Source organism: Malus sylvestris, chromosome 13 (assembly GCF_916048215.2).
Source record: "Malus sylvestris chromosome 13, drMalSylv7.2, whole genome shotgun sequence".
Classification (NCBI taxonomy): Eukaryota; Viridiplantae; Streptophyta; class Magnoliopsida; order Rosales; family Rosaceae; genus Malus; species Malus sylvestris.
The window spans coordinates 29,641,661-29,713,749 of record NC_062272.1 but is presented as its reverse complement, the minus strand read 5'-3'; the positions used below and the strand labels follow the sequence as shown (position 1 = coordinate 29,713,749).

General features: G+C 38.9%; 1 long non-coding RNA gene across 1 annotated transcript; it reads right to left on the bottom strand.

The window, feature by feature from the left end:
* Positions 1-20,000: 20,000 nt before the first annotated feature.
* Positions 20,001-45,296, bottom strand: LOC126597072 (uncharacterized). Its single transcript, XR_007614126.1, has 3 exons — positions 45,103-45,296; positions 20,904-21,084; positions 20,001-20,079 (listed from the first exon to the last, which is right to left on the bottom strand). It is a non-coding gene; the product is annotated as an uncharacterized LOC126597072 (long non-coding RNA).
* Between the last annotated feature and the right edge of the window lie 26,793 nt (positions 45,297-72,089).

Sequence of the window (72,089 nt, the reverse complement as noted above, 5' to 3'; positions counted from 1 at the left end):
AGCAAAGTATGTAAGTAGGGATCGTTCTAAACCGGGGATTAGGAGGGATTGCAAAATCACTTGAAAACTGACTCAAATACGTAAAAACAAGTTTAAAACACTAAACTAGACTCAAAGAATGCAAAACTAAACTTTAAAACACCAAAACAAACCAAAAGACTCAAAACAGCCCAAAAACACTCAAAACTGCCTTAAAACCACAATCTGGGCAGTTTTGAACACTAGACACAAACTTGGACGAAAATTGGTTTTAACTTGACCTAAGACACTTAAAAACACAAACTAAAGTGATTTCTAACTACTATGACTCAACTAAGTAAAGGGGGATTGATTTTGGGCGAATTTAACTTTGAAAACAGAAACTTTGAAAACAAACTTAGACAAAAACGTTTTGATGAAAATTAAGATGGTGAAAGGCTAGTTAGAAGGTTCCTTCTCCACACATGAAACATATGCATACGACTTGATTTCCAATTACTCTTTCAATAAACCATGAATGACAATGCCCCAAATTAACTAGATTGACCAATTAATTCTCAGATTTCCCTAGATTCATTGAATTGAATGGGATACGCATTACAACCAAATTATTCTTATCAAGGACCCTAACTATGGAATACGCATGATAGAGACACATATCAAAGATCATTAAGTTCAATGGAAATCATAAGCATTGACGAAGCATTCATAACTATGGGATACGCATGTTACTTTTGCCAAGGATTTACTTAACACAATCGTGACTAGCGACTTTTACTACTTATGAATATAAGTTAATAACGATTAGGTGAAATTCCCTTATACTCTAGCATCAAATTCATGCATGCGAACTAAGTATGCATCCTTAATTAACACACAAGAACAAGTTATCAATCAAATAGATAAGTAAACCACATTCACGATTCATGAAATCATAACTGGAGGTAATCAAGTCATATAAAACATATGATCATGGCTTTGAATTCCCCTCTAACTATAAAGAAATTAGTTCCTCATGTTCGCAAATAAACAAAGATAAATAAATTTAAACATTCTAACAAAGATAGAAAACACCTAGAATCGCTCCACAATCCAAGCTCCTTGAATGGCATGCACGGCTCCAAGAGTTCTTCCTTCTTTTCCTTGCAAACTCACGGCACAATGAGGGATGTTTGGGTGAATGGTGTAGTGAAAATATGGTAGAGGAGGGTGACTAAATGGTGCAGCAAAGGGTGGTATTTATAGGCTGAAATTCGCAGCCCCTATGTAGCAAAGGAAAAGGATTTAAAAGCCTAATTTGTATAGGATAATAACACACAATCCTTGAAGGAAAAGGCTAAGGCTTTTAGAAACCAAGGGGGAAAGGAATAATCAGGTTTCTAGGAGTCCTAGAAAGGTTTGGGGCGTCACTTTTGTAGGAGAAGGGATAAGGCCTTCTAGAAAGGTTATTTTGTGGCTGATTTCTAGAAAAACAAGGGATAAGGTGTGGCACCTTTGTAGGAAAGGATTAGGTCTTCTAGAAATCCCATTTTAAGCATCCTAATCTAGTTAGAAACCCTCCTAAGTGGCTGGAATGTGGATAATTTAGGATTAGGATAAGATAAGATAGGATAAGGTTTGTTTGGATAAGTTAAGCTAAGATAAGGTTATGATGAGGTTTTGGATAGATTCCTTATCTTGAGCTGATTCTTTGGCTTTAATTCTTCTTCTTCATGTAGGAAACCTTGCTTGAGTAGGAAACTTCATGTCTCTAGGAATCCATCTTCATTTAGGACTCCTACATTGATTAGGAATCCTTCTCCATTTAGGAATTCTTCGTGTAAGCCCTTTCCTACTTCAACTAGGAAACTTTGTATCTTCAATTCTTCAACTTCAAAACACATTCCTAGCTTCATCAATCCTTCAAATTCGTCCATCCCTTGTGCTACATATGCATGAACTCCATTCTAGCCCAATTTTGCTCCAAAATGCTCCAAATTGCTTCCTTTTGCTCACTTTGTCTCTAAAACCTGAAAACACATGAAAATAGCTTAAAAGACTAATTTAACTAAGAAAACACAACATAAATGCATAAGAACTAACTAACTAAGGCGCATAAATATGCTCCTATCAAGTCTCACAAGGTTGTAGCGTTTGTTTGAGTTCCTTCCTTCAAGCATGTTACAAAAACTAATTTTTATCCTTTGTGATTGCATGTGAATTCATAAGCTATAACCACAACCAAGCATAAGCAAAGAGTAATTCAAACTTTCATCATGTTAATAACTTTCTTTAACAGCCATGCAATTACAAACCGAATCCTCATCATTGTGTTGGAAGGTACCCTAAGACACAAACACACAAAAACGACTCAAAACACTCTTTTTAGGCTTTTTCAAAACACTTTTTTCAAATTTTTATGTGATTTTCGGAGTTTTATGTTAACACACACTAAAACACACCAAAACTGCTTAAAAACAGCAAGGAACAAGTCTCTAAGTAATGGGTGGTACAATCCCACGAATTTGCATAAAAAACACTTAGTTACCCCCCCACACTTAAATCAAACATTGTCCTCAATGTTTCAAGCATAAAGTTACACAAAACACAAAGAAACCAACAAACAGCAACTTAAATAACTAAACAGGTCAGATTAGAAAACAGCAACAAAGAGAAGGGTTTGAGGAACGCAAATCTGGAATTGGAGTGATTCCTAGGGCTTCCTTTGTTGAATGCATGGGTTGCCTCCCAAGAAGCGCTTGCTTTAACGTCTTGCAGCCGGACGATACTTTTCTTTAAGCTCCCCTAGGTCCCATAGCATGGAATTGATCCTTGAATGGAAGGTGATACTTGAAGTGATCCGGCAATGGTTTAAATTCGAGAGTGGGTGCCTGAATCATTAACAACATGTAAGTATAAAACGTAATTGAAATTGCAGAAGGTGACTTACTTGCTTTGTCCGACAAGAACTCAATGACAAACACCACTTCTTTGAAAGTTTCAGGGACTTTGAATTTGGCCAGATTTACTACGATGGTTGTGATTTGTCCCGTGTCATCAAATTCAACTTCTTTGGGGATGGTTGTCTCAAGTACATGCTCTTTGATGAATTCTAGATACTCCCCAGCCACTTTCTTCTCTTGAATCCTTCTTCTTGGTGTACAATTCTCTTCAGGGATTTCAACACAATCTGGAACTTGTTTTGGTGTACCAAGAATTGGGATATCACTTTGCACCTTGGGAAGGGCTTCCACGATGTCTTTTTCACTCTCTTCTTCCTTGGGAATCAAAAACCTACGAGGAAAAGGGACATTTGGTGGAATGGGGTAAGAAAGAATTGAATTTGGAACCAACTTACCTGAGTTGGACGGCATAGGGACTCTAGGAGGCTGCGGCAAGGGTTGTTCTACCCTTGCCGTGGGTGTGTCTTCTTCCTCCTCCTCAATTAGTAGATGTTCGTCCTCCTCTTGGCTTTGTTTGGACGCCCTTGGTTCAGCGCCGACCTCCATGGCACTTCCCAAAGTGATGGCTTTAGTAATTTCAAAATCTTCCATTGAATTTAGAATGTTTGCGTTGGAGAATTCACTTTGTTCTTGAATTTGTGCCATGAACTCCACAATCTGCCCAACGTGCTTCTCTAATTCATCCATCTTGTTGGCTTGATTTTCTGCTTCATGTGTCAAAGAGGTGAGTAATTGAACAATTTGGTCATTATCCATTGACGTACTTGAATTTGTTTGGGAAGATTGTGGTGGTGCATATGGCCACTGATAAAACTCCTCAGATGGCTGCGAGCATTCTTCTTGTTGTGAGCCCTGCGTCAAAGAGGTTAGTACATCAAGAATTTCATCATAACTCATGGGCATACTTGAATTCGATTGGATTTGTTGTGGGGGAGGCGGTGGTGGCTGCATAGGCGTGGTGTAAAACTCCTCATATGGCTGCCAATATGCATCTTGTTGAGCCTCCTTGGCTTGATTTTGTGAGCCCTGCACCAAAGAATTTAATTCGTTAAGAATTTGATTATAATCTATTGACGAACCTGAGTTTGATTGAGCATAGTGCATAGGTCTTGAATAGAACTCCTCATATGGCTGCCAATATCCTTCGTGTTGAGCTTGTTGAGATTCCCACCACATAGAAGTTGAATGATCACTCCAATCTCTTTGTGGACATTGATTGGCTTGATATCCTTGCCCATAAGACGCACCAAATGTAGGGACACTTTGCATTGTGGTCCTTTCGGCATACTGCGACAATTGAGAAGTAAGAGTTGCCAATTGAGCTTGAATGCTAGCAAAATCCATGTCCTACTTCTCTAGTACCTAAAATCAAAGAAACAAAACTATATCAAATATCAAAAGTAAATAAAACAAAGCAAAACAAAATCAGTAACTAAGATAGAAAACAAACGAATATAAAAATAAAAAGAAACAACGAGGGATTAGCAAAATTGCTAATCCCCGGCAACGGCGCCAAAATTTGATGCGTAAAATAACTAAACACACAAATTAAACCCTCTTGTTGACAATTGTAGTATGGATACGTAGGGATCGTTCTTAAACCGGGGATTAGGAGGGATTGCTAAAACACTCTAAACTGACTCAAATATGTAAAACTAGGTTTAAAACACTCAACTAGACTCAAAGAATGCAAAACTAAACTCTAAAACACTAAAACAAATCAAAAGACTCAAAACAGCACCAAAAACACTCAAAACTGCCTTAAAACACTTTCTGGGCAGTTTTGGGACTCTAATGCAAACTTGGACGAATTTTGGTTTTCTAATGACCTAAAACACTTAAAAATATAATCTAAGACAAGTTCTAACTAATATAACTCAAAGAAATAAAGTGGGGTTGATTTTGGACGAATTTAAATTAAATGGCAGATTGTAAAGAAAACAGTAGACAAAATTGTGATGAATTAATGAATGATGGAAGAGCTAAGGGGTTCTTCTCCACACATGAAATATATGCAACGTAAATCAATTTCCAGTTATCAATTCAATAAGTTGTGAACCTCGACACTCCAAGTTAATTAGGTCCGCTTAAATTAACCTTCAGATTTCCCTAGAATCATTGAATTGGATGAATATGCATCGCAAACAAATTATTCCTAACAAGTTCTCTATATGAACAGCATGATAAAGACACAAGTTAGAATCATTACGTTCTTTGGAAATCATAAGCATCGACAAGGCATTTGTAACTATGAAAAGCATGATACTCTTGCCAGGAACCTACTTAACACGATCGTGACTAGCGACCTTCACTACTTGCGTATATAAATTCATAACGATTAGGTGAAACAAACTTATATCCTAGCACCAAATTCAAGCATGCAAATTAAGCGTGCACTCTCAATCAACATACAAGAATAAGTTCTAAATCAAACGGTTAAGCAAATTGTATTCACGACTTATGCAACGATAACTGAAAGTAATCAACTTATTTCACATATATAATCATGGTTTTGAATACACCCTTAGCCAAAACGAATTTAGCCAATCATACTCAAAGCAAAACAAAGATTACATGAATTAGACATTGAAATATAAGATAGAATACACCTAAAATTGTTCAACAACTCAGAATGAAGAGCCAAACAATTGAGTGAATCTGTCCCCTTTCCTTGCTTGCGGCAGATTGGATGTTGGTGGTTTCTTGGGTAATTGAATGATGTAGAATGGATGGAAGACGTATGGAAGTGTTTAGGGTTGATGGGTGGTGCGGCTAGGGTGGTTTTGTGGCAGAAATTTGGGTGAATGGTGGTAGAATGGGGCTGTTGAAGATGGAGTTCAGTTTCTGGCGTGAATGGTGAGTTTCTGGATGAATGGGGCTGTTTGTGGCTGCACAAACATGTTTATTTAAAGGGATTAGGAAATTAAAAACCCTAGGCTAATTAGGTAAACAGAAATTTAAGTCAAAGGCTTCTAAAAATAGGAAATCAAATCAGGAATTAAAGGAAATTAGGCAAGGGAAATTCGGCTAGGGTTTAAAACACAAAAGGAAAGTGTTTTAAAGCTTAGAATTAGGAAATAATCCTCTCCCTTGCACGGCAAGGAAGAGGAAATACCAAGGGGGGTGCGGCAAGGGTTCAAAAGGTGCACGAGATGTGTATTTGATGTCCTAGAATGCTTAGGAAGTCTTCATAATTGCTGGAACTTTTAGGGATATTTAGGAAAAATCAAACCAAAGTAGGAAACTTTGGCTTCACTTTCCTATTTCAAGTAGGAATCCTTGTTGGAGTAGGAATCCTCATGTGATTAGGAATCCATCTTCCATTAGGAATCCTTCTTGGAGTAGGAATCCTTCGTCGATTAGGAATCCATCTTCCATTAGGAATCCTTCTTGGAGTAGGAATCCTTCGTCCCATACACCTATCCCAGTCATAAACCCATCGTTCTACACCATTCATAACCCCCAAAACTCACCCATTCGTGTGCAGCAGCAAGGAGAAAGAAGGAAGGACTCTTGGATGCTTAAGCTTCATCGTTGGTGCATTCTAGGTGTAATTCGTTTTATGCTTTCAATGTTTAATTTCTTTTCCTTTTGTTTTGCTACGAACATGAGTGGCTAAACCCCTATTGGTTAGGGGTAATTTCGAAGCCATGACTATGTATGCAAGTTGATTTAATAAATTCCAGTTATGAGTTCTTGAATCGTGAATGCAATTGGCTTAACTGTGCGAGTAATAACTTATTTGTGTTTGTTAATTAGGGGTCGACACTTAATTGGCTTGCATGAATATGTTGCTAGAATATAAGGTTGTTTCACATAATCGTCACACACTTATATTCATATGTAGTGAAGGTCGCTAGTCACGATCGCGTTAAGTTCAATTCCTAACATGAGTGACATGATGTCATAGTTGCAAGTGCTTTGTCAATGCTTATAGTTTTCATTGAACGTAATGATCTTTGATTGTATCTTTATTATGATGTCATGTAGGGAACTTTTGAGGAATGCTTTGGGTTGTCGAATGATGTCATCCAATCCAATAACACAAGGAAAACTTGAGAATTAACTAGTGATGTCACGGTTAATTTGGGGCATTGTCATTCATAATTCAACGAAGGAATAACTGGAAATTGAGTCGTTTGCATACTTGTCATGTGTGGAGAAAGAGCCCCTAACTAGCCTTCTACCCATCTATTTCACAAAAATCGTTTTTACAATCTGCCCTATTTCCAATCTGTTTTCTTTATTTTAATTTTCGTCAAAACAAAATCCCCCTTTATTTTAGAGTCTTAGATTAGTTAGAAAGGGTGTTAGTTTATGTTTTCTAGTGTTTTGAGTCAAGTTATAACATAAATTCGTCCAAATTTGTGTTAGTACTCAAAACTGCCCAGATTGTGCTTCTAAGGCAGTTTTGAGTGTTTATTTGTTGTTTTGGTTCCTTTGCCTTGTTTTGGTGTTTTAACTTTTAATTTTACATTCTTTGAGTCTAGTTTAGTGTTTTAACTTTGTTTTTACATCATTGAGTCAGTTTCAAGTGTTTAGCAATCCCTCCTAATCCCCGGTTTAGAACGATCCCTACTTACATCTTTGCTACAATTTGACAAAAAGAGGGTTTAATTTGTGTGCTTATCTATTTCGCATCACCTTTCTTATTGTCATGTTTTGCTTCTCTAAATCAACACGAACTCTCCCACCACGTTGTCTTCGATTTGGTACCTGCACCATACAAGGTAACAACCTATTAGTTGAAATGGGAATCGAAATTGGAATAGGTGGCTTACCTTTGTACGGCAAAGAAGTGGTAGCACTATGGACAAATGCACAAGGGTTGCATTTGGGAAGATTTGATGATTTCAAGGTTGGGGCCGTGCACTCTTTGTTGTTCACTGCAATTCCTTCCTCGATGGTGGGTTGTGGTACATTCTTCTTGACTAGTGTTGACCATTCCCGCCCTATATTTTCAATTACATTAATAGCACAACAAGAACGAACATCATTAGTATTCGCAACCGATTCAGAAACCTTAAAGTTAATCATATCACCACCAAAGGCCATAGTTACTGCTCCCTTGGCCACGTCAATCTTGGTTTGAGCTGTTTTCATGAAAGGACGTCCAAGTAAGAGTGGTGATGATGGAGAGTGTACCGAATCTTCCATGTCAAGCACATAAAAATCTGCAGGAAAAATCAAATGGTCTACCTGCACCAAAACATCCTCCAAAACTCCTTTCGGATATGCATTAGATCGATCGGCTAATTGAATAATAACACCATCATGTTTAAGCTCTCCTAGATTCATCGATGCATAAACAGAATATGGCATGACATTGATTGATGCATCTAAATCTAGCATAGCATGATCAAACCTCGTATTACCAATAACACAAGGGATAGTGAAACTACCTGGATCTTTGCATTTAGGTGGTAACTTTCTTTGCAACAACGCAGATACATTCTCACTTACGTGTACCACCTCTTTCTCCCGAATCCGATTCCTTGTTGTGCAAAGCTTCTTCAAGAACTTAGCATATTTCGGGATTTGCTTTATTGCATCGAGGAGTGGGATGTTGACATGCACCTTCCTAAACGTCTCCAGAATGTCTTTTTCCTCCTCGTCGTTCTTGGCAAGCATCAACCTGCTAGGAAAGGGCACATTTAGTGGAATAGAACTTGATTGGGTCGAATTATGACTTACCTTAGGTGTACGACACGGCAAAGGTGCAATAGGAGGCTGCGAAATTGTTTTCTCCTTCCTTGCCGTGGTTGAAGTTTGGGGTTCTTCCTCAAACAGTAGCTTTTTATCCTCTTTTTGACTTGAATTGGATGCTTGGGGTTTGGTTCCAACTTGTTTGCCACTCCTTAATGTAATTGCTTTGGCGGTTTCGAATCCCCCTTTTGGATTTGCAACGGTTGAACTAGGGAGTCTTCCTTGGTCTCGAAACTGTCCTACAAACTCCGCAATTTGCCCAATTTGTTTTTCCAAGTGATCCACCCTTTTAGCTTGGGTTTGCAATGCTGTGGTTTGATTCTCTAGCCCCTGAGACAAAGTGTTGAGTAATTTAAGAATTGTATCATTATCCAAGGACGTACCTGAATTTGGTGGGGCAGATTGTATTTGAGTTTGATTTGGTGCGAATGGCGTTTGATAGAAACCCGGGGGTTGTTGCCGAAATGTGTTTTGTTGTTGGCCTTGTTGGGGTTCCCGCCATTTGAAATTCGGATGATCACGCCAACCAGGATTGTAGGTGTTAGAAAAGGGATCATTCCTTTGCTGGTATTGCTGCCCAAAGCCCACGGCATTGAGGGTCTCCCACCCTCCGTTCTCGATCAATTGTGGGCACTTGTCCGTAGGATGTCCTTGCATGGAACATACACCACACGCACTTACATTTTGAACTTTTGGCCCTTCCGCAACCTGAGAAAGCAACGTAGTAAGGTTAGCCATTTGACTTTGAAGTTCGGTTATGGCTCTTACCTCATTGATGCGAAATATATTAAGCACACAAATTAAACCCTCTTTTGTCAAATTGTAGTAGAGATGTAAGTAGGGATCGTTCTAGACCGGGGATTAGGAGGGATTGCTAAACACTTGGAAACTGACTTAAAAACTCAAAAACAAAGTTTAAAACACTAAACTAGACACAAAGAATGCAAAAGTAAAGGTTAAAACGCTTAAACAAACCTAAAACTCAAAACAGCAACTAGAAGGCTCAAAACTGCCTAAAAACCACTTTCTGGGCAGTTTTGAGCACCTACACTAATTTGGACGAAATTTGATGAAAACTTGAATCAAAATACTTAGAAACACAAATCAAAATACTTTCTAACTAATCTAAGACTTCAAATGAGAGGGGGATTTGTTTCGGACGAAAATTTAACACAAAACAGAAACTTTAATTAGCACAGATTGTAAAAACGATTTTGGTGAAATAGATGGATAAAAGGCTAGTTAGGAGGTTCTTCTCCACACATGTCACACTTGCAAACAAAACGATTTTCAGTTGTTCTTCCAATAAATTATAAATACTCAACGCCCCAGATTAACCGTGAATTGCACTAATTAACCCTCAGTTTTTCCACAAGTTATTAAGTTGGATGATTGCATACGACAACCCAAAACATTCCCTACAAGTTCCCTACATGAATTGCATAATAGAGATACAAGCAAGAATCATTACGTTCTATGAAAAACATAAGCATTGACGAAGCATTTGTTACTATGAATTGCATGAAACTTATGCTAAGAATTCATTCAACGCGATCGTTTTCAAGCGATCTTCACTACTTGTGATTATAAGATTGTAACTATTAGGTGAAACTCCCTCATAATCTAGCATCATATTCATGCATGAAAACTAAGCGTGCACTCTCAATCAACATACATAAATAAGTATCAATCAAATAGATGAACGAATTGAATCCACAACTTATGAAATAACAACTGAATGTAATCGAATCAAATTGCAAGCATGTACATGGTTTCGAATTACCCCCCAACTAAGGGGGTTTAGTTCCTCATACTCACAACACAAAGTTTATTGAATTGAAACATTGAAACATAAGAAAGATCACACCTAAAAATTCCAGCAATCTAAATTGCACAGCAGGAACATCTAAGAACCTTCCTCCTCTTCCTTGGTTGCGGCACAGGGGTTTGTGATGGTTTTTGGGGGTTATGGATGGTGTAGAATGGTGGAAAAGTGTGTAGGATAGGTGTATGGGACGGCTAGGGTGGTTTTGGGTCAGAAAATATGGTGAATGATGAAGGATAGGTGCTGTTGAAGATGGGGAATGGTTTCTGGCGTGAAGGATTAATTTCTGGATTATGGAGAGGGTTGTGTTCGGCCAAAGGATGTAAAACACATATATATAGGCACCTAAAACCCTAAAGAAATCAGGTTAGACAATGGGCTAGGGTTTAGGTGCGGCTAGGGTTAGAAAATCCACAAGGAATTAGGGTTTACAATCAGATTTTTGCATGGGAAAAGGCCTAGGGTGCGGCTTGGGCTTAGGGTAGATAGATTAGGGTTTAACTTGGCAGAATTTAAATGATTAGGCCCTAGGGTGTGGCTGATTAAATGGGCTAGGATTAGGGTTAAGGTGCGGCATAGGTCCAAGAAGTGAGGATGGGTCATCCAAAAGCCCAAAGCCGAGAATAGAAACTCACGAAAATGGAAACCTCCAAGAATAGAAACTTCCAACTTTTAGAAACTTTGGTTGCCAATTCCGATTTAGGAAAGATCAACCCAAAATGGAAACTTTTAGGCTTAGCTTTCCTACTTCAAGTAGGAAACCTCAAATCTTCAATTCTTCAATTTCATCCCAACCTTGTGTTCCAAGCATGTTCTTTTCAATTCAAGCTCACATTTTGCTCCAAAAGCTCCAACTTCTATCATTTCATGTAATATGTCCTTTAAACCTGAAAACACATGAAAGTATCTTAAAAGACTACTTTAACGAAGAAAACATAACAAAGATGCATAAGAACTAGCTAACTAAGGCGCATAAATATGCTCCTATCACTCATTCACTTGGTGTTGCCGTGGTGTGCCTCTTTGTCCAACACCTTCGTATTGTTGAGCGTTCAACGCTCGATTGGCAATCAAAGTCTTTGCTGCCGTGGGAGTCTTGTCCACCAACGCTCCTCCCGCCGAGGCATCTAGCATTTGTCATTCGATTGGTAGAAGTCCCTCGTAGAAGTATTGTAGAAGAAGCTCCTCCTTCATTTGATGCTGTGGACAAGAAGCAACAAGAGATTTAAAACGTTCATAATATGTAGGAAAAGACTCACCTTCTTCTTGTTGAATTCCACTTATCCTTTTTCGTAGGAGGATGACTCGAGAAGTTGGGAAAAACTTCTCCAAGAAAGCTCTTTTCATGCTTTCCCAAGATGTGACCGTTCCGGGAGCTAATTCATACAACCAATCTTTCGCCTTTTCCATGAGAGAAAAGGGAAAGGCCTTCATCTTCAATATACTCCCGTCGACATTGATTGGAGTCATGCTTGAACACACCACCTCGAACTCTTTCAAGTGCTTGTTAGGATCCTCCATGGACAACCCATGGTACTTCGGAATATGGTGTAGCAAACTTGACTTTAACTCGAATTCCTCGGTCTTTCCTTGGGCAGCCGCCGGATATTGAATACATAGAGGTGCGGCATTGTCCAATCCCGAAGCTGAGAGCTCCTTGATTGTACGATTGTCTTGTGCCATGACTGTCTCAACTTCACCCACTTGTGCCGTGGGTTCCTCTTCCTCAATCTCAACTTCGGCTTCCGAATTTGAACTTGATTCACTAGGTTCTGGATTCTTCCTCTTTCGTCTCAACTCTCGTTGATAGGAGCATATTTATGCGCCTTAGTTAGCTAGTTCTTATGCATTTTCGTTATGTTTTCTTCGTTAAAGTAGTCTTTTAAGCTACTTTCATGTGTTTTCAGGTTTAAAGGACATATTACATGAAATGATGCAATTTGGAGCTTTTGGAGCAAAAAGTGAGCTTGGATTGAAAAGGACATGCTTGGAACACAAGGTTGGGATGAAATGGACGAGTTGAAGGTCAAAGGGAGCTTAAGAAATGAAGAAATGAAAGTGAAGAACAAAGAATTCAGAATTAGAACCCGAAGTTTCTAAAGTTGGAAGTTTCTATTCTTGGAGGTTTCCATTTGTGAGAGTTTCTATTCTTGGCTTTGGGCTTCTAGATGACCCATCCTTACATTCTTGGACATTGCCGCACCATAGGCCCATCTCTAAACCCTAACCCTAGCCGCACCTTAGGCCTTATTCCCACTAAAAATCTGATTGTTTTAACCTAATTTCTGGTGGATTTTGGCTTCTAGAAACCCTAATCTGATTACCCTAGGGTTTTGGATGCCTATATATACTCATTATAACCCCTAGATCAGATCACCACCTCTCATACACAATCATTCACGCCAGAAATCTGCCCTTGCATTCTGCCGCACCTTCCCATCACCAAAGTCCCAAAATTCTGCCCAAAAATCATCCCTAGCCGTATCCCCATCAACCCTAAACCTTTCCCTACCATTCCCCATCCATTCTACACCCTAAATACCACCCAAAACCTGTTCTAAACTTCTCTGCCGCAGCAAGGAGGAAAGGGAAATCATTGATGATCTTGCTGCCAAGTTGGAGCCTTCTAGGTGTTTTCTTTCTTTGGGTTTTAATTTCTAAATTTATGTATCTTTGCTTTGCGAGTATGAGGAACTACACCCCTCTTAGTTAGGGGGTGATTCGAAACCATGTACATGCTTGCAATATGATTTGATTACATTCAGTTGTTATTTCATAAGTTGTGGATTCAATTCGTTCATCTACTTGATTGATAACTTATTTGTGTATGTTGATTGAGAGTGCACGCTTAGTTTTCATGCATGAATATGATGCTAGATTATGAGGGAGTTTCACCTAATAGTTACAATCTTATAATCACAAGTAGTGAAGGTCGCTTGAAAACGATCGCGTTGAATGAATTCTTGGCATAAGTTTCATGCAATTCATAGTAACAAATGCTTCGTCAATGCTTATGTTTTTCATAGAACTTAATGATTCTTGCTTGTATCTCTATTATGCAATTCATGTAGGGAACTTGTAGGGAATGCTTTGGGTTGTCGTATGCAATCATCCAACTCAATAACTCGTGGAAAAACTGAGGGTTAATTAGTGCAATTCACGGTTAATTTGGGGCGTTGAGTATTCATAATTTATTGGAAGAACAACTGAAAATCGTTTTGTTTGCAAGTGTGACATGTGTGGAGAAGAACCTCCTAACTAGCCTTTTATCCATCCTTTTCATCCAAAAACGTTTTACAATCTGTTTTGTTTCAAAGTTTCTGTTTTGTTTTCAATTTTCGTCCAAAACAAATCCCCCTTTATTTTGAAGTCTTAGATTAGTTAGAAAGTGTTTTGATTTGTGTTTCTAAGTGTTTTGATTCAAGTTTTCACTCAAATTCGTCCAAGTTCTTGTTAGGTTCTCAAAACTGCCCAGAAAGTGGTTTTTAGGCAGTTTTGAGTCATTAGGTTGCTGTTTTGAGTTTTAGGTTTGTTTAAGTGTTTTAACCTTTAGTTTTGCATTCTTTGAGTCTAGTTTAGTGTTTTAAACTTTGTTTTTGAGTTTTTAAGTCAGTTTCCAAGTGTTTAGCAATCCCTCCTAATCCCCGGTTTAGAACGATCCCTACTTACATCTTTGCTAAAATTTGACAAAAAGAGGGTTTAATTTGTGTGCCTATCTATTTTCGCATCAAATTTTTGGCGCCGTTGCCGGGGATTAGCAATTTTTTCTAATCCCTTGGATTGTTTTTGTTTCTTTTATTTCACTTTGTTTCTGACTTTGTTTAAATTTCTGACCTAATTTTGTTTCTTGTTTCTTAGGTACTAATGTATGACTAGAAGCTCTCAACCGATTCGTGCAAACATCTTGGATTTTGACGACGATTTTGAGAGGAAGTTAAGAAGAGCTAGAAACCAGCAAGAACATCATCCACCCAATTCCGAATCTGACCTTGAAGAAAACGTCCAAGAAGAGGAGGAGGAAGCCACGGCAGGGATATTTGAAGAAGTCCAAGGCATGGCGGTGGACAACCGTACACTCAAGGAGCTTTCCGCCTCAGGTTTGGATAATGCCGCACCCTTGTGCATTCAATACCCCATGGCTGCCCAAGGTAAGACGGACGATTTTGAATTAAAGTCAAGTTTGCTTCATCATATTCCTAAATACCATGGCTTGTCCATGGAAGATCCTAACAAACATTTGAAAGAATTTGAAGTAGTTTGCTCTAGTATGACTCCCGTCAATGTTGACGGAAATATCTTGAAGATGAAGGCTTTTCCATTCTCTTTGATGGATAAAGCCAAGGATTGGTTATACAAGTTAGCTCCCAGCACTGTCACTTCTTGGGAGAGTATGAAGAGAGCGTACTTGGAGAAGTTCTTTCCAACTTCTCGCATCATCCTCCTACGCAAAAAGATAAGCGGAATTCAGCAAGAAGAAGGTGAGTCTTTTCCTACATATTATGAACGATTTAAATCACTTGTTGCTTCTTGTCCACAGCATCAGATGAAGGAGGAGTTGCTCTTGCAATATTTCTACGAGGGCCTACTACCTCTAGAACGTCAAATGCTTGATGCTTCGGCGGGGGGAGCATTGGTGGATAAAACACCCATGGCTGCCAAGGTCTTGATTGCTAATAGAGCGTTGAACGTTCAACAGTACGAGGGTGTAGGCCAAAGAGGACCCTCACGGCACCAAGTACATGAGGTAAGTGCGACTTCCGATCTTCATTCACAATTGGCTAATCTTACTTCTATTGTTTCACAGATGGCCGAGGGAATGAAGATGCAAGGACCTGTGGTATGTGGCGTATGTTCTATCCAAGGACATGTCTCCGAAAAATGTCCTCAACTCATCGAGAATGGCGGATGGGAGAGTGCGAATGCCATTGGGTTTCAAAGCCAAAATCAGTCAAGACACGATCCATACTCCAACACATATAATCCGGGGTGGCGAGACCACCCAAATTTCAAGTGGAGGGATCCCTAACAACCTCAAAACCAAGGAGGCTTTAGGCAACAACCCCCGGGGTTCTTCACCAAGCAGTACACACCCAATCAAAACCAACCATAATCTGACCCAAATGCTTCAGGTACGTCCCTAGACAATGATGCACTTCTTAAGATACTAACCAAGTTGACTCATGGGCAGGAAAAGCAAACCCAAGCAATGCAAAGCACGAACATTAGGGTAGATCAATTGGAGAAGCAAATTGGGCAGATTGCGGAGTTTGTTGGGCAGTTTAGAGAACAAGGAAAGCTTCCTAGTTCAACCATTGCGAATCCAAAAGGAGGTTTTGAAACCGCCAATGCAATCATGCTAAGGAGTGGAAAAGAAGTTGGGGCAGGTCCTACACCACCAAAATCAGGTCCCAGAGAGGATGAAACGTTGAAATCTGAAGAGGAGACACCAAGTCCACTCACGGCAAAGGTAGCACCACCTTTGCCGCAAGCACCCATGGCCCCTAAGCCATCCAATCCGTCCACCCTAGGTAAGATGAGTCAAAGTTTGGTTAATTCTAACATTATTCCACCCAATGTGCCCTTTCCTAGCAGATTTTTGCAATTCAAGAATGAAGAGGAGGAAAAAGATGTTCTAGAGACATTTAGGAAGGTTCAAGTTAACATACCTCTCTTGGATGCAATCAAGCAAATCCCGAAGTACGCCAAGTGTTTGAAGAAGCTTTGTACAACAAAGAAACGTTTTCGGGAGAAAGAAGTGGTACAGGTAAGTGAGAATGTGTCTGCCATGATACAACGTAAACTACCTCCTAAATGCAAAGATCCGGGTAGTTTCACCATTCCTTGTGTCATTGGTAATACTAGTTTCAAATCTGCCATGTTAGACTTAGGTGCATCCATAAATGTTATGCCATATTCAATTTATGCATCTATGAACCTAGGCAAGTTAAAAAATGATGGTGTAATCATACAATTGGCCGATAGATCTAATGCATATCCAAAGGGAGTTGTGGAAGATGTTTTGGTGCAGGTTAATCATTTGATCTTTCCGGCGGATTTCTATGTTCTTGAGATGGATGAATCAGATCATGCTCCTTCATTGCCCATTCTCCTTGGACGGCCTTTCCTGAAAACAGCTCAAACCAAGATTGATGTAGCCAAAGGAGAAGTAACTATGGCATTTGGTGGTGATATGATTTGTTTTAAAATTTCTGAATCCATTGAGACTCCTAACGTTGTTCGTTCTTGTTGTGTTATGGATACAATAGAAAAGATAGGGACAGACCATTCAGCCCCTAACACAAAGGTTGCATCAAGAACCATGCAAGACGAGGGAATTGGAGTAGAGCATAAGGACCCCACGGCCACTGACCTTAAGATACCCAATGTGGCCGAGAACACCATGAGAAAAAAAGTTCATGTTACTGCCACTTCATCACAACACCAAGGTAAGGCACCTAGTCCAAATTCAATTCCCATTAAAGTTGATAGGTGGTTTCCTTCTTTGGTGCAGGCACCCAAGCAAATCTCCGATGGTGGGCACATGAACATGAACCTTAGGCAACACAACGCACCCATCAACAAACATCACTATCCATTTCCGTTCAAGGATGCAATGTACAAGAACTTTGTGGGGCAGGTTGTGGAGGAGATCCCACTCCATGCCGTGGGCTCCAATGGGGCATGATTGTGTTTTTCGTCCGGCTGTACGACGTTAAGGAAAGCGCTACTTGGGAGGCAACCCATGCAATTCAACAAAGGAAGACCAAGGAATTACTTCAATTCCAGATTTGCGTTCCTAAACTCTTCACTTTGTTATTTATTTCGAATCTGCCTATTTAGTTGTTTTAGTTGCTGTTTGTGTGTTTCTTTTTGTTTAGTGTGATTTTATGCTTGAAACATTGAGGACAATGTTTGATTTAAGTGTGGGGGGGTAACTAAGTGTTTTAAATGCAAATTCGTGGGATTTTATCACCCTTAACTTGGAGACTTGTTCCTTGCTGTTTTTAAGTGTTTTTGAGCAGTTTTGGTGTGTTTTAGTGTGTTTTGAAGTAAAAATCCGAAAATCACATAAAAATTTGAAAAATTTGTTTTAAAAACCCAAAAAGAGTTGTTTTTGTGTGTTTGTTTGTGTCTTAGGGTACCTTCCAACACAATGATGAGGATTTGGTTTTTAAGTGCATGACTGTTAAAGAGAGTGATTAACATGGATGAAAGTTTGATTTACTCTTTGTTTATGCTTGGTTGTGGTTATAACTTATGAATTCACATGCAATCATAAAAGAAAAAAATCAGTTTTTGTAACATGCTTGAAGGAAGGAACTCAAACTAACGCTACAACCTTGTGAGACTTGAGCCTAAACGTTTATTTGGAGAGTTAAAATCTGTGCATTCTTTGTTTTCTAAGTCGTTGCATGATCTCATTATTCCTTGCTTGGTTACTATTTAGAAGGCGTTTCATCATTTAGTTCCAAATGCTAGAACTCATGCCCATTTCATTCAAAGCATGTTATTGATTTGCATAACACATATTCAAGATAAAGTTGTGTAGTTACCACCACCTTAGCCAAACTGCCGTGTATCCCATATCATTTTATGTTTAAGTTTAACCCCGTTGAGCCTTGTTTAGCCTATGTTGTTGTTAACCCACATTATCCTCACCTAGCCTAGATTAGGACCATCCATACCTTGTTCTTAAAGTATAGTAAAGCATGATTCAAATTGAATTCCTTTTGATTTATGTTGGCAGAAAACAAGTGTGGGGGAAGTATTTCTTTTGTGATTTTGTGTGCCATAGGCACGTGTGGAAAGAAAAGAAAAAAAAAAAAGAAAAAAAAAATTCGTGGAAAAAGAAAAAAATGAAGAAAAAGTATGAGAAGTATGAAAAAAAGAGTTGAAAAGTTGAGACAAAGACTTCCAAAGTATTGTGGGTTGAAGTAAGGGTCCAAAACAATGAATTTGACCCTAAGGAGTTGTTTAAGTATCCCCCTTGTGTGTTAAAGTTAATTTCTGCAATCTAAGTGAATTCTAAGTTTCAATTTCATTGCTTTGCTTACTATCGCTTGAAGAACGTTTGTTTTCCTTATCCTTTCCTTGTTAACCAATACCCCGAGCCCCATTACAACCCTTAACTTCTATCTTGAGTGTTATGTGTTTCAATCTGTGGAGTTTGAATTTGGTATGAGCATATGGTGTCACTGGTTCTCGCATCTAAGTAGTAGCATTCCATAAACTTTGTGTTGTGAGTATGAGGAACTAAACCCCCTTAGTTGGGGGGTGATTCGAAACCATGTACATGCTTGCAATATGATTTGATTACATTCAGTTGTTATTTCATAAGTTGTGGATTCAATTCGTTCATCTACTTGATTGATAACTTATTTGTGTATGTTGATTGAGAGTGCACGCTTAGTTTTCATGCATGAATATGATGCTAGATTATTGATAGGAACATATTTATGCGCCTTAGTTAGCTAGTTCTTATGCATCTTTGTTATGTTTTCTTCGTTAAAGTAGTCTTTTAAGCTACTTTCATGTGTTTTCAGGTTTAAAGGACATATTACATGAAATGATGCAATTTGGAGCTTTTGGAGCAAAAAGTGAGCTTGGAATGAAAAGGACATGCTTGGAACACAAGGTTGGGTTGAAATTGAAGAGTTCGAGATTTGAGGTTTCCTACTTGAAGTAGGAAAGCTAAGCCTAAAAGTTTCCATTTTGGGTTGATCTTTCCTAAATCGGAATTGGCAACCAAAGTTTCTAAAGTTGGAAGTTTCTATTCTTGGAGGTTTCCAATTTCGAGAGTTTCTATTCTCGGCTTTGGGCTTTTGGATGACCCATCTTTGCCTCTTGGACCTATGCCGCACCTACCCCTAACCCTAGCCCACTTAATCAGCCGCACCTAGGCCTTGTTCACATGAAAAAAAATCTGATTACTTACCCTAAGCCCATGCCGCACCTAATGTTCTAGAAACCCTAGTTTTTGGTGGATTTCCTAACCCTAGCCGCACCTAAACCCTAGCCCATTTGTCTAATCTGATTTCTTTAGGGTTTGGCTGCCTATATATATATGTTTTACCTCCCTTGGCCGAATCATCACCCTCTCCATAATTCAGAAATTCATCCAGCCACTTCCCACTCTGTGCCGCAGCCATTCTACAACTCCAGCCACCATTCTACACTTCCATACACCATTCTACACCTCCATACACCATCCATACCCCTTGCCGCACCACCATACCATCCTAACTCCCTTCTAAAACCAAAATCACATCCAAAAACACCCTAAACCCTCTCTGCCGCAGCAAGGAGAAGAAGAAAGAGGAGCTTGAAGTCAGAAATTCAAAGTGGAATTCGTGGGCGTTTTAGGTGTAATCTTTCTTATGTCTTCGATGTTTCAATTCAATAAACTTTGTGTTGTGAGTATGAGGAACTAAACCCCCTTGGTTGGGGGGTAATTCGAAACAATGTACAAGCTTGCAATTTGATTCAATTACATTCAGTTGTTGTTTCATAAGTTGTGGATTCAATTCGTTCATCTATTTGATTGATAACTTATTTGTGTATGTTGATTGAGAGTGCACGCTTAGTTTTCATGCATGAATATGATGCTAGATTATGAGGGAGTTTCACCTAATAGTTACAATCTTATAATCAGAAGTAGTGAAGATCGCTTGAAACCGATCGCGTTGAATGAATTCTTAGCATAAGTTTCATGCAATTCATAGTAACAAATGCTTCGTCAATGCTTATGTTTTTCATAGAACGTAATGATTCTTGCTTGTATCTCTATTATGCAATTCATGTAGGGAACTTGTAGGGAATGTTTTAGGTTGTCGTATGCAATCATCCAACTTAATAACTTGTGGAAAAACTGAGAGTTAATTAGTGCAATTCACGGTTAATTTGGGGCGTTGAGTATTCATAATTTATTGGAAGAACAACTGAAAATCGTTTTGTTTGCAAGTGTGACATGTGTGGAGAAGAACCTCCTAACTAGCCTTTTATCCATCTATTTCACCAAAATCGTTTTTACAATCTGTGTTAGTTAAAGTTTCTGTTTTGCGTTAAATTTTCGTCCAAAACAAATCCCCCTTTAATTTGAAGTCTTAGATTAGTTAGAAAGTGTTTTGATTTGTGTTTCTAAGTATTTTGATTCAAGTTTTCATCAAATTTCGTCCAAATTAGTGTAGGTTTTTAGGCAGTTTTGAGCCTTCTAGTTGCTGTTTTGAGTTTTAGGTTTGTTTAAGTGTTTTAACCTTTAGTTTTGCATTCTTTGAGTCTAGTTTAGTGTTTTAAACTTTGTTTTATGATTTTAAGTCAGTTTCCAAGTGTTTAGCAATCCCTCCTAATCCCCGGTCTAGAACGATCCCTACTTACATCTCTACTACAATTTGACAAAAGAGGGTTTAATTTGTGTGCTTATATATTTCGCATCAATTATGAGGGAGTTTCACCTAATAGTTACAATCTTATAATCACAAGTAGTGAAGGTCGCTTGAAAACGATCGCGTTGAATGAATTCTTGGCACGAGTTTCATGCTCATCATAGTAACGAATGCCTCGTCAACACTTATAGTTCTCATTGTGCTTCATGATTCTTGATTGTATCTTTATTGTGCTCATCATGTAAGGAACCTTTGAGGAATGCTTTGAATTGTTGTATGCGCTTTCCCATCCAATTCATTAACTTAAGGAGAACTTGAAGGTTAATTTAAGCGTATCTAATTAACTTGGGGTGTTGAGTTTCATAATTTATTGGAAGAACAACTGAAAATCGTTTTGTTTGCAAGTGTGACATGTGTGGAGAAGAACCTCCTAACTAGCCTTTTATCCATCCTTTTCATCCAAAAACGTTTTACAATCTGTTTTGTTTTAAAGTTTCTGTTTTGTTTTCAATTTTCGTCCAAAACAAATCCCCCTTTATTTTGAAGTCTTAGATTAGTTAGAAAGTGTTTTGATTTGTGTTTCTAAGTGTTTTGATCCAAGTTTTCATCCAACTTCGTCCAAGTTCTTGTTAGGTTCTCAAAACTGCCCAGAAAGTGGTTTTTAGGCAGTTTTGAGTCATTAGGTTGCTGTTTTGAGTTTTATGTTTGTTTAAGTGTTTTAACTTTTAATTTTACATTCTTTGAGTCTAGTTTAGTGTTTTAAACTTTGTTTTTACGTTATTGAGTTAGTTTTCAAGAGTTTAGCAATCCCTCCTAATCCCCGGTTTAGAACGATCCCTACTTACATCTTTACTACAATTTGACAAAAGAGGGTTTAATTTGTGTGCTTAATATATTTCGCACCATTCTTTCACTCCTATCAGCAACGGTTGGATGATTGAACAGTAAACTTCATGTGTTTTCTACTTCAACAGAAATCATCGACAGATTGCCCGTGATTTCCTCAAAGCTGACGAGGCTAAGAAAGACAGATGGTTGGAATCGGCGCTTCGACAAACTGCCCGTGATTTCCTCAAAGCTTTCTCTGCATGTGACAAGTGCTTGATAGGAGCATATTTATGCTACTTAATTGGCTTGTTCTCATGCATTTAGGTTGTGTTTACTTAGCTATTTTAGTGTTTAAAGTCACTTTTGTGTGTTTTCAGGTTCTAAGGTCAAAGTGTGCAAAAAGAAGCAAAATGGAGTTTGGAATGCATGTCACATATTTGGAGCCAAGGTTTGGACGAATTTGAAGGCTTGAAGATGATGATTCCTACTTGAACAAGGTTTCCTAGTTGAAGTAGGAAAGTGCTTACATGAAGGAGGATTCCTAATCAACGAAGGATTCCTAATTGACGAAGGATTCCTAATTGAAGATGGATTCCTAATCACATGAGGATTCCTAGAAGAACAAGGATTCCTACTCCAACAAGGATTCCTACTTGAAGTAGGAAAGTTAAGCCAAGGTTTCCTACTTTGGTTTGATTTTTCCTAATTGTCCCTAAAAGTTCCAGCAATTATGAAGATTTTCTAAGCATTCTAGGTGATAGGAGCATTTCCATGGTGTTTTCTTAGTTAAAGTAGTCTTTTAAGCTAGTTTTATGTGTTTTCAGGTTTTAAGGCCAAAGGATGCAAGAAGATGCATTTTGGAGCTTTTTGGAGCAAAATTAGGCTTGGAATGATTATCACATAATTGGAGCCAAGGTTTGGACGAATTTGAAGACTTGAAGATGATGATTCCTACTTGAACAAGGTTTCCTAGTTGAAGTAGGAAAGTGCTTACATGAAGGAGGATTCCTAATCGACGAAGGATTCCTAATCGACGAAGGATTCCTAATCAACGAAGGATTCCTAATTGAAGATGGATTCCTAATCACATGAGGATTCCTAGAAGAACAAGGATTCTTCCTCCAACAAGGATTCCTACTTGAAATAGGAAAGTTAAGCCAAAGTTTCCTACTTTGGTTTGATTTTTCCTAAATGTCCCTAAAAGTTCCAGCAATTATGAAGACTTCCTAAGCATTCTAGGACATCAAATACACATCTCTTGCACCTTTTGAACCCTTGCCACACTCCCCTTGGTATTTCCTCTTCCTTATTTCCTGATTCTAGGCTTTAAAACACTTTCCTTTTGTGTTTTAAACCCTAGCCGAATTTCCCTTGCTATTTCCTTTAAGTTTCTGATTTTATTTCCTAATTCTAGAATCCTTAGACTTAATTTCTGATTTCCTAATCAACCTAGGGTTTTAATTTCTGTTTTCCTTTAAAATAAACCTCTTGGTTGCAGCCACAAAACATTCCATTCAGCCACACACTCTCCCAAATTCGTCAAACCCCATCCACAACCTCAGAAACCATTCCTCCTCCATCTCTGCCGATTTCCACCACCATTCTTCATCTCCACACCTTCCACACAACACCCATACACTACCCCCAAGCCTTGCCGTGCCCCTACACCATCCATAATCCATTCTACATCACACAAACCCCCCAGAAATCATCCTCACCCAATCTGCCGCAAGGAGAAGAGAAGGAGACAGTTCATGAAAATTGTTTGGCTCTTCAATCTGAGTTGTTGAACAATTTTAGGTGTATTCTATCTTATATTTCAATGTCTACTTCTTGTAATCTTTGTTTTTCATTGAGTATGATTGGCTAAATTCGTTTTGGCTAAAGGTGTATTCGAAACCATGTTTATTTATGTGAAATAAGTTGATTACTTCCAGTTATCGTTGCATAAGTCGTGAATACAATTTGCTTAACCGTTTAATTCAAAACTTATTCTTGTATGTTGATAGAGAGTGCACGCTTGATTTGCATGCTGGAATTTGGTGCTAGAATATAAGTTTGTTACACCTAATCGTTATGAATTTATATTCGCAAGTAGTGAAGATCGCTAGTCACGATCGTGTTAAGTAGATTCATGGCAGGAGTATCATGCTTTTCATAGTTACAATTGCCTTGTCGATGCTTATGATTTCCAAAGAACTTAATGATTCTAACTTGTATCTTTATCATGCTGTTCATATAGAGAACTTGTTAGGAATAATTTGTTTGCGATGCATATTCATCCAATTCAATGATTCTAGGGAAATCTGAAAGTTAATTTAAGCGGACCTAATTAACTTGGAGTGTCGAGGTTCATAACTTATTGAATTGATAACTGGAAATCGATTACGTTGCATAAATTTCATGTGTGGAGAAGAACCCCTTAGCCATTCCATCACCCATTGATTCATCACATTTAGTTTACAATCTGTTTTAATTTACAATCTGTGCATTTAGTTCAAATTCGTCCAAACACAATTCCCCCATATTTTGTTAAGTTTGAGTCTTCATAATCTGTCCTCTTTGGTGTTTTTAAGTATTTTGAGTCATAAGTTTTGTCAAATTCGTCCAAATCTTGTCTTAGTTGCTGTTTGAGTCAATTAACTTGTTTTAATCAGTTTTGGGCAGATTTGAGTGTTTCAAATCTGTTTTGAATCTTAGTAGTCTAATTAGAGTCTTTAAGTTTAGTTTTTGTGTTTCTAAGTAGATTTGTATTAGATTAGCACCCCTAGTTAATCCCCGGTTAGAACGATCCCTACTTACATCATTACTACAATTGTCACAAATAGGGTTTAATTTGTGTGTCAAGTTAATTTTCACATCAGTGCTGATGAGGTTGAGAGAGACAGGCGCATCTTCGCTATCTGAGATCGATGCTTTGATGCTTAAAATAACTAAACACACAAATTAACCCTATTTGTGACAATTGTAGTAATGATGTAAGTAGGGATCGTTCTAACTGGGGATTAACTAGGGGTGCTAATCTAATATAAATTGATTCAAAAACGCAAATACTAAACTTAAAGACTCTAACAAAACTACTATGACTCAAAACAGATTTTAAGCACTCAAAACTGCCTAAAACAATCAAATTGACTCAAAAAGAAACTAGAACTTGATTTGGACGAATTCCAAAGTGTTTATGACTCCAAATGCTTAAGAACACAAAATAACACAGATTTGATTGACTAAGACTTAACAAAATATGGGGGAGTTGTGTTTGGACGAAATTAAAGTAAATTGGCAGATTATCAAGCAAACAGATTGTAAGACAAAATTATGATGAATCAATGGATGATGGAATAGCTAAGGGTTTCTTCTCCACACATGAAATATATGCAACGTAAATCAATTTCCAGTTATCAATTCATTAAGTTATGAATCTCGACACTCCAGGTTAATTAGGTCCGCTTAAATTAACCTTTAAATTTCCCTAGAATCATTGAATTGGATGAATATGCATCGCAAACAAATTATTCCTAACAAGTTCTCTATATGAACAGCATGATAAAGACACAGGTTAGAATCATTACGTTCTTTGGAAATCATAAGCTTCGACAAGGCATTTGTAACTATGAAAAGCATGATACTGAAACAAATTTATATCCTAGCACCAAATTCAAACATGCAAATCAAGCGTGCACTCTCAATCAACATGCAAGAATAAGTTCTAAATCCAACGGTTAAGCAAATTGTATTCACAACTTATGCAACGATAACTGGAAGTAATCAACTTATTTCACATATATAATCATGGTTTTGAATACACCCTTAGCCAAAACAAAATTAGCCAATCATACTTAAAGCAAAACAAAGATTACATGAATTAGACATTAAAATCCAAAGAAAGAAAACACCTAGAATGCTCCAACTTGGCAGCAAGTGCATCCAAGATTCCTCCTTTCCCTTGCTTGCGGCAGATTGGGTTGTGGACAGGTTTTGGGTAGTTTTACGGTGTAGAATGGATGGGGAATGATATGGAAAGGTTTAGGGTGAGTGTGGAGGAGTGTTTGATGGTTGGGGGGTGGTGGAGAACTCGGCAAAAAGGGTGGAAGAGGGTGGAGTGGCTGTTATGTTTTCTGGGCACTAGAATGGTGTTTTTGGGGTGTTTTGCTGCCTAGGGTGTGTATGGACGAATTTTCTGTGATGAATGATGAATATGGGAGATGGTAACCTTGGCCAAGGGGTGTGAACATGTATATATAGGCCCAAAAACCCTAGAGAATTAGGTTAGGCAATGGATGAAATGCACAGCAAGGAGGGTGAATTTGTGGGGTGCAATGGTCCAAGGATTAAAATGAAGTAATGATGCAAAGTATGGAGGGTAAAATGGAGTGGTATTTCAGCTAGGGAGCATGAATGATTGTGTACATTGCATAGAAATGAAAAAGGGTGGTGAAATGTTTCAGAAATTAGTCAAAGGTGCAGCAACATGTGTTGCACACGGCATAGGATCCTAAAGGTGGCTGATGGAGCATCAATTGGTGCATGTAATGGTTGTGAAAGTTGTGTGAAATCTGATGGGTGAAGGGAACAAGAGGTATGCAGCAATTGAGTGTAATAATTGAGTGTATTGAGGCATGAAATCAGAAATATTGTAGGGGACAAGGGTGATTGAGCATGGCATGGGAATCCAAAGGGATCACAATGGGTTTGCACGGCAAGGGGTGTGAATTTTGGAGTGACACCCTATTGTGGCTGAGTTCTTTATCCTTTGCACAATAATTCTTCACATTCTTAGCCTCATTAGTCTTCAATTTCGTCCATCCACTTTGTTCCATGCATTTGCTATCCATCCAAACCCGAAACTGCTCTAAAGGCCTAAAAAATGCATCTTCTTGCATACTTTGTCCTTAGAATCTGAAAACACACAAAAATGACTTTAAACACTAAAATAACTAAGAAAACACAACGTAAATGCGTAAGAACAAGCTAACTAAGTCGCATAAATATGCTCCTATCATGCTTCGACAAATTTTCCGTGATTTTCGCAAAGCTGAGTTTGCGTGTGACGGGTGCTGACGAGGCTGAGAAAGCTGACACTCTTCGATATCTGGAATCGGTGGTTTGTGAGCAAGCCCAACTTTTGAGAAAGCTGGCGCCTCTTCGATTTTTGAATTGGCTTCTTTGAATTCTGAGCTCGCCTCTTCAATCTCTGAAATCCCATCACATGTTGATTTTTATAGAGGTACGCAAGACGTTCAAAGCACACTTGAATTTCAACCTATAAAAACTCCATTCTTGCACTTCTACGATCTTGACCTGTCTGACCTCTTCTTTCTTTAACACCTCTGAAAATGTCTAGCCCTTCCGACCGTCGTTTTGACTTGAACCTTGGTGAAGAGGCAGCCCGCCTTCTCAAGACAACATATGGCGCCCATCCTTCATATCCCCTACTGGTCCTCTTACCATTGGGGATTCGGTGATGAAGAATGACATGACCGCTGCGGTGGTGGCCCGATACCTTGTCACTCCTAAAGATAACAGACTGCTTTCCAGACGGTCTGATGAGTTGGCTGTTAAGGAGTCTCTGTCTCTTAGTGTGCAGTGTGCGGGTTCTGTGTCTAACATGGCCCAACGCCTATTTGCTCGAACCCGTCAAGTTGAATCGTTGGCGGCTGAAGTAATGAGTCTCAAACAGGAGATTAGAGGACTCAAGCATGAGAATAAACAGTTGCACAAGCTCGCACACAACTATGCCACAAACATGAAGAGGAAAATTGACCAGATGGAGGAATCTGATGGTCAGATTTTGCTTGATTATCGGAGGTTTGTGGGTTTGTTCCAACAGCATTTGCCTTCGTCTTCTGGGGCTGTACCACGCAGTGAAGCTCCAAATGATCAACCTCTGATACCTCTTCCTTCTGTGGCCCCACCGATTGCTGAGGCTCCGCCGACTACTTGGTGCCGTGGGGGTCCCCTTTGGCCTACTCCCTCATATTGTTGAGCGTTCAACGCTCGATTAGAGATCAAGATCTTAGCAGCCATGGGTGTTTTATCCACCAATGCTCCCCTCGCCGAAGCATCAAGCATTTGACGTTCTAGAGGTAGGAGACCCTCGTAGAAGTATTGCAAAAGCAACTCCTCCTTCATCTGATGATGTGGACAAGAAGCAACAAGTGATTTAAATCGTTCATAATATGTAGGAAAAGACTCACCTTCTTCTTGCTGGATGCCGCTTATCTTTTTGCGTAGGAGGATGATGCGAGAAGTTGGAAAGAACTTCTCCAAGAACGCTCTCTGATAGGAGCATATTTATGCGCCTTAGTTAGCTAGTTCTTATGCATCTTTGTTATGTTTTCTTCGTTAAAGTAGTCTTTTAAGCTACTTTCATGTGTTTTCAGGTTTAAAGGACATATTACATGAAATGATGCAATTTGGAGCTTTTGGAGCAAAAAGTGAGCTTGGAATGAAAAGGACATGCTTGGAACACAAGGTTGGGATGAAATTGAAGAGTTCGAGATTTGAGGTTTCCTACTTGAAGTAGGAAAGCTAAGCCTAAAAGTTTCCATTTTGGGTTGATCTTTCCTAAATCGGAATTGGCAACCAAAGTTTCTAAAGTTGGAAGTTTCTATTCTTGGAGGTTTCCATTTTCGTGAGTTTCTATTCTCGGCTTTGGGCTTTTAGATGACTTAAACCCTAATTCCTTGTGAACCCTAAGTCCATGCCGCATCCTAGGGCCTAATCATTCAATTTCTGCCATGTTAAACCCTAATCCATTTCTCCTAAGCCCATGCCGCACATGTCCATCCTAGAAGCCCTATTTCACAAACCTTAACCCTAGTCCACTTAAGTGCCGCACCTAAACCCTAGCCCATTGTTTCAATCTGATTTAATTAGGGTTTTAGGTGCCTATATATAGGTGTTTTACCCCCTTTGCCGCAGAGGACATCATCTCCCTCTCCACAAATCAGAAATCATCCAACCCTTATTTCCCCACCTTGCCGCAGCCACCTTCATCCATTCCAGCCACTTCCCACCTTGCCGCAGCCACCATCACCCTCCATACACCATTCTACACTTCCCTACACCACCCACACACCTTGCCGCACCACCATATCATCCTAACTCCATTCTTAAACAAAAACCACATCCCATAACCCCCAAAACCATCTCTGCCGCAGCAAGGAGAAGAGAAGAGGAGCTTAACGTGCAGAAATTCAAAGTGGAATTCTTGGGCGTTTTAGGTGTAATCTTTCTTATGTCTTCGATGTTTCAATTCAATAAACTTTATGTTGTGAGTATGAGGAACTAAACCCCCTTGGTTGGGGGGTAATTCGAAACCATGTACATGCTTGCAATTTGATTCGATTACATTCAGTTGTTATTTCATGAGTTGTGGATTCAATTCGTTCATCTATTTGATTGATAACTTATTTGTGTATGTTGATTGAGAGTGCACGCTTAGTTTTCATGCATGAATATGATGCTAGATTATGAGGGAGTTTCACCTAATAGTTACAATCTTATAATCACAAGTAGTGAAGATCGCTTGAAAACGATCGCGTTGAATGAATTCTTAGCATAAGTTTCATGCAATTCATAGTAACGAATGCTTCGTCAATGCTTATGTTTTTCATAGAACGTAATGATTCTTACTTGTATCTCTATTATGCAATTCATGTAGGGAACTCGTAGGGAATGTTTTAGGTTGTCGTATGCAATCATCCAACTTAATAACTTGTGGAAAAACTGAGAGTTAATTAGTGCAATTCACGGTTAATTTGGGGCGTTGAGTATTCATAATTTATCGGAAGAGCAACTGAAAATCGTTTTGTTTGCAAGTGTGACATGTGTGGAGAAGAACCTCCTAACTAGCCTTTTAACCATTGATTTCACCAAAATCGTTTTTACAATCTGTTTGGTTTCAAGTTTCTGTTTTGTGTTAAATTTTCGTCCAAAACAAATCCCCCTTTAATTTGAAGTCTTATATTAGTTAGAAAGTGTTTTGAATTGTGTTTCTAAGTATTTTGATTCAAGATTTCATCAAATTTCGTCCAAATTAGTGTAGGTGCTCAAAACTGCCCAGAAAGTGGTTTTTAGGCAGTTTTGAGCCTTCTAGTTGCTGTTTTGAGTTTTAGGTTTGTTTAAGTGTTTTAACCTTTACTTTTGCATTCTTTGAGTCTAAGTTAGTGTTTTTAAACTTTGTTTTTGAGTTTTAAGTCAGTTTCCAAGTGTTTAGCAATCCCTCCTAATCCCCGGTTTAGAACGATCCCTACTTACATCTTTGCTACAATTTAACAAAAAGAGGGTTTAATTTGTGTGCTTATCTATTTCGCATCACTCTCTTCATACTCTCCCAAGATGTGACAGTGCCAGGAGCTAACTCGTATAACCAATCCTTGGCTTTATCCATCAAAGAGAATGGAAAAGCCTTCATCTTCAAAATACTTCCATCAACATTGACGGGAGTCATACTAGAGCAAACTACTTCAAATTCTTTCAAATGTTTGTTAGGATCTTCCATGGACAAGCCATGGTATTTAGGAATATGATGAAACAAACTTGACTTTAATTCAAACTCTTTCGTCTTAACTTGGGCAGCCGCGGGGTATTGGATGCACAAGGGTGCGGCATTATCCAATCCCGAGGCCGAGAGCTCTTTGAGTGTATGGTTGTCCACCGCCATGCCTTGATCCTCTTCACCCACTTGTGCCGTGGGCTCCTCCTCCTCTTCTAGGACTTCTTCTTCAAGGTCAGGTTCGGGAATGGGCTCTTGTTGATTTCTAGTTCTTCTCAAATTCCTCTCAAAATCGTCGTCAAAGTCCAAGATGTTCTCACGAACCTTTTGAGAACTTCTAGTCATAAACTAGTACCTAAGAAACAAGAAACAAAATAGGTCAGAAACTAAAATAAAATCTGAAGCAAAGTAAAATAAAAGAAACAAAAACAATCCAAGGGATTAGCAAAATTGCTAATCCCCGGCAACGGCGCCAAAAATTTGATGCGTAAAATAACTAAACACACAAATTAAACCCTCTTTTGTCAAATTGTAGTAAAGATGTAAGTAGGGATCGTTCTAAACCGGGGATTAGGAGGGATTGCTAAACTCTTGAAAACTAACTCAATAATGTAAAAACAAAGTTTAAAACACTAAACTAGACTCAAAGAATGTAAAATTAAAAGTTAAAACACCAAAACAAAGCAAAGGAACCAAAACAGCAAATAAACACTCAAAACTGCCTTAGAAGCACAATCTGGGCAGTTTTGAGTACTAACACAAATTTGGACGAATGTATGTTATAACTTGACTCAAAACACTTAAAAACATAAATCAAAACACTTTCTAACTAATCTAAGACTTCAAAATAAAGGGGGATTTGTTTTGGACGAAAATTGAAAACAAAACAGAAACTTTAAAACAAAACAGATTGTAAAACGTTTCGGATAAAAAGGATGGATAAAAGGCTAGTTAGGAGGTTCTTCTCCACACATGACCCACTTGCAAACAAAACGATTTTCAGTTGTTCTTCCAATAAATTATGAAACTCAACACCCCAAGTTAATTAGATACGCTTAAATTAACCTTCAAGTTCTCCTTAAATTAATGAATTGGATGGGAAAGCGCATACAACAATTCAAAGCATTCCTCAAAGGTTCCTTACGTGATGAGCACAATAAACTATTGTAGTAATGATGACAATTGTAGTAATGATGCAAGTAGGGATCGTTCTAGACCGGGGATTAACTAGGGGTGCTAATCGACACAAATAAGACTCAAACACACTAAACTAGACTCAATAGACTCAAAACTAACTTAAAACACTAAAAACAGCAAGAAACAATAAAAAAGACTCAATTCTAGACCTAGCAAGTGATTTGGACGAAAATAGAACTTCAAAGACTCAAAAGACTTAAAGAAAACATGTTTTGACTCTAAAAACAAGATTTAAAAGTAAGGGGATTGGTTTTTGACGAAATTGGACTTGAAAACATAAACTTTAAAAACAAACTTTAATGAAAACGATTTTGATGAAATAGAATGGGGAAAGGCTAGTTAGAGGGTTCCTTCTCCACACATGAAACATATGCATACGACTCGATTTCCAATTACTCTTTCAACAAACCATGAATGACAATGTCCCAAATTAACTAGATTGCACCAATTAATTCTCAGATTTCCCTAGATTCATTGAATTGAATGGAATACGCATTACAACCAAATTATTCTTATCAAGGACCCTAACTATGGAATACGCATGATAGAGACACATATCAAAGATCATTAAGTTCAATGGAAATCATAAACATTGACGAGGCATTCATAACTATGGAATACGCATGTTACTCTTGCCAAGGATTTACTTAACACAATCGTGACTAGCGACTTTTACTACTTATGAATATAAGTTAATAACGATTAGGTGAAATTCCCTTATACTCTAGCATCAAATTCATGAATGCGAACTAAGTATGCATCCTTAATTAACATACATAAACATGTTATCAATCAAATAGATAAGTAAACCACATTCACGAATCATGAAATCATAACTGGAGGTAATCAAGTCATATAAAACATATATGATCATGGCTTTGAATTCCCCTCTAACTATAAAGAAATTAGTTCCTCATGTTCGCAAATAAACAAAGATGAATAAATTTAAACATTGACATAAAGATAGAAAACACCTAGAAACGCTCCAACAATCCAAGCTCCTTGAATGGCATGCACGGCTCCAGATTTCTTCCTTCTTCTCCTTGCAAAACTCACGGCACAATGAGGGGTTTTGGGTGAATGATGTAGTGAAAATATGGTAGAGGATGGTGAATGAAAGGGTGCGGCAAGGGCTTGTATTTATAGGCTGAAAATCCCATCTCCTAGGTAGCCAAGGACAAGGTTTTAAAGGCCTAAACTGCATAGGATAATAACATACAATCCTATAAGGAAAACAAGTCAAAAATCCAAAAGGAATGGGAGATAATGTGCGGCACAAAGAGTGTGAAAGGATAAGGCTTCTAGAAACCAAAATCCCAAGGGAAATAGGTATAGGGTGCGGCACAAAGCTAGGTTCTAGAAAGAAATACAAGGCAGATTTTTAGGCTTCTAGAAAGGTTCCTAGGCGCCATTTTTGTAGGATAAGATTAGGTCTTCTAGAAATCTGATTTTAAGCATCCTAATCTAGTTAGAAACCCTCCTAAGTGGCTGAAATGTGGATAGTTTAAGATTAGGATAAGATAGGATAGGATAAGGTTTGTTTGGATAAGATAAGCTAAGATAAGGTTATGGATGAGGTTTTGGATAAGATCCTTATCTTGAGCTGATTCTTTGGCTTTAACTCTTCTTCTTCATATAGGAAACCTTGCTTGAGTAGGAAACTTCATTTGTCTAGGAATCCATCTTCAATTAGAACTCCTACATTGATTAGGAATCCTTCTTCAATTAGGACTCCTACATTGATTAGGAATCATTCTTCAATTAGGACTCCTTCACTTAAGCCCTTTCCTACTTCAACTAGGAAACTTTGTATCTTCAATTCTTCAACTTCAAAACACATTCCTAGCTTCATCAATCCTTCAAATTCGTCCATCCTTTGTGCTTCATGTGCATGAACTTCATTCTAGCCCAATTTTGCTCCAAAATGCTCCAAATTGCATCCTTTTGCTCACTTTGTCTCTAAAACCTGAAAACACATGAAAATAGCTTAAAAAGACTAACTTAACTAAGAAAACACAACATAAATGCATAAGAACTAACTAACCAAGGAGCATAAATATGCTCTTATCAAATTCCCCCACACTTAGCTTTTGCTAGTCCTCGAGCAAAACAAAGAAACAAAATAATCAAAACATAACCTAAACCTTCCAATGTTTGCCTCAGGGATTCCCAATGCACATGACATATTAAAAATCATCATTCCCATAGATTTTAGTCATCCTCACACTTAAGCACATACTTAATCATAGTCACCACGTACTAGTTCACATATAACCATTTAAAACATGATTTTGAATGTAGTAACATGCCTTAGGGAATTTGCTCAAGTCCTTACTAGATATGCACTCAATTTTCACACAGATTTTCTAACTCCACACCCTATACTAGTTATATGTGAGAAGAGTGATGTAAATATGAAAACGAACGCTCACATATATGTATAACAAAGAAAGCATTTTCGGGAGTTAATAAGCATTTAGATATGATCTCATGAATGAAATGCTACTACTTAGATGCGAGAACCAGGGATATCATATGCTCATACCAATTCCAAACTCCACATATTGAAACACATAACAATCAAGATAGAAGCAAAGGGTTGTAAAGGGGCTAAGGTATTGGCTAACAAAGAAAGGTAAGGATAAACAAACGTTCTTAAAGAATAATAAGCAAAGTAATGAAATTGACACTTAGAATTCACTTTTGCATGCGAAAATCGATTTTGAAACACAAGGGGAAGACTCATGCAACACTTAGGGTCAAATTCAATGTTTTGGACCCTTTCTTCAACAACCAACAACTTAGAGCTCATTTTATGCTCTTTCAACTCCTTTTCATACTTTTCACACTTTTCTCTTTTTTTTCTTCCTTTTTCTACGAATTTTCTTTTTTTTTTTTTTTTTTTTTTTTTTTTCTAATCCGTGCCCTTCTACTTCTTTTGGCACACAAACTTTCCCTTCCCCCACACTTAGTTTCCTGCACAACATTGATCAAAAGGAATTCCCTCTAAGTCATGCTTTATTATCCTTTAAGAACAAGGGTATGGATAGTCCTAATCTAGGCTAGGTAAGGATAATGTGGCTCACAACAAAAATAGGCTAAATAAGGCTCAAAGGGGCTGATCCTACAAAAACAAATGCATGGGTTGAAGGCTTTTTGGCTCTGGTGGTAACTACTAAACAACTTCATCTTATTAGTTATGCTAATCAATTTTATGCTTTGAATGAAATGGGTATGAGTTCTAATATTTGGATCTATAATGATGACACGCCTTCTAAGTAGCAACCAAGCAAAGAATGATGAGATCATGCAACGACTTTAGAAAACAACAAATTCACAGATTATTGACTCTCCAAAGAATGTTTAGGCTCAAGTCTCACAGGGTTGTAGCGTTAGTTTGAGTTCCTTCCTTCCAGCATGTTACAAAAACTGATTTTTTGTTTCTTTGTGATTACATGTGAAGTCATAAGTTATAACCACAACCAAGCATAAACCAAAGAGTAAATCAAACGTCCATCCATGTTTATAACTTTCTTTAACAGTCATGCAATTAAAAACCGAATCCTCATCATTGTGTTGGAAGGTACTCTAAGACACGAACAAACACACAAAAACGACTCTTTTTTGGATTTTTCAAAACAATTTTTCAAATTTTTATGGGATTTTCGGATTTTCATGTTAAAACATACTAAAATGCTTCAAAACACACTAAAACCACTGAAAAACAGCGAAAAACAACCTTTGAAATGTTAGGTGGTAAAATCCTCCGAATTTTTCAATAAAATACTTTGTTTACCCCTGATAGGAGCATATTTATGCGCCTTAGTTAGCTAGTTCTTATGCATTTTTACTATGTTTTCTAAGTTAAAGTAGTCTTTTAAGCTAGTTTCATGTGTTTTCAGGTTTTAAGGGCATATTACACAAAAAGATGCATTTTGGAGATTTTTGGAGCAAAATGAAGCTTGGATTGACTGGCGCATGTTTGGAACAAAAGAAATGGACGAAATTGAAGATCAAAGGAGGCTAGGAATGAATAATGAATGAAGAAATGAAAATGAAGAACAAAGAGTTCAGAATTGGAAACCAAAGTTTCTAAAGTTGGAAGTTGCTATTCTTGGAGGTTTCCATTCTTGAAAGTTTCTATTCTTGGATTGGAAGTTTCCTAATCCTCTCTCACCTATGTTCTAAGCCCAAGCCGTGCCTTTCCTAAGCCAATTACATGTGGATTCTGATTTGGCTAGCCTTATTCCTTGTGGATTTGGGTTATACAAATCCTTTTCATAAACAAAGTGGGCCAAAACCCTTTCCTTGGTGGATTAAACCCTTTTGCCGCAAACCCTAGGGCTTAAGCCTTTTATTTCTGCTAAGTTAAACCCTAATTTATCTCCCCTAGGGTTTGTGCCGCACCTAATGTTCTAGAAGCCTAAAAATCTGCATAAAACCCTAGTTATTTTCTCCTTTGGATGGGCCAAGCCTTTTATCTCCAAAACCCTAACCCTTTCCCATCAGATTTTGTGAAAACCCTAGCCTATAAATACAAGTTTTCAGCCATAAATTCGTCACCACCCTTCACACCATTCGAAAACACCTTGCCGCAACCCTAATCACCATTCTACATCACGAAACACCATCCTCCATCCATATACATCTCTGCCCCACCTTTTGGAGAAGAAGGAGGCCTTGTCGTGCATTCCATTGATGAAGGAGGGCCTTGTGCGCAAGCCATCTGCATCCTTGGGAGTTTTAAGAGTTCTTTCTTCCCTCGTTTCAGTTTCGATGTTTATTTTAATTTTCTTTTCAATTGCTATGAACATGTGGAACTAAACTCTTATTAGTTAGTGGTGAATTTGAAGCCATGGACATATGTTAATATGAATTGATTCCTTTCAGTTATTGTTTCGTAAAACATGAATGCGATTTACTTATCTATTTGATTGATAACTTATTCTTGTGTGTTGATTAAGGAGGCCTACTTAGTTGCATTCTTGAATCTGATGCTAAATTATAAGGGACTTTCCCCTAATCGTTAGAAACTTATAATTATAAGTAGTGGAGATTGTTAGTCACAATCGTGTTAAGTAGATTCTTGGCAAAAGTATCATGCAGTTCATAGTTATAATTGCCTTGTCAATGCTTATGATTTCCATGGAATTTAATGATCTTTGAATGTATCTCTATCATGCTGTTCATATAGGGAACTTGAGAAGAATAATTTGGGTTGTTGCATGCATTCATCCAATTCAATGAATTTAGGGAAATCTGAGAGTTAATTTGTGCATTCACGATTAATTTGGGGCATTGTCGTTCATGGTTTAAAGAAACAATACTGGAAATCGATTTATGTTGCATATGTTCATGTGTGGAGAATGATCCTCTAACTAGCTTTTCACCCTTGAATTCATCTTAATTTCGTTTTAGTTTACTTTGACTTGCAATTTGTTTAGTTTTAATTCAATTTCGTCAGAAATCAAACCCCCTTTTCTGTTTTATGTTATTAGGTCAGAATCTGTCCTAATTAGGTTCTTTAGAGTGTTTTGAGTCAATATAGGTTAGGATTAGTCCATAAACATTGTTTGGGTCTTAGTTTAGTCTTAAATTCATCCAATTTCATCTCTAGAATCTGTTTTGAGTATAATTGTTAATATTGTGCTGTTTTGAGTCTTTTAAGTGTTTTCTGAGTTAGTTAAGTTACAATCTGTTTTCTTTTAATCTTTTGAGTCAAAGTAAGTTTTAATTTCGTCCAAATCACTTGTTAGGTTTGGAATTGAGTCAATTTCACTTAGTTTTGCAGATTTGAGTGTCTTAGGTCAGTTTAGAGTCTATAGAGTCTATTCTTGTGTTTTTAAGTCTAGTTTAGTGTTTTAGAGTTTTATTTTAGTAGATTAGCAGCCCTAGTTAATCCCCGGTTTAGAACGATCCCTACTTACATCTTTGCTACAATTGTCATCAATAGGGTTTAATTTGTGTGTCAAGTAATTTTCACACCAACCCCCCACACTTAAACCAAACATTGTCCTCAATGTTTCAAACATAGACTCACAAAAACAACCAAACAACACAACTAGCAAACATGACAAATATGGCAAAATAAAAGCAATAAAGAGTAGGGTTTAGGAACGCAAATCTAATTATGATGCCGGAGCTTCCTAGGTCCTCTTTATTTGCATGGGTTGCCTCCCAAGAAGCGCTTGCTTTAACGTCTTCCAGCCGGACGATGCCTCCACTCAAGCTTGAATAGTGCCCACGGCTTGGAGGGCTACTTCCTCCACGGTCTTCTCCTCAAAAGGTGTGAAATATGGCTTCAAACGATGTCCATTGACTTTGAACTCTTGTTGTGTCTTCAAACTTTGAATTTGAACTGCACCATGTGGAAAAACATTAGTAACAATAAAAGGACCAATCCACTTAGAACGCAACTTACCTGGAAACAACCGAAGGCGAGAATTGAAAAGTAACACTTTCTGCCCGATAGAGAACGTCTTGCTCCGAATCATCCTGTCATGGAATGCCTTCGTTTTCTCCTTGTAAATATGAGAGTTCTCGTACGCTTCATTCCTAACTTCCTCAAGCTCATTCAATTGAAGTTTCCTATGAAGACCTGCGGCATCAATGTCCATATTAAAGGTTTTGATGGCCCAATGTGCTTTATGCTCTAATTCAACCGGAAGATGGCATGGTTTCCCATAAATGAGCCGAAATGGGGACATTCCGATTGGTGTTTTGTAAGCCGTACGATATGCCCATAATGCATCATTTAAGTGCAAACTCCAATCTTTCCGGTTTGGCCCTACGGTCTTCTCCAAAATCTGCTTGATTTCTCTATTTGAAACCTCCGCTTGCCCACTTGTTTGCGGATGATAAGGTGTTGCCACCTTATGCGTGACACCATATTTCTTGAGTAGTGCTTCAATGCTGCGGTTGCAGAAATGGGAGCCCCCATCACTTATAAGTACCCGCGGCATTCCAAACCTTGCAAAAATGTTAGTCTTAACAAAATCTGCAACCACTTTAGAATCATTAGTACGGGTGGCTCTTGCTTCCACCCATTTCGAAACATAATCAACCGCAAGTAGAATATAAACAAAACCATGGATGAAGGAAAATGACCCATGAAATCTATGCCCCAAACATAAAAAATTTCAACATTAAATATGGGATTTTGCGGCATTTGGTCCTTTGGTCCTATATTTCCAGTTCGTTGACAACGGTCACATGCTATGCAAAAAGTACGAGCATCCTTAAAAATAGTAGGCCAATAAAAACCACATTCAAGTACTTTATGTGCAGTCCTTTGAGTGCCAAAGTGACCTCCACATGCATAAGTGTGACAAAAGTTTAAAATAGATTGAATTTCAGAGTCATGCACACATGATGTGTAAATTAACTAGCACTCAAATTAACCCTCTTTTTATCAATTGTAGTAAGTATGTAAGTAGGGATCGTTCTAGGCCGGGGATTAGGAGGGATTGCAAAATCACTTGAAAACTGACTCAATTACGTAAAAACAAGTTTAAAACACTAAACTAGACTCAAAGAATGCAAAACTAAACTTTAAAATACCAAAACAAACCAAAAGACTCAAAACAGCAACAAAACACTCAAAACTGCCTTAAAAACACAATCTGGGCAGTTTTGAACACTAGACACAAACTTGGACGAAATTAGGTTTTAACTTGACTCAAAACACTTAAAAAAACAAACTAACTTGACTTCTAACTTAATATGACTCAACAAAGAAGAGGGGGATTGATTTTGAACGAATTTGAAAACAAAACAAAACTTTGTAAAACGAACAGATTTTAAAACGAATTTGGTTTAAATGGGTGAATGGAAGGCGAGCTAAGGGGTTCATCTCCACACATGTTATACTTAAATACAAAACGATTTCCAATTGCTTTTCAATAAACCATGAATTCTCAATGCCCCAAGTTAATTAGGTCCGCTTAAATTAACCTTCAGATTTTCCTAACGTTATTGAATTGGATGATTGCATACGACAACCCAAAACATTCCCCACAAGTCCCCTACATGATTGCATAATAGAGATACAAGCAAGAATCATTAAGTTCTATGAAAACCATAAGCATTGACGAAGCACTTGTTACTATGATTGCATGAAACTTATGCCAAGAATTTACTTAACGCGATTGAGATCATCAACCTTTACTACTTGTGAATATAAGTCCGTAACGATTAGGTGAAATGTCCTTATATCCTAGCATTCAATTTATGCATGATAATTAAGCGTGCACTCTCAACCAACACACACAAATCAATGTAATTCACATAGATAAGTAAATTGAATTCACAACTTATGAAACGCAATTAGAAGTAATCAAATCATATCGCAAGCATAAACATGTATTTCGAATCCCCTCCTAGCCAAGGGGGGGTTTAGTTCCCCATACTCGCAAAGCAAAGATACATAAATTTAGACATTAAAATCAAAGGAAAGAAAACACCTAGAATGCTCCAACGTGGCAGCAAGTGCATCCAAGAATCCTCCTTCCTCCTTGCTGCGGCAGAGAACTTTAGACAGGTTTTTGGGGTTATTTGTGGTGTAGAATGGATGGGGAATGGTATGGAAGGCTTTAGGGTTGATGGGTGGTGCGGCTAGGGTTGTTTTTAGGCAGAAATTTGGGAGAATGGTGGTGGAAGGGTGCGGCAAAGGCTAGGGCAGATTTCTGGCGTGATTTATGAATGTGAGAGGTGGTGATCTGATTTAGGGGTTAATAGGAGTATATATAGGCACTTAAAACCCTAGGGTAATCAGATAAGGACTTGGATAACCCAAATCCACAAGGAAATAGGTCTAAACAATCAGATTTTGCAAGGGAAAAGGGGTCCTAGGTGCGGCAGGTTTGTAGGATATGGATAGGCCTTCTAGAATGCCTTGCAAGGCAAGGAACTAGGGCATCTAGAAGCTAGGGTGCGGCACCAATGTAGGGATTAGGGATAGGGCTTCTAGAAAGCCCCAAAACTGATAGGAAATGTAGAAACTCACTGCAAGGAGGGGAATTCTTCTAGAAACTTCTCATTTGTGTCCTACAACGCTTAGGAGTCCTTCTAGCATTAGGAAAACATGTCTCAATCCTCCCTTGACTTGGAATTCTTCTCCTACTTCATCTTGGAAACCTTTCCTTCTTGGACTTGGAAATCTTCTTTGTTGCTGAAACTTGATGCCATTTGGATTTAACTTTCCTACTTCGAGTAGGAAACCTTGTTTGAGTAGGAATCTTCATCTTCAAGGACTCCTAATTCAACTAGGAAACCCATTTTGACTAGGAATCCTAATTCAACTAGGATTCCATCTTCACTTAAGCACTTTCCTACTTCGACTAGGAAACCTTGTTCAAGTAGGAAACATCATCTTCAAATCTTCAATTTCGTCCATCCTCTTGGCTCCAAGCATATGACATCCATTCCAAGCTCAACTTTGCTCCAAAAGGCTCCAAAATGCATCCTTTTTCATATTTTGCCCTTAGAACCTGAAAACACATAAAACTAGCTTAAAAGACTACTTTACTAAGCAAAAACACTATAAATGTACAAGAACAAGCTAAACTAAGGCGCATAAATATGCTCCTATCAACACACCTACGAATGATTTGATCAGAACAATATTTCCATAAATAAGGATCATCCCACACATAATTTCGTGCATCATACTTAAGTTTATCACGTTGGTTTTTATTGAACTCACTTGGAATGACTTTAGATGCTAAATAATTAACTAGATCCGCATACCATGGCACACTAACCTCAATGGACATCAATTGTTCATCCGGGAATGTCTCTGGAATAGGCACGACGTCTTCTTCATGTACCAACGGCTCAAGTGATCAGCGACAACGTTCTCACTTCCTTTCTTGTCTCGGATTTCGATATCGAACTCTTGGAGAAGAAGCATCCATCGAATAAGCCTTGGTTTCGCCTCCTTCTTCGTGAGCAAGTACTTCAACGCTGCATGATCAGTGTAAATTATTACTTTAGTATCAAGTAAATAAGAACGAAACTTATCTAAAGCAAAAACAACATCAAGAAGTTCTTTTTCCGTCGTAGAATAATTCAATTGAGCGTCGTTCAAGGTCCGAGAGGCATAATATATGACGTGTGGCTGTTTGTCCTTCCTTTGTCCCAAAACAGCGCCTAGAGCATAATCGGACGCATCGCACATAAGCTCGAAGGGAATGCTCCAATTTGGTGGCCGAATGATGGGGGCCGAAGTTAGCATCTCCTTGAGGTGTTTGAACGCCTTTTCACACTCCTCGTTGAATTCGAAGGACACATCCTTTTGGAGAAGTCGGCATAGGGGTGTGGAAATCTTTGAAAAATCCTTGATGAATCGCCTATAAAATCCTGCATCGCCCAGAAAAGAACGAACCTCTCTAACCGAAGTTGGAGAGGGTAAGTAGCGTACAAGATCTATTTTCGATTTATCAACCTCAATTCCCCTTTCAGAAACGATGTGCCCTAAAACGATGCCTTGTTTTACTATAAAGTGACACTTTTCCCAATTTAAAACAAGGTTCGTTTCTACACATCGTTTTAAGATTAATGTGAGATTTTCCAAGCAACCATCAAACGAATCGCCAAAGACACTAAAATCATCCGTGAATACCTCAATAATCTTCTCAATAAAATCGGAAAAGATACTTACCATGCATCTTTGGGACAACTTGAACCGGTGAGACCCAACGGCTATCCGAAATTGGATAAACCACTCCACAATCGAGAATACATACTTTAAATGATCCGGCAATGGTTTAAGCTCAAGAACGGGGGCCTGAATCACAGAAGGTAACAACGTATTAGTGGAAACGGGAATTGGAATAGGGTTATAAGGCTTACCACGATGTTGTGGCAATGAATCAAAGGCAGCCACAAGCTCGGCATGCTCCTCCTTAGGTACGGCCAGATTGGGCTTCATGCCAAGTCCTTGTGCAATCGTCGTTTCAAGGGGATCGTCTTCCAACATATCAAGATAATCCTGCGCCAATTCATCCAATATATCAATAGAAAAGCAAGAATGATCATCTTTAGGAAATTTCATAGCTTCAGAAATGTTAAAATTAATAATCTCCCCATCAAAATCCATTGTTAACGTCCCCTTGAACACATCGATCTTGGTGCGTGCTGTTTTCATGAAAGGCCTCCCAAGTAGAATCGGCAATGGGGTGACATTTGGTGAGTCCTCCATCTCTAAGACATAGAAATCCGCTGGAAATATCAAGTTATCCACCTGCACCAACACATCTTCCAAAACTCCTTTCAGATATGCATTAGAACGATCGGCTAATTGAATTATAACACCATCGTTTTTAAGCTCTCCTAAGTTCATAGATGCATAAATCGAGTATGGCATGACATTAATTGAAGCTCCTAGATCTAACATAGCATGTTCAAATTTAGTATTGCCTATAACACATGGAATTGTAAAACTCCCCGGATCTTTGCATTTAGGAGGTAATTTTCTTTGCAAAACAGCGGAAACATTCTCACTTACCTGGACAACCTCTTTGTTTGAAATTCTCTTTCTCGTTGTACATAGTTCCTTCAAAAACTTGGCGTACCTAGGTACTTGCTTAATTGCGTCAAGAAAAGGTATATTGACTTGCACTTTCCGAAATGTCTCCAAAATGTCTTTCTCGGTCTCCTCCTTCTTGGATTGCCTCAACCGGCTAGGAAACGGCACGTATAGTGGAATAGAACTAGAAGAATTCGGTTTTGAGCTTACCTTGGCCGAATTATATGGTTTGGAATTGCAAGGAGGTTGCGGCATAGGGTGTTCCATCCTTGCCGTAGGTGAGGTTTGTGTGTCCTCCTCAAACTGCAACTTTTCATCCTCTTCATGACTTGATTTGGATGCTTGGGGTTCACTTCCAACTTGTTTACCACTCCTTAATGTTATTGCTTTGGCGGTTTCGAATCCCCCTTTTGGATTTGCAACGGTTGAACTAGGGAGTCTTCCTTGGTCTCGAAACTGTCCTACAAACTCTGCAATTTGCCCCACTTGCTTCTCCAACTCGTCCACCTTCTTGTCCCTAGTCTGCATGCCCTGCGCCATAGAATTTAGTAAATTAAAAATTTGATCATTATCAATAGAAGAACCTGATTTTTGGGCAGGTTGAGCTTGGGTTTGATTTGGTGCAAACGGCTTTTGATAGAAACCCGGGGGTTGTTGCCTAAACGTGCTTTGTTGTTGGCCTTTGTTGATATTGGTTGCCAAATCCCACGGCATTGAGGGTCTCCCACCCTCCATTCTCGATTAATTGTGGGCACTTGTCCGTAGGGTGTCCTTGCATGGAGCATACGCCACAAGCTGCCACAGTTTGCACTTTTGGACCTTCCACCACCTGAGAAAGCAAAGTAGTAAGGTTAGCCATTTGATTTTGAAGTTCGGTTATGGCACTGATAGGAGCATATTTATGCTACTTAATTGGCTTGTTCTCGTGCATTTAGGTTGTGTTTACTTAGCTATTTTAGTGTTTAAAGTCACTTTTGTGTGTTTTCAGGTTCTAAGGTAAAAGAAGCAAAATGGAGCCTTTTGGAGCAAAAGGAATGGATGAATTGAAGTCTTGAAGAAAGTTGGTTTCCTAATTGAAGAAGGATTCCTACTCATTTGAGGATTCCTAGAAGAACAAGGATTCCTACTTGAAATAGGAAAGTTAAGCCAAGGTTTCCTACTTTGGTTTGACCTTTCCTAAATGTTCCTAAGTCTTATCAACTTTGAAGGCCTCCTAAGCATTTTAGGATATCAAATACACCTTCCTTGCACCATAATCACCCTTGCCGCACCTTACATACCCTTTCCACATTTTCCTCTTCCTTGCCGTGCAAGGGAGAAGGTCATTTCCTGATTTTGAGCATTAAAACACATTCCTAATATGTCTTAAACCCTAGCCGCATATTTCCTTGACCTTTCCTTTTATTTTCTGATTTGTTTCCTATTTCTTGAAGCTTTAGACTTAATTTCTAATTACCTAAATAACCTAGGGTTTTAATTTCCTAAACTTTTTAAATAACCTTCCTTGTTGCAGCCACAAATCACCATTGAATCAACCATTCACGCCAGAATTCATCCACCATCCCTAGCCGCACCTATCCTTCACAAAACTCCATAGTTTCTGACCCCAAACCCCCCTAGCCGTGCCATAGACCCATCCTAGACACTTTTCCACCATTCGACCTCATCCAAAACCATCCCAAACCATCTCCATACCTTGTGCCACAGCAAGAAGGAAGAAGGAGTGCCCTTGAATGTGCTTGCTAGTCTATTGCAGATTGCTGGAACTTTTAGGTGTAATCTTTCTTATGTTTTCAATGTTTCAATTCAATAAACTGTGTTGTGAGTATGAGGAACTAAACCCCCTTAGTTGGGGGGTGATTCGAAACCATGTACATGCTTGCAATATGATTTGATTACATTCAGTTGTTATTTCATAAGTTGTGGATTCAATTCGTTCATCTACTTGATTGATAACTTATTTGTGTATGTTGATTGAGAGTGCACGCTTAGTTTTCATGCATGAATATGATGCTAGATTATGAGGGAGTTTCACCTAATAGTTACAATCTTATAATCACAAGTAGTGAAGGTCGCTTATAAACGATCGCGTTGAATGAATTCTTGGCACTAGTTTCATGCTCATCATAGTAACGAATGCCTCGTCAACACTTATAGTTCTCATTGCGCTTCATGATTCTTGATTGTATCTTTATTGTGCTCATCACGTAAGGAACCTTTGAGGAATGCTTTGAATTGTTGTATGCGCTTTCCCATCCAATTCATTAACTTTAGGAGAACTTGAAGGTTAATTTAAGCGTATCTAATTAACTTGGGGTGTTGAGTTTCATAATTTATTGGAAGAACAACTGAAAATCATTTTGTTTGCAAGTGTGTCATGTGTGGAGAAGAACCTCCTAACTAGCCTTTTATCCATCCTTTTCATCCAAAAACGTTTTATAATCTGTTTTGTTTTAAAGTTTCTGTTTTGTTTTCAATTTTCGTCCAAAACAAATCCCCCTTTATTTTGAAGTCTTAGATTAGTTAGAAAGTGTTTTGATTTGTGTTTCTAAGTGTTTTGATCCAAGTTTTCATCCAAATTCGTCCAAGTTGTTGTTAGGTTTTCAAAACTGCCCAGAAAGTGGTTTTTAGGCAGTTTTGAGTCATTAGGTTGCTGTTTTGAGTTCTATGTTTGTTTAAGTGTTTTAACTTTTAATCTTACTTTCTTTGAGTCTAGTTTAGTGTTTTAAACTTTGTTTTTACATTATTGAGTTAGTTTTCAAGCGTTTAGCAATCCCTCCTAATCCCCAGTTTAGGACGATCCCTACTTACATCTTTACTACAATTTGACAAAAGAGGGTTTAATTTGTGTGCTTATCTATTTTACGCATCAGGCACTTACCTCATTCACTTGGTGTTGCCGTGGGTTGCTCATTTATCCAACACCTTCGTATTGTTGAGCGTTTAATGCTCGATTGGCAATCAATGTCTTTACTGCCGTAGGGGAGTCTACCAAGGCTCCTCCTGCCGAGGCATCTAGCATTTGTCGTTCGATTGGTAGAAGTCCCTCGTAGAAGTATTGTAGAAGAAGCTCCTCCTTCATTTGATGCCGTGGACAAGAAGCGACAAGAGATTTAAAACGTTCATAATATGTAGGAAAAGACTCACCTTCTTCTTGTTGAATTCCACTTATCCTTTTTCGTAGGAGGATGACTCGAGAAGTTGGGAAAAACTTCTCCAAGAAGGCTCGTTTCATGCTCTCCCAAGATGTGACCGTTCCGGGAGCTAATTCATACAATCAATCTTTCACCTTTTCCAGGAGAGAAAAGGGAAAGGCCTTCATCTTCAATATACTCCCGTCGACATTGATTGGAGTCATGCTTGAACACACCACCTCAAACTCTTTCAAATGCTTGTTAGGATCCTCCATAGACAATCCATGGTACTTTGGATTATGGTGTAGCAAACTTGACTTTAACTCGAATTCCTCGGTCTTTCCTTGGGCAGCCTGATAGGACCATATTTATGCGCCTTAGTTTAGCTTGTTCTTGGGCATTTATAGTGTTTTTCCTTAGTAAAGTAGTCTTTTAAGCTAGTTTTATGTGTTTTCAGGTTCTAAGGGCAAAGTATGCAAGAGGATGCATTTTGGAGCCTTTTGGAGCAAAGTTGAGCTTGGAATGAATGTCATATGCTTGGAGCCAAAAGGATGGACGAAATTGAAGATGTGATGTTTCCTACTTGAACAAGGTTTCCTAGTCGAAGTAGGAAAGCGCCTAAGTGAAGATGGAATCCTAGTTGAATTAGGATTCCTAGTCAAAATGGGTTTCCTAGTTGAATTGGGATTCCTAGAAGATGAAGATTCCTACTCAAACAAGGTTTCCTACTTGAAGTAGGAAAGTTAAATCCAAATGGCATCAAGTTTCAGCAACAAAGAAGTTTTCCAAGTCCAAGAAGGAAAAGGAATCCAAGATGAAGAAGGAGAAGAATTCCAAGTCAAGGGAGGATTTTCACATGTTTTCCTAATGCTAGAAGGACTCCTAAGTGTTGTAGAACACAAATGAGAAGTTTCTAGAGTGTTCTCCTCCTTGCCGTGAGTTTCCTACATTTCCTATCAGTTTTGGGGCTTTCTAGAAGCCCTATCCCTAATCCCTACATTGGTGCCGCACCCTAGCTTCTAGAAATCTGATTTCCTTGCCTTGCAAGGCTTTCTAGAAGCCTTATCCACCTTATCCCTATCCAGCCGCACCTAGGAGCCTTTTTCCTTGCAAAATCTGATTGTTTAGACCTATTTCCTTGTGGATTTGGGTTATCCAAGTCCATATCTGATTACCCTAGGGTTTTAAGTGCCTATATATACTCCTATTAACCCCTAAATCAGATCATCACTCACCACAATTCACAATTCACTCCAGAAATTCGTCCAAACTCTCTCCACATCTTTGCCGCACCATTCCCTTCCCCTAAACACTACTACATCCCTCCATAACCATGCATCCATACACCTAAGGTCCTAAACTTGTCCCTAGACCCTTGCCGCACCAAGGAGGAGGAGAAGGAAGCTCGGAAGTTCATGCAATTCAAGTTCGCGTCGCTGGAATTTCTAGGTGTTTCTTTTCCTTTGATTTCAATGTTTAAATTCAATTCTCTTTGTTTTGTGCGTATGAGGAACTAAACCTCCCCTTGGCTAATGGGGGATTCGAAATACATGTTGATGCTTGCGTTATGATTTGATTACTTCTAATTGCGTTTCATAAGTTGTGAATTTAATTTACTTATCAATGTGAATTACATTGATTTGTGTGTGTTGGTTGAGAGTGCACACTTAATTATCATGCATGAATTGAATGCTAGGATATAAGGAAATTTCACCTAATCGTTAGGGAATTATATTCACAAGTAGTAAAGGTTGATGATCTCAATCGCGTTAAGTAAATTCTTGGCATAAGTATCATGCAATCATAGTAACAAGTGCTTCGTCAATGCTTATGGTTTTCATAGAACTTAATGATTCTTGCTTGTATCTCTATTATGCAATCATGTAGGGGACTTGTGGGGAATGTTTGGGTTGTCGTATGCAATCATCCAATTCAATAACGTTAGGAAAATCTGAGGGTTAATTTAAGCGGACCTAATTAACTTGGGGCATTGAGAATTCATGGTTTATTGAAAAGCAATTGGAAATCGTTTTGTATGCAAGTATAACATGTGTGGAGATGAACCCCTTAGCTAGCCTTCCATTCACCCATTTAAATCGAATTCGTTTTTACAATCTGTTTTAATTTACAAAGTTTGTTTTGTTTTAAATTCGTCCAAAACCAATCCCCCTTTGTTTTAAAGTGTCAAATTAGTTAGTAAGTGTTTTACTTTGTGTTTTTAAGTGTTTTGATTCAAGTTAAAACCCAAATTCGTCTAATTTGGTGCTTAGTGTCCAAAACTGCCCAGATTGTGTTTTTAAGGCAGTTTTGAGTGTTTTGGTGCTGTTTTGAGTCTTTTGGTTTGTTTTGGTGTTTTAAAGTTTAGTTTTGCATTCTTTGAGTCTAGTTTAGTGTTTTAAACTTGTTTTTACATATTTGAGTCAGTTTTCAAGTGATTTTGCAATCCCTCCTAATCCCCGGTTTAGAACGATCCCTACTTACATACTTTGCTACAATTGATAAAAAGAGGGTTAATTTGAGTGCCAACATAATTTTCACATCAAATTTTGGCGCCGTTGCCGGGGATTAGCAACTTTACTAATCCCTTGGATTGTTATTTTCGTTTTTCTTATTAGATCAGATTCTTATGTTATTTTGTTTCTTGTTTTAGGTACTTGTTTATGACTCGGAGTTCTAATCCGGTTCAAGAACATATTTTAGACTTTGACGACGATTTTGAGCGTGAGTTGAGACGAAAGAGGAAGAACCCGGAACCTAGTGAATCAAGTTCAAGTTCCGAGTCCGTTTCTGAAATTGAAGAGGAAGTGGAAGACATGGCAGCGGACAACCGAACGATCAAGGAGCTTTCCGCTTCGGGATTGGATAGTGCCGCACCTCTATGTATCCAGTACCCTAGGGCGGCTCAGGACAAAACTGCCGAGTTCGAATTGAAGTCAAGCTTGTTACATCACATTCCGAAGTACCATGGATTGTCCATGGAAGATCCAAAAAAGCACTTGAAGGAGTTTGAAGTCGTTTGCTCAAGCATGACTCCGGTAAACGTGGACGGGAGTATATTGAAGATGAAGGCTTTCCCCTTTTCTCTTATGGAAAAGGCGAAAGATTGGTTATATGAATTAGCTCCCGGAACAGTCACATCTTGGGAGAGCATGAAACGGGCTTTCTTAGAGAAGTTTTTTCCAACCTCTCGAGTCATTCTCCTACGAAAAAGGATAAGTGGAATTCAACAAGAAGAAGGTGAGTCTTTTCCTACATATTATGAACGTTTTAAATCTCTTGTTGCTTCTTGTCCACATCATCAAATGAAGAAGGAGCTTCTTTTACAATACTTCTACGAGGGACTTCTACCAATCGAACGACAAATGCTAGATGCCTCGGCGGGAGGAGCATTGGTGGACAAGACCCCCACGGCAGCAAAGACTTTGATTGCCAATCGAGCGTTGAACGCTCAACAATACGAAGGTGTTGGACAAAGAGGCACCACACGGCAACACCAAGTGAATGAGGTAAGTGCCATAACCGAACTTCAAAATCAAATGGCTAACCTTACTACTTTGCTTTCTCAGGTTGTGGAAGGGCCAAAAGTTCAAAATGTAAGTGCGTGTGGCGTATGTTCCATGCAAGGACACCCTACGGACAAATGCCCACAATTGATCGAGAACGGAGGGTGGGAGACCCTCAATGTCGTGGGTTATGGGCAGCAATACCAACAAAGGAATGATCCCTTTTCTAACACCTACAATCCCGGTTGGCGTGATCACCCAAATTTCAAATGGCGAGAACCCCAACAAGGCCAACAACAAAGCACATTTAGGCAACAACCCCCGGGTTTCTATCAAAAGCCATTTGCACCAACTCAACCCCAAGCACAAACCGCCCAAAAATCAGGTTCGTCTATTGATAATGATCAAATTTTTAATTTACTAACTTCTATGGCGCAGGGAATGCAAAATAGGGACAAAAAGGTGGACGAGTTGGAGAAACAAGTAGGGCAAATTGCCGAGTTCATGGGGCAGTTTCGAGAGCAAGGAAGATTGCCTAGCTCAACCATTGCAAATCCGAAAGGAGGCTTTGAATCCGCCAAGGCAATCATGTTAAGAAGTGGGAAACAAGTAGGAAGAACCCCACCACCATCCAAATCAGCCCCAAACAAGGTGGAGGAAGTGATAATTGAAGAGGAGGAACAAGGGTTGGCCACGGCAAGGAAATATGTTCCTTTGCCGCAAGTCTCCATGGCTCCTAAGCCATCCAATCTGCCAAATAAAGGTACAATTGTGTCCAATTCCATTCCTACTAATGATTTTCCTTTGAATGTCCCCTTTCCTAGTAGGTTCAAGCAAACAAAGAAATAAGAAGCTGAAAAGGACATTCTAGAGACGTTCCGGAAAGTGCAAGTCAATATACCTCTCCTTGACGCAATTAAGCAAGTACCTAGGTACGCTAAGTTTTTGAAGGAACTATGTACAACAAGAAAGAGAATTTCAAACAAAGAGGTTGTCCAGGTAAGTGAGAATGTTTCCGCTGTTTTGCAAAGAAAATTACCTCCTAAATGCAAAGATCCGGGAAGTTTTACAATTCCATGTGTTATAGGCAATACTAAATTTGAACATGCTATGTTAGATCTAGGAGCTTCAATTAATGTCATGCCATACTCAATATATGCATCCATGAACTTAGGAGAGCTTAAAAACGATGGTGTTATAATTCAATTAGCCGATCGTTCTAATGCTTATCCGAAAGGAGTTTTGGAAGATGTGTTGGTGCAGGTGGATAACTTGATATTTCCAGCGGATTTCTACGTTTTAGAGATGGAGGACTCACCAAATGTCACCCCATTGTCGATTCTACTTGGGAGGCCTTTCATGAAAACAGCACGCACCAAGATCGATGTGTTCAAAGGGACGTTGACAATGGAAGTTGATGGGGAGATTATTAACTTTAACATTTCTGAAGCTATGAAATTTCCTAAAGATGATCATTCTTGTTTTTCTATTGATATATTGGATGAATTGGCGCAGGATTATCTTGATATGTTGGAGGACGATCCACTCGAAACGACAATTGCACAAGGACTTGGCACAAAACCCAACATGGCCGTACCAAAGGATGAACATGCCGAGCTTGTGGCTGCCTTGGAATCATTGCCAAAACATCATGGTAAGCTTTCTAACCCAATTCCAATTCCCGTTTCCACTAATACGTTGTTACCTTCTGTGATTCAGGCCCCCGTTCTTGAGCTTAAACCGTTGCCGGACCATTTAAAGTATGCATTCTTGGGAGAGGAAGAGACGTTGCCCATCATTGTCTCTTCATCACTCACGACATTAGAGGAAGAAAAGTTGATTCGGGTGTTGAAAGAGCACAAAACAGCCATCAGATGGACTTTGGCCGATATTAAGGGAATTAGCCCTACAACATGCATGCATCGCATCTTTCTAGAGGAGGGGGCTAAACCAACTTGAGAGGCTCAACTCCGGCTCAACCCTCCGATGATGGAAGTCGTGAAAAAGGAGATTATAAAGCTTCTCGACTGTGGAGTGATCTATCCAATCTCGGATAGCCGTTGGGTCTCACCGGTTCAAGTTGTCCCAAAGAAGTCCGAAGTCATTGTGGTGAAGAATGACGAGGATGAGCTTGTGCCAACCCGTATTCAAACAGGTTGGAGAGTATGCATTGACTATAGGAAGCTCAACAACACCACAAGGAAGGACCACTTTCCACTACCATTCATCGATCAAATGCTAGAAAGGTTAGCCGGTCATTCTTTTTATTGTTTTCTTGACGGTTATTCGGGATATAATCAAATTGTCATAGCTCCGGAAGACCAAGAAAAGACCACCTTCACGTGCCCATTTGGTACTTTTGCTCACCGCCGCATGCCATTCGGTTTATGCAATGCACCGGCCACGTTCCAACGATGCATGGTAAGTATTTTTTTTCAGATTTTATTGAGAAGATTATTGAGGTATTCATGGATGATTTTAGTGTCTTTGGCGATTCGTTTGATGGTTGCTTGGAAAATCTCACATTAATCTTAAAACGATGCATGGAAACTAACCTTGTTTTAAATTGGGAAAAGTGTCACTTTATGGTAAAACAAGGCATAGTTTTAGGGCATATTGTTTCTGCAAGGGGAATTGAGGTTGATAAATCGAAAATAGATCTTGTACGCTACTTACCCTCTCCGACTTCGGTTAGAGAGGTTCGTTCGTTTCTGGGACATGTAGGATTTTATAGGCGATTCATCAAGGACTTTTCAAAGATTTCCACACCCCTATGCCGACTTCTCCAAAAGGATGTGACCTTCAATTTCAACGAGGAATGTGAAAAGGTGTTCAAACACCTCAAAGAGATGCTAACTTCGGCCCCCATCATTCGGCCACCAGATTGGAGCATTCCCTTCGAGCTTATGTGCGATGCATCCGATTATGCTCTAGGCGCTATTTTGGGACAAATGAAGGACAAACAGCCACACGTCATATATTATGCCTCTCGGACCTTGAACGATGCTCAATTGAACTACTCCACATCGGAAAAAGAACTCCTTGCCGTTGTTTTTGCTTTAGATAAGTTTCGTTCTTATTTACTTGGTACTAAAGTAATAATTTACACTGATCATGCAGCGTTGAAGTACTTGCTCACGAAGAAGGAGGCTAAACCAAGGCTTATTCGATGGATGCTTCTTCTCCAAGAGTTCGATATCGAAATCCGAGACAAGAAATGAAGTGAGAACGTTGTGGCTGATCACTTGAGCCGTTTGGTGCATGAAGAAGATGTCATACCTATTCCAGAGACATTCCCGGATGAGCAATTGATGTCCCTAAAGGTTAGTGCACCTTGGTATGCCGATATTGTTAATTTTTTGGTGTCAAAACGTATTCCAAGTGAGTTCACTAGGCACCAACGTGATAAACTTAGGCATGATGCACGGTTTTTTGTGTGGGATGATCCGTACTTATGGAAATTTTGCCCCGATCAGATTATACGTCGTTGTGTGCATGATTCTGAATGTCATTCAATTTTGAGTTTTTGTCACACATATGCATGTGGAGGGCACTTTGGCACACAACGTACAGCCCTCAAGGTGTTACAATGTGGATTCTATTGGCCTAGTATTTTTAAAGATGCTAAAACTTTTTGCTTAACATGTGATAAATGCCAACGAATGGGTGGTATTAGTGCAAAGGACCAAATGCCGCAGGTTTCTATACTAAATGTTGAAATTTTTGATGTTTGGGGTATTGATTTTATGGGTCCCTTCCCTTCATCGTATGGCTTCATGTATATTTTGCTTGCGGTTGATTATGTGTCAAAATGGGTGGAAGCCAAGGCCACCCGGACTAATGATTCTAAAGTGGTTGCAGATTTTATTAGAACTAACATTTTTGCAAGGTTTGGAATGTCACGAGTGATCATTAGTGATGGAGGGTCATATTTTTGCAATCGGACCATTGAAGCGTTATTGAGGAAATACAGTGTCACCCATAAGGTTTCTACACCTTACCATCCTCAAACGAATGGCCAAGCCGAGGTTTCCAACCGAGAGATCAAGCAAATACTTGAGAAGACCGTTGGGCCAACACGGAAGGATTGGAGCTTACGGTTAGATGATGCACTTTGGGCGTATCGTACGGCGTACAAAACCCCCATTGGGATGTCCCCCTTCCGACTTGTCTATGGCAAGGCGTGCCATCTTCCCGTTGAATTGGAGCACAAAGCACTTTGGGCCATCAAGAAGTTTAACATGAACCTCGATGAAGCGGGAAGTCAAAGGAGATTGCAATTGAATGAGCTTGATGAGATACGGCACGAGGCATACGATAATGCAAGCATTTACAAGCAAAAGACCAAAGCTTTCCATGACAACATGATCTGTGGGAAATCATTCTCAATTGGGCAGAAAGTGCTATTGTTCAATTCCCGTTTACGTTTGTTTCCCGATAAGTTACGTTCTAAGTGGATTGGACCGTTTGTTATTACTAATGTTTTTGTTCATGGTGCAGTCCAAATCCAAAGCTTGAAAACAGGACAAGAATTCAAGGTGAATGGGCATCGTTTGAAGCCCTATTATGACACCTTTGTGGAGCATGTCGTGGATGACATACCCTTGGATGCCGTGGGCCCTAGTAAGGAGTGAATGAGGTCTTCGTCCGGCTGTACGACGTTAAAGCAAACGCTACTTGGGAGGCAACCCATGCATTCAACAAAGGAGGACATAGAGAGCACTCCAATTCCAGATTTGCGTTCCTAAACTCTTCTCTTTGTTTTGTTTGTTTGTTTGTTATTTGTGTGAGTCTATGCTTGAAACATTGAGGACAATGTTTGATTTAAGTGTGGGGGTGTAACCAAAGTGTTTTGATGCAAATTCGTAGAGTTTATCACTCATAATTTCAAATGTTGTTTCTTGCTGTTTTAAGCCTTTTTAAGCTGTTTTGGTGTGTTTTAATGTGTTTTGAGTCAAAAATCCGAAAATCCCATAAAAATTTGAAAAATTTGTTTTAAAAAACCCAAAAAGAGTCGTTTTTGTGTGTTTGTTTGTGTCTTAGGGTATCTTCCAACACAATGATGAGGATTCGGTTTGTAATTGCATGACGGTTAAAGAGAGTTATAAACATGGATAAAAGTTTGATTTACTCTTTGGTTTATGCTTGGTTGTGGTTATAACTTATGAATTCACATGTAATCATAAAGTAAAAATCCGTTTTTGTAACATGCTTGAAGGAAGTAACTCAAACTAACGCTACAACCTTGTGAGACTTGAGCCTAAACTTTTATTTGGAGAGTTAAAATCTGTGCATTCTTTGTTTTCTAAAGTCGTTGCATGATCTCATTATTCTTTGCTTGGTTGCCACTTAGAAGGCGTTTCATCACTTAGAACCAAACACTAGAACTCATGCCCATTTCGTTCAAAACATGTCATTGATTTGCATAACACATATTCAAGATTAAGTTGTGTAGTGTCCACCATAGCCCAAAAGCCGTATATCCCTATTCCATTATGTTTTGTAGGTGTTAACCCCGTTGAGCCTCGTTTAGCCTATTTTCCTTGTCAACCACATTATCCTCACCTAGCCTAGATTAGGACCATCCACACCCTTGTTCTTAAAACGTAGTAAAGTATAACGTAAGAAGAATTCCTTTTGATCAATGTGTGCGGGAAACAAGTGTGGGGGAAGGATTAGTGATATAGGGATGTGCCAAAGTCTTGAATGAGGCACGGCAAAGAAGAGGAAAAAATGAGAAAAGAAAGAAAAAAGAAAAGTGTGAAAAACATGCAAAATAGTTGATGAGCATGTGAAAAAGAGTTCCAAAGTGTTGTTTGTTGAAGAAAGGGTCCAAAGAGTTGCATTCGGCCCTAATTGATTGTTTGAGTCTTCCCTTCTGTTTTGAATTTGATTTCGGCATGCTAAAGTGAATTCTAAGTTTCGATTTCCATACTTTGCTTACTATTGTTTTAAAGAACGTTTGTTTTCCATATCCGTTTTTGTTAGCCAATACCTTAAGCCCCGTTACAACCCTTGACTTTAATCTTGAGTGTTGTGTATTTCAATTTGTGGAGTTTGAAATTGGTATGAGCATATGGTGTCATTGGTTCTCGCATCTAAGTAGTAGCATTCCATTCATGAGATCATATTTATAAACATGTTATTAACTCCGGAAACTGCTTTCTTTGTTATACATATATGTGAGCATTCGTTTTTATTTTTACATCAATCTTCTCACATATAGCTAGTGTAGGGTGTGTAGTTAGAAAATCTGAGTGAAAATAGAGTGCATATCTAGTAAGGAATTGAGGGATTCTCTAAGGCATGTTACTACATTCAAAACATTGTTTTAATTGGTTAAATGTGAACTAGTAAGTAGTGACTATGATTAAGTATGAGCTTAAGTGTAAAGATGGTTAAAATCTGTGGGAATGATGATTTTTAACATGTCATGTGTATTGGAAATCCCTGAGGCGATTGTTGGAAGGTTTAGGTTGTTTTACTTGTTTTATTTTGTTTTGTTCTTTTGTTTCGTTTTGTTTTGCTCGAGGACTAGCAAAAGCTAAGTGTGGGGGAATTTGATAGGAGCATATTTATGCGCCTTAGTTTAGCTTGTTCTTGTGCATTTATAGTGTTTTTCCTTAGTAAAGTAGTCTTTTAAGCTAGTTTTATGTGTTTTCAGGTTCTAAGGGCAAAGTATGCAAAATGATGCATTTTGGAGCCTTTTGGAGAAAAGTTGAGCTTGGAATGAATGTCATATGCTTGGAGCCAAAAGGATGGACGAAATTGAAGATTTGAAGATGATTTTTCCTACTTGAACAAGGTTTCCTAGTCGAAGTAGGAAAGCGCCTAAGTGAAGATGGAATCCTAGTTGAATTAGGATTCCTAGTCAAAATGGGTTTCCTAGTTGAATTGGGATTCCTAGAAGATGAAGATTCCTACTCAAACCAGGTTTCCTACTTGAAGTAGGAAAGTTAAATCCAAATGGCATCAAGTTTCAGCAACAAAGAAGTTTTCCAAGTCCAAGAAGGAAAAGGAATCCAAGATGAAGAAGGAGAAGAATTCCAAGTCAAGGGAGGATTTTCACATGTTTTCCTAATGCTAGAAGGACTCCTAAGTGTTGTAGAACACAAATGAGAAGTTTCTAGAGTGTTCTCCTCCTTGCCGTGAGTTTCCTACATTTCCTATCAGTTTTGGGGCTTTCTAGAAGCCCTATCCCTAATCCCTACATTGGTGCCGCACCCTAGCTTCTAGAAATCTGATTTCCTTGCCTTGCAAGGCTTTCTAGAAGCCTTATCCACCTTATCCCTATCCAGCCGCACCTAAGAGCCTTTTTCCTTGCAAAATCTGATTGTTTAGACCTATTTCCTTGTGGATTTGGGTTATCCAAGTCCATATCTGATTACCCTAGGGTTTTAAGTGCCTATATATACTCCTATTAACCCCTAAATCAGATCATCACTCACCACAATTCACAATTCACTCCAGAAATTCGTCCAAACTCTCTCCACATCTTTGCCGCACCATTCCCTTCCCCTAAACACTACTACATCCCTCCATAACCATGCATCCATACACCTAAGGTCCTAAACTTGTCCCTAGACCCTTGCCGCACCAAGGAGGAGGAGAAGGAAGCTCGGAAGTTCATGCAATTCAAGTTCGCGTCGCTGGAATTTCTAGGTGTTTCTTTTCCTTTGATTTCAATGTTTAAATTCAATTCTCTTTGTTTTGTGCGTATGAGGAACTAAACCTCCCCTTGGCTAGGGGGGGATTCGAAATACATGTTTATGCTTGCGTTATGATTTGATTACTTCTAATTGCGTTTCATAAGTTGTGAATTCAATTTACTGATCTATGTGAATTACATTGATTTGTGTGTGTTGGTTGAGAGTGCACACTTAATTATCATGCATGAATTGAATGCTAGGATATAAGGAAATTTCACCTAATCGTTATGGAATTATATTCACAAGTAGTAAAGGTTGATGATCTCAATCGCGTTAAGTAAATTCTTGGCATAAGTTTCATGCAATCATAGTAACAAGTGCTTCGTCAATGCTTATGGTTTTCATAGAACTTAATGATTCTTGCTTGTATCTCTATTATGCAATCATGTAGGGGACTTGTGGGGAATGTTTGGGTTGTCGTATGCAATCATCCAATTCAATAACGTTAGGAAAATCTGAGGGTTAATTTAAGCGGACCTAATTAACTTGGGGCATTGAGAATTCATGGTTTATTGAAAAGCAATTGGAAATCGTTTTGTATGCAAGTATAACATGTGTGGAGATGAACCCCTTAGCTAGCCTTCCATTCACCCATTTAAATCGAATTCGTTTTTACAATCTGTTTTAATTTACAAAGTTTGTTTTGTTTTAAATTCGTCCAAAACCAATCCCCCTTTGTTTTAAAGTGTCAAATTAGTTAGTAAGTGTTTTACTTTGTGTTTTTAAGTGTTTTGATTCAAGTTAAAACCCAAATTCGTCTAATTTGGTGCTTAGTGTCCAAAACTGCCCAGATTGTGTTTTTAAGGCAGTTTTGAGTGTTTTGGTGCTGTTTTGAGTCTTTTGGTTTGTTTTGGTGTTTTAAAGTTTAGTTTTGCATTCTTTGAGTCTAGTTTAGTGTTTTAAACTTGTTTTTACATATTTGAGTCAGTTTTCAAGTGATTTTGCAATCCCTCCTAATCCTCGGTTTAGAACGATCCCTACTTACATACTTTGCTACAATTGATAAAAAGAGGGTTAATTTGAGTGTCAACATAATTTTCACATCACAGCCGCCGGATATTGAATACATAGAGGTGCGGCATTGTCCAATCCTGAAGCCGAGAGCTCCTTGATTGTACGACTGTCTTGTGCCATGACTGTCTCAACTTCACCCACTTGTGCCGTGGGTTCCTCTTCCTCAATCTCAACTTCGGCTTCCGAATTTGAACTTGATTCACTAGGTTCTGGATTCTTCCTCTTTCGTCTCAACTCTCGTTCAAAATCGTCGTCAAAGTCCAAGATGTGTTCACGAACCAGATGAGAGCTCCGAGTCATAAACTAGTACCTAAAAACAAGAAACAAAAATGATAGGAGCATATTTATGCGCCTTAGTTAGCTAGTTCTTATGCATTTCCATGGTGTTTTCTTAGTTAAAGTAGTCTTTTAAGCTAGTTTTATGTGTTTTCAGGTTTTAAGGCCAAAGGATGCAAGAAGATGCATTTTGGAGCTTTTTGGAGCAAAATTGGGCTTGGAATGATTATCACATAATTGGAGCCAAGGTTTGGACGAATTTGAAGACTTGAAGATGATGATTCCTACTTGAACAAGGTTTCCTAGTTGAAGTAGGAAAGTGCTTACATGAAGGAGGATTCCTAATCGAGGAAGGATTCCTAATCGAGGAAGGATTCCTAATCAACGAAGGATTCCTAATTGAAGATGGATTCCTAATTGAAGATGGATTCCTAATCACATGAGGATTCCTAGAAGAACAAGGATTCCTCCTCCAACATGTTCTACACTTGATCAACCCTCATGGGAACCCACGGCATAGTGGGTTGTTTCTTCCACAACATGTTCTACAAAGTTCTCGTAGTAAGGCTTCAATCGATGCCCATTCACTTTGAACTCTTGACCTGTTTTGAAACTACGAACTTGGACTGCACCATGAGGAAAAACATTAGTAATAACAAAGAGTCCAATCCAACGTGAACGTAACTTACCCGGAAATAGACGAAGACGAGAGTTAAACAACAACACTTTCTGTCCAACAACAAAGGACTTGGTGCGGATCATCTTATCATGAAAGGCCTTTGTCTTTTCCTTGTAAAGGCGAGCATTCTCATAAGCTTCATTCCGTATCTCCTCAAGTTCGTTCAATTGGAGCTTACGATGAATTCCCGCCTCATCTACATCCATGTTGAACTTCCTCACGGCCCAATGAGCTTTGTGCTCCAACTCCACAGGTAGGTGACACGGTTTGCCATAAACAAGCCGAAATGGGGACATGCCTATGGGTGTTTTATAGGCTGTCCTATAAGCCCACAATGCATCCTCTAACCTCAAGCTCCAATCTTTTCTTGTTGGCCCAACCGTCTTCTCAAGAATCTGTTTTATCTCACGATTCGACACCTCGGCTTGCCCACTTGTTTGAGGATGATAGGGTGTCGAAACCCTATGTGTAACATTATACTTCTTGAGCAGCGCCTCGATGGTGCGATTACAAAAATGTGAACCACCATCACTTATGAGGACTCGGGGCATTCCAAACCTAGCAAAAATGTTAGACTTCACAAAATCTGCCACAACTTTGGAATCGTTAGTACGGGTGGCTTTTGCTTCCACCCATTTGGAAACATAATCCACTGCCAACAAGATATAAAGAAACCCATGTGAGGAAGGAAAAGGACCCATAAAATCAATGCCCCACACATCAAATATTTCAACAGAAAGTATAGGGTTTTGTGGCATTTGATCCTTAGCACTTATATTACCCATTCGTTGACAACGATCACATGTAAGGCAAAATGTCCTAGCATCCCTAAAAATGGTTGGCCAATAAAACCCACATTCTAAGACTTTAAGGGCAGTGCGTTGGGTGCCAAAATGTCCCCCACATGCATACGAATGACAGAATGTTAAAATAGATTGAAACTCAGATTCATTCACACAACGTCGTACAATCTGATCGGGACAAAATTTCCAAAGGTATGGATCATCCCAAACATAAAACCTAGCATCCTTTTTAAGCTTATCACTTTGATTCCTATTAAGTGTGCTAGGGATATGTTTAGACACCAAAAAGTTCACTAAATCTGCATACCAAGGCTCACTTACCTGGATCGACAGTAGTTGTTCATCGGGGAAGGTTTCAGAAATTGGCAATGCTTCCTCATGCACCATTCGGCTTAGGTGGTCAGCCACCACATTCTCCACGCCCTTCTTATCTCGAATCTCGATGTCAAACTCTTGTAGAAGCAACATCCATCGAATTAACCTAGGCTTGGCCTCCTTTTTCGTGAGCAAATACTTGAGGGCTGCATGATCAGTAAAAATAATAACTTTAGTACCAAGTAAATATGATCGGAACTTATTAGGCAAATACCACAGCAAGTAATTCTTTTTCAGTGGTTGAGTAATTTAATTGAGCATCATTTAATGTCCTAGATGCATAATAAATAACATGAGGTTGTTTGTTCTTTCGCTGCCCCAAAACAGCACCAATGGCATAATCCGAAGCATCACACATCAACTCGAATGGTGATGTGAAAATTAACTTGACACACAAATTAAACCCTATGGATGACAATTGTAGTATATGAGCAAATAGGGATCGTTCTAACCGGGGATTAACTAGGGATGCTAATCAATGTAAAACTGACTCAAGAACATAAAAATATAATGTAGAACACTAAACTAGACTCAATTAATGCAAAACTAGGGTTTAAAACACCTAAACAAACTAAAAACTCAAAACAGCAACTAGAAGGCTCAAAACTGCCTAAAAACCACTTTCTGGGCAGTTTTGAGCACCTACACTACTTTGGACGAATTTGGACTATGACTTGACTCAAAACACTTAGAAACACAACTAAATGGATTTCTAACTAATCTAACACTTTAAAATAGATGGGGGAATGATTTTGACGAAATTAAAACTTTAAAAACAAATGTAAAGCAAAACAGATTGTGATTAAATAGAATGGTGAGAAGCTAGTTAGAGGGTTCCTTATCCACACATGAACATATGCATACAACTCAATCTCCAATTACTCTTTCAACAAACCATGAATGACAATGCCCCAAATTAACTAGATTGCACCAATTAATTCTCAGATTTCCCTAGATTCATTGAATTGAATGGAATACGCATTACAACCAAATTATTCTTCTCAAGGACCCTAACTATGGAATACGCATGATAGAGACACATATCAAAGATCATTAAGTTCAATGGAAATCATAAGCATTGACGAGGCATTCATAACTATGGGATACGCATGTTACTCTTGCCTAGGATTTACTTAACACAATCGTGACTAGCGACTTTCACTACTTATGAATATAAGTTAATAACGATTAGGTGAAATTCCCTTATATCCTAGCATCAAGTTTAGGCATGCAAATTAAGTGTCGACCCTCAACCCACATACATAAACAAGTTATCAATCAAATAGATAAGTAAATCACATTCACAATTTCTGAAATCATAATTGGAAGAAATCAAATCATATAACACATATGTCCATGGCTTCAAATTCACCTCTAACTAAAAAGAAATTAGTTCCACATGTTTAACATAATTGAAAAGCAAGTTAAATTAAACATGAAAACAGAAACAAAGAAAGAAAGAACTCCAAACACTCCACTAATGGCAGATTGCATGTGCAAGGTGTCTTCCTCCTTTGGGCTGCACGGCACTCCTTCTTCCTCCTCCAATGGTGGCTGCACAAGGTGGTGATGGTGGTGGAAAGGTGCGGCTATGGTGGATGAATGGTTATTTGAATGGAAGGTTGCGGCAAGGTTGAATTTGGGCAGAAAGTTGGGAGTTTGGGGATGGAAGGCTGCGGCAAGAACTAGAACTAGGGTTTTGGCGTGTAGAATGAATATGGGAGGTGATAGGTTCGGCCAAAGGGTTTAAAGGAGTATATATAGGCACTTCAAACCCTAGCAATCAGATTAGGGTTAGAGATGGGCCTTCTAGAATGCCTTGCAAGGCAAGGAAATCAGGTATTTTGGGGCCCTAGGTGCGGCAGAGATTAGGGAAATCAGATTTGGAAATGGGCTAGGGTTTAGGTGCGGCATTAAGTGAGGATCCAAGATGAATTGGGCTAGGAGGGTGCGGCCTTGTCCAAGAGGTAGGGATGGGTCGTCTAGAAGCCCAAAGCCAAGAATAGAAACTCTCGAAAATGGAAACCTCCAAGAATAGAAACTTCCAACTTTAGAAACTTTAGTTGCCAATTCCGACTTCTTTGTTCTTCACTTTCATTTCTTCATTTCTTACGCTCCCTTGACCTTCAAACTCGTCCATTCCTTGTGCTCCAAGCATGTACTTTTCAATCCAAGCTCACTTTTGCTCTAAAAACTCCAATTTGCCAACTTTTATGTATTATGCCCTTTGAACCTGAAAACGCATGAAAGTAGCTCAAAAGACTACTTTAACTAAGAAAACATAACGAAAATGCATAAGAACTAGCTAACTAAGGTGCATAAATATGCTCCTATCAAATGGAAGGCTCCAATCTGGAGGTGTGATAATGGGAGCCGAAGTGAGAGCTTCCTTCAAGTGCTTGAAGGCCGTGGAACATGCATCATCAAACTCGAACACCACCTCTTTTTGGAGCAATCGGCATAGTGGCTGTGCAATCTTGGAGAAATCCTTTATGAAACGCCGATAAAAACTTGCGTGACCAAGAAACGAACGAACCTCTCTAACCGAAGTTGGAGAGGGTAAGTGACGAACAAGGTCTACTTTAGATTTATCCACTTCAATGCCTTTTTCAGAAATAATATGTCCTAGAACAATACCTTGCTTAACCATGAAGTGACATTTTTCCCAATTAAGCACAAGATTCGTTTCAACACAACGCTTCAAAATTAAGGTCAGATTATGCAAGCAATGATCGAATGAATTACCAAACACACTAAAGTCATCCATGAAGATTTCAATAATTTTCTCCACATAATCAGAAAATATACTCACCATGCATCGTTGAAATGTCGCGGGGGCATTGCACAAACCAAATGGCATGCGTCTATATGCAAAGGTGCCAAAGGGGCACGTGAAAGTTGTCTTCTCTTGGTCCTCCGGAGCTATCACAATTTGGTTATATCCGGAATATCCATCAAGAAAGCAATAAAATGTATAACCGGCTAACCTTTCTAACATTTGGTCAAGGAATGGCAATGGAAAGTGATCCTTCCTTGTCATGGCATTTAACTTCCTGTAATCAATACAAACACGCCAACCGGTCACAACACGAGTGGGTACAAGTTCTTGTTCTTCATTCTTCACCACCGTGACTCCGGACTTCTTCGGAACAACCTGCACGGGTGACACCCAACGACTATCAGAAATAGGATATATAACACCACAATCAAGCAATTTTATAACTTCCTTTTTCACAACTTCCAACATGGGTGGATTAAGGCGACGTTGAGCTTCACGAGATGGCTTGGCTCCCTCCTCCAAAAGGATGCGATGCATGCACGTGGTGGGACTAATGCCTTTGATATCCGCCAAGGTCCACCCAATGGCAGATTTGTGCTCCCTTAACACCTTGATCAACTTATCTTCTTCTTGGGCCGTGAGTGAGCTAGATATGATGACGGGGAGTGTCTCATCTTCTCCCAAGAAAACGTACTTCAAATGACTAGGTAACGGCTTTAACTCAAGTGTAGGTGGCTGCACAATTGATGGAAGCAACTTGTTAGTCAAAACCGAATCTAGAATTGAGAGTGGAGACTTACCAAAGTGTGAGGGCAATGACTCGAGGGCAGCAACCATCTCAATCACTTCACCACAAGGGGGCACGGCAACATGGTTAGATTGCATGCCGTGGGTTGCTTGGCTTCCCCCACACCCCATTCTTGCTCCTATACCGTGCACTAGGGCTACCTCAAGTGCATCTTCATTCATTTGATCCAAATGCACCTGCGCCAAAGAATCAACAATATCAATAGCAAAACAAGAATGGTCCTCAATTGGATATTTAATGGTGTCAGAAAGATTAAAGTTAATAATGTCCCCATCAAACTCCATGGTCAAAGTTCCTGTAAACACATCTATCTTTGTCCTTGCTGTTTTCATGAATGGACGGCCTAGCAAGATTGGCAATGATGGAGCATGGCTCGAATCCTCCATTTCCAAAACATAGAAATCTGCAGGAAAGATAAGGTGATTGACCTGCACTAAAACATCCTCAAGGACTCCCTTGGGATAAGCGTTAGAACGATCGGCCAATTGAATTATAACGCCATCTTGTTTTAACTCACCAAGATTCATAGATGCATAAATGGAATATGGCATAACATTAATAGAAGCACCTAGATCTAACATGCATTGTTCGAATCTAGTGTTTCCAATTATACATGGGATAGTAAAGCTCCCCGGATCCTTACACTTTGGAGGCAACTTTCGTTGCAAAACCGCGGATACATTTTCGCTTACTTTCACAACTTCTTTGTTTGAAATTCTTTTCCTAGTTGTGCATAACTCTTTCAAAAACTTTGCATACCTGGGTACTTGCTTAATGGCATCAAGTAAAGGAATGTTTACTTGGACTTTCCGGAAGGTATCCAAAATGTCTTTTTCGCTCTCTTCCTTCTTTGATTGTGCAAATCTGCGAGGGTGATGCGAAATATATTAAGCACACAAATTAAACCCTCTTTTTGTCAAATTGTAGTAAAGATGTAAGTAGGGATCGTTCTAGACCGGGGATTAGGAGGGATTGCTAAACGCTTGGAAACTGACTTAAACACTCAAAAACAAAGTTAAAAACACTAAACTAGACTCAAAGAATGCAAAACTAAAAGTTAAAACACTTAAACAAACCTAAAACTTAAAACAGCAACTAGAAGGCTCAAAACTGCCTAAAAACCACTTTCTGGGCAGTTTTGAGCACTTACACTAATCTGGACGAAATTGGTTGAAAACTTGAATCAAAACACCTAGAAACACAAATCAAAACACTTTCTAACTAATCTAAGACTTCAAAATAAAGGGGGAATAGTTTTGGACAGAAATTGAAAACAAAACAGAAACTTTAATTAACACAGATTGTAAAAACGATTTTGGTGAAAAGGATGGATAAAAGGCTAGTTAGGAGGTTCTTCTCCACACATGTCACACTTGCAAACAAAACGATTTTCAGTTGTTCTTCCGATAAACTATGAATACTCAACGCCCCAAGTTAACCGTGAATTGCACTAATTAACCCTCAGTTTTTCCAGAATTTATCAAGTTGGATGATTGCATACGACAACTCAAAACATTCCCTACAAGTTCCCTACATGAATTGCATAATAGAGATACAAGCAAGAATCGTTACGTTTTATGAAAAACATAAGCATTGATGAAGCATTTGTTACTATGAATTGCATGAAACTTATGCTAAGAATTCATTCAACGCGATCGTTTTCAAGCGATCTTCACTACTTGTGATTATAAGATTATAACTATTAGGTGAAACTCCCTCATAATCTAGCATCATATTCATGTATGAAAACTAAGCGTGCACTCTCAATCAACATACATAAATAAGTATCAATCAAATAGATGAACGAATTGAATCCACAACTTATGAAATAACAACTGAATGTAATCGAATCAAATTGCAAGCATGTACATGGTTTCGAATCACCCCCCAACTAAGGGGGTTTAGTTCCTCATACTCACAACACAAAGTTCATTGAATTGAAACATCGAAGACATAAGAAAGATTACACCTAAAATGCCAAGGAAGTCCACTTTGAAATCTGCACAGAAAGCTCCTCTTTCTTCTTCTCCTTGCTGCGGCAGTGAGGGTTAGGGGGTTTTTGGATGGTTTTGGATGAGGGAGAATGGTGGAAAACTATCTAGGATAGGTGTAGGGCACGGCTAGGAAGGTTTGGGGTCAGAAAATATGGAGTTGGGTGAAGGTTGGGCTCGGCAAAGGTGAGGGACAGGTTCTGGCGTGAATGGAGTTTCTGGATGTGTTTTTGGTTTTTTAGAATGGAGTTAGGATGGTAGGGTGGTGCGGCAAGGTGTGGGAAAGAGTTATGGAGGTGTGGAATGGTGTCTAAAGGTGGAGGATGGTGGCTGGAATGGATGAATGGCTGCGGCAAGGAAGGGATTTGGGTGATGGTGGCTGCGGCAAGGTGGGGAAAGGGATATGGTTTTCTGATTTTTATGGAGAGGGAAGAAGATGTGCGGCTAGGGTGTAGAAATATATATATATAGGCACTTAAAAACCCTAGCAATTCAGATTAGAACAATGGGCTAGGGTTAAGGTTTGTAAAATAGGGCTTTTTGGATGGAAAGGTGCGGCATAGGCTTAGGGATTTCCAATCAGATTTTTGCATGTGAACAAGGCCTAGGTGCGGATGAAACAATGGGCTAGGGTTAGGGTTTAGGTACGGCATAGGTCCAAGAGTTAAGGATGGGTCATCCAAAAGCCCAAAACCGAGAATAGAAACTCACGAAAATGGAAACCTCCAAGAATAGAAACTTCCAACTTTAGAAACTTTGGTTGCCAATTCCGATTTAGGAAAGATCAACCCAAAATGGAAACTTTTAGGCTTAGCTTTCCTACTTCAAGTAGGAAACCTCAAATCTTCAACTCTTCAATTTCATCCCAACCTTGCGTTCCAAGCATGTCCTTTTTACTTCAAGCTCACTTTCTGCTCCAAAAGCTCCAAACTGCATCATTTCATGTAATACGTCCGCTAAACCTGAAAACACAAGAAAGTAGCTTAAAAGACTACTTTAACGAAGAAAACATAACAAAGATGCATAAGAACTAGCTAACTAAGGCGCATAAATATGCTCCTATCAAATTCCCCCACACTTAGCTTTTGCTAGTCCTCGAGCAAAACAAACAAAAGAAAGAAAACAAAATGAAACAAACTAACCAAAACAAAACCTAAACCTTCCAACAATTGCCTCAGGGATTTCCAATGCACATGACATGTTAAAGATTGTTATCCCCACAAATTTGAGTCATCTTTACACAAGCACATACTTAATTAAAGCCACCACTTACTAATTCACAAGTAATCAATCAAAACAATGCTTTGAATGTAGTAACATGCCTTAGAGAATTCCCTCAATTCCTTACAAGATATACACTCTATTTTCACTCAGATTTTCTAACTCCACACCCTACACTAGTCATATGTGAGAAGATTGATGTAGAAATGAAAACGAATGCTCACATAAATGTATCACAAAGAACGCACTTTCTAGAGTTATGAAGCATGTTTAGATATGATCTCATGAATGGAATGCTACTACTTAGATGCGAGAACCAGTGACACCATATGCTCATACCAAATTCAAACTCCACAAATTGAAACACATAACACTCAAGATAGAAGTTAAGGGTTGTAATGGGGCTTGGGGTGTTGGTTAACAAGGAAAGGATAAGGAAAACAAACGTTCTTCAAGCAATAGTAAGCAAAGCAATGAAATTGAGACTTAGAATTCACTTAGATTGCAGAAATTAACTTTAAAACACAAGGGGAAGACTTAAACAACTCCTTAGGGCCGAATTCAATGTTTTGGACCCTTACTTCAACAAACAATACTTTGGAACTCTTTTTCTCAACTTTTCAACTCTTTTTCACACTTTTCATATTTTTTTTCTTCATTTTTTCTTTTTCCACGAATTTTTTCTTTTCTTTTTTCTCTTTCCACACGTGCCTATGGCACACAAAATCACAAAGAAATACTTCCCCCACACTAGTTTTCTGCCAACATAAATCAAAAGGAATTCAATTTGAATCATGCTTTACTATGCTTTAAGAACAAGGGTTTGGATGGTCCTAAACTAGGCTAGGTGAGGAAAACATGGGTTAACAAATAACGAAGGCTAACAAGGCTCAATGGGGTTAAAACCTACAAATCACAATGACATAGGGCACACGGCATTTGGCTAAGGTGGTGGTAACTACACAACTTCATCTTGAATATGTGTTATGCAAATCAATAACATGCTTTGAATGAAATGGGCATGAGTTCTAGCATTTGGAACTAAATGATGAAACGCCTTCTAAGTAGCAACCAAGCAAGGAATAATGAGATCATGCAACGACTTAGAAAACAAAGAATGCACAGATTTTAACTCTCCAAATAAACGTTTAGGCTCAAGTCTCACAAGGTTGTAGCGTTAGTTTGAGTTCCTTCCTTCAAGCATGTTACAAAAACTGATTTTTTTTCTTTTATGATTGCATGTGAATTCATAAGTTATAACCACAACTAAGCATAACAAAGAGTAAATCAAACTTTCATCCATGTTAATCACTCTCTTTAACAGTCATGCACTTAAAAACCAAATCCTCATCATTGTGTTGGAAGGTACCCTAAGACACAAACAAACACAAAAACAACTCTTTTTGGGTTTTTAAAACAAATTTTTCAAATTTTTATGTAATTTTCGGATTTTTACTTCAAAACACACTAAAACACATCAAAACTGCTCAAAAACACTTAAAAACAGCAAGGAACAAGTCTTCAAGTTTAGGGTGATAAAATCCCACGAATTTGTATCTAAAACACTTAGTTACCCCCCCACACTTAAATCAAACATTGTCCTCAATGTTTCAAGCATAAAACCACACTAAACAAAAAGAAACATAAAACAGCAAGTAAAACAACTAAATAGGCAGATTCAAAATAGACAACAAAGAGAAGGGTTTAGGAACGCAAATCTGGAATTGAAGTAATTTCTTGGTCTTCCTTTGTTGAATTGCATGGGTTGCCTCCCAAGTAGCGCTTTCTTTTACGTCGTACAGCCGGACGAAAAGCCCTTTTATTCTCCATTTGTGCCCACGGCACCCAAAGAAATATCATCCACGGTTTGTTCGACAAAGTTCTCAAAATATGGCTTCAAACGATGTCCGTTCACTTGGAATTCATGACCTGTTTTGAGACTTTGAATCTGGATGGCACCATAAGAAGATATGTTAGTAATAACAAACGGTCCAATCCACTTAGAACGTAACTTACCGGGAAACAACCGTAAACGGGAATTGAACAATAGCACTTTCTGCCCAATTGAGAATGATTTCCCACGGATCATGTTGTCATGGAAAGCTTTGGTCTTTTGCTTGTAAATGCTTGCATTATCGTACGCCTCAAGCCGTATCTCATCAAGCTCATTCAATTGCAATCTCCTTTGACTTCCTGCTTCCTCGAGGTTCATGTTAAACTTCTTAATGGCCCAAAGTGCTTTGTGCTCCAATTCAACAGGAAGATGGCACGCCTTGCCATAGACAAGTCGGAAGGGGGACATCCCAATGGGGGTTTTGTACGCCGTACGATACGCCCAAAGTGCATCATCTAACCGTAAGCTCCAATCCTTCCTTGTTGGCCCAACGGTCTTCTCTAGGATTTGCTTGATCTCACGGTTAGAAACCTCGGCTTGCCCATTAGTTTGAGGATGGTAAGGTGTAGAAACCTTATGGGTGACACTGTATTTCCTCAATAACGCTTCAATAGTCCGATTGCAAAAGTGTGACCCTCCGTCACTAATGATCACTCGTGGCATTCCGAACCTTGCAAAAATGTTAGTTCTAATAAAATCTGCAACCACCTTAGAATCATTAGTCCGGGTGGCCTTGGCTTCCACCCACTTTGACACATAATCAACCGCAAGCAAAATATATGTAAAGCCATACGAAGAAGGAAAAGGACCCATAAAATCAATACCCCAAACATCAAAAATTTCAACATTTAGGATAGAAACCTGCGGCATTTGGTCCTTTGCACTAATACCACCCATTCGTTGGCATTTATCACATGTTAAGCAAAAAGTTTTAGCATCTTTAAAAATACTCGGCCAATAAAATCCACATTGTAACACCTTAAGGGCTGTGCGTTGTGTACCAAAGTGCCCTCCACATGCATATGTGTGACAAAAACTCAAAATTGAATGACATTCAGAATCGTGCACACAACGACGTATAATCTGATCGGGGCAAAATTTCCATAAATACGGATCATCCCACACATAAAACCGTGCATCATGCCTAAGTTTATCACGTTGGTGCCTAGTGAACTCACTTGGAATACGTTTTGACACCAAAAAATTAACAATATCGGCATACCAAGGTGCACTAACCTTAATGGACAGCAATTGTTCATCGGGGAATGTCTCCAAAATCGGCACCAACTCCTCATTATGCACCATTCGGCTTAGGTGGTCAGCCACCACGTTCTCACTTCCCTTCTTGTCCCGAATCTCTATGTCGAACTCTTGAAGTAATAATATCCATCGAATTAGCCGTGGCTTGGCTTCCTTTTTGGTGAGCAAGTACTTCAGAGCTGCATGATCAGTGAAAACAATTACTTTAGTTCCAATTAAATATGATCGAAATTTATCTAAAGCAAAGACAACGGCAAGAAGTTCTTTTTCCGTAGTGGAGTAGTTCAATTGTGCATCGTTCAACGTCCGAGAGGCGTAGTAAATGACATGCGGCCTCTTGTCCTTTCTTTGTCCTAAAACAGCTCCTAAAGCATAGTCGGACGCATCACACATGAGCTCGAAAGGTAGACTCCAATCCGGTGGAACAATGATGGGTGCCGTGGTCAACAACTCCTTGAGTTGGTTGAATGATGCCATGCACTCCTTGGTGAATTCAAACGCCACTTCTTTTTGTAGGAGTCGGCAAAGAGGTTGTGCTATCTTCGAGAAATCTTTGATAAACCTACGATAAAATCCTGCATGGCCAAGAAACGAACGAACCTCTCTAACCGAAGTCGGAGAGGGTAAGTGACGTACAAGATCTATTTTCGCCTTATCAACCTCAATACCCTTTTCAGAGATTATATGACCTAAAACGATACCTTGTTTAACCATAAAATGACACTTTTCCCAATTAAGTACAAGGTTCGTTTCAACACAACGTTTTAGGATCACACTTAGATTATGCAAGCAACTATCAAACGAATCACCAAATACGCTAAAATCATCCATAAACACTTCAATTATCTTTTCTACATGATCAGAAAATATGCTCATCATACATCTTTGAAATGTAGCAGGTGCATTACATAAACCAAAAGGCATGCGACGATATGCAAAGGTACCAAACGGGCATGTAAAAGTGGTTTTTTCTTGGTCCTCGGGTGAAATGACAATTTGATTATAACCAGAATAACCATCAAGAAAACAATAAAAAGCATACCCCGCTAACCTCTCAAGCATTTGGTCAATGAACGGCAATGGGAAGTGGTCCTTCCTCGTTGTGGTGTTTAGCTTCCTATAGTCAATGCACACCCTCCAACCGGTTTGAATCCGTTGAGGGACAAGCTCATTCTCAGCATTAGCTACCACCGTCACTCCTGATTTCTTTGGTACGCACTGAACCGGCGAAACCCACCTACTATCCGAGATTGGATAGATAACCCCACAATCTAGAAGCTTTATGATCTCCTTTTTCACTACTTCCATCATCGGAGGGTTGAGACGGCGTTGAGCCTCTCTAGTTGGTTTGGCCCCCTCCTCAAGAAATATGTGATGCATACAAGTCGTAGGGCTTATACCTTTGATGTCGGCCAATGTCCAACCTAGAGCAGATTTGAACTCCTTCAAAACGCGACGCAACTTCTCCTCCTCTTGTGCCGTGAGGGAAGAGGAAATAATGGCAGGTAGTGTTTCATTTTCTCCCAAGAAAATGTACTTCAAATGGCTTGGCAAAGGCTTGAGTTCAAGGATAGGTGCCTGAATTATGGATGGAAGCAATTTGTTAGTCGAAATGGGAATGGACTCACGGGTAATATACTTACCATCAAGCTTAGGTGAGGACTCAAGGGCAGCCACAACTTCAAGTAATTCCTCACTAGGGGGCACGGCATAGCCTAGTCCAAGCATGCCGTGGGGTACACTAGAATCTGCCCCCT